The 71,564-nt window shown below is 40.0% G+C and overlaps 1 protein-coding gene across 1 annotated transcript; it reads right to left on the reverse strand.

Moving 5' to 3' along the window:
• Window positions 1-8,756: 8,756 nt before the first annotated feature.
• Window positions 8,757-44,094, reverse strand: GDA (guanine deaminase). The gene is made up of 14 exons (XM_072150959.1): window positions 43,847-44,094; window positions 33,015-33,103; window positions 27,899-28,070; window positions 26,268-26,355; window positions 24,728-24,833; window positions 24,268-24,295; window positions 23,584-23,691; window positions 21,481-21,588; window positions 20,238-20,335; window positions 19,945-20,012; window positions 17,686-17,937; window positions 15,035-15,153; window positions 12,118-12,145; window positions 8,757-8,988 (listed from the first exon to the last, which is right to left on the reverse strand). The coding sequence occupies exons 1-14, from the start codon at window positions 43,952-43,954 to the stop codon at window positions 8,918-8,920; spliced, it is 1,443 nt and encodes a 480-aa protein (XP_072007060.1). The 5' UTR covers window positions 43,955-44,094; the 3' UTR covers window positions 8,757-8,917.
• Between the last annotated feature and the right edge of the window lie 27,470 nt (window positions 44,095-71,564).

Raw genomic sequence — 71,564 nt, forward strand, 5'->3', positions numbered from 1 at the left:
ATGCGTTTTTTATGGCAATAAGAGGAAGGGCCTGGTGATTCCCTTTGCTTCTTTTATGGCAGTGAGAGGAAGGACCCTGTGTTTCGCATTGCTTCTTTTATGGTGTGTGAGGAAGGGCCCATGTTTCCCTTTGTGTCTTTTATGGAAGTGAGAGGAAGGGCCCAGTGTTTTCCATTGCATTTTTATGGCAGTGGGAGTTGGGGCTCAGTGTTTCCCTGTGTCTTTTATGGCAGGGAGAGTGGTGGATATTCCCATCTGACATTGATGACTAAGTGGCAGTTACAGAGGACTATGCTCTCCTGGACATTACAGATGCCACATTTACGCATAATTTATTACAGTTTTACTGAAAATGTTGTTGTGTTAGTCTTGGCCTGTTTCTTTGATTATATTCAATGTAGAATTGATAAGATCTCAATGGAGGATGACCACTATTTAAGGGTCAAATCTGTTTTACTTATGACAGAAAAACATGCAGGCTGCTTCATTGATTAAATGAAAAGCTCTAACTCAGGAGTTGTTGCAGGCCTCGGAAAAGAAGAAGCAGGATTATGGTACCCACTAGAGGAATCAATATTTAGCTCTTCTCCCTCTCAGTATTGGAGATGCAGCTCGATTGTTTGATCCATATGATAATCCATCCAATATGAATAATATCGGTCACCAATAAAATAAAATTCTGGTCCAGAAAATGGCATGCAAACCTCTGATCTAGGTATTACTATCACTGACAGAAGTACTTTTCTGATCTACCTATTTGTGTGCGCTATGCTCGCTGACCACACTTTTCTGAACTAGGTAGAAAACCACAAAATCCTCTGAGGGGAGCAAATTTGCAAACAAGATATGATGGATGATGATGATTTATGATTTTTCTGTGGCTGAATACTAGACAGAGACAGGATCTTCAAGATCTTGCTGTATAATGCAGTACATACTAATAATTATGTCTGGTCTTTGCAAGTATTGCTGTTTAATTCTGTATAATCAGTAAGAATATCCCTACACTGATGCATTTATTCAGAGTGTTGTATAATGGCAATTATTTCAGATTTCCACCTGTCCCTAATAATAGGAGCCTCTTATATACACATCAGTGCCCTGAAAAGGGCAATTGCTGCTGTTTCACAACTCCCTGCCTAGCTGACTGACCTTATGATGAGTAGAAAGCTCTCACTGGCTGTCTCCTGTTTGTCATGGCATCTGGATGTGTGACCCTGCTCTTATACTGGAGAGCCACATGTCCAGCCTATCCAATCACAAGTATGCCTACAGAGTACATGAATGTGACTGCTTAGGGGCTGCAAGCTGCTTGATTAGCTGCTTCCCCAGTCAATGATGCAGCTTTGGACTTTTTTTCCAGAACATGGACCTGGATACTAAATAATGAATGTATGTTCAGTCTGCGGGTCAGTGGTTGCTGAACTGAACCTGTGACATTTGGAACGGACCAAAACTATGCAGTTTATGTCCACATATCACTACTTATACAAATTTCAGACTTGTTTATTCAGTTGGATTAGGTGTTTGCATTTGTTTCCCATTAAAACATAGAATAAACTATATATATATATTTGGTATCTCTGTGATTATACTGGCCTACAAAATAAATTAATATATATACAGTACCACTCGAAAGTTGGGGCCACCCAGGCAATTTTGTGTTTACCATGAAAATGTATTCTTTAAATTGTTAAATGAGTTGCAAAATGAATAGAAAATAGTCCAGACATTGGTTAGGTTTGAAATATTTTTTTTTAATTTGAAATAATTATTTTCTCCTTCAAACTTTGCTTTCATCAAAGAATGCTCCCTTTGCTGCAATTACAGCATTTCAGACCTTTGGTATTCTAGCTGTTAATTTTCTGAGGTAATCTGGAGAAATGTCAGCCCATGCTTCCAGAAGCCCCTCCCACAAGTTGGATTGTCTTGATGGGCACTTTTCGCATACCATACGGTCAAGCTGTTCCCACAACAGCTCAATGGGGTTGAGATCTGGTGACAGGGTGGCCACATCATTACAGATAGAATACCAGCTGCCTGCTTCTTCCCTAAATAGTTCATGCATAGTTTAAAGGTGTGCTTCGGGTCATTGTCCTGTTGATGAAATTGGCTCCAATCAAGCGCTGTCCACAGGATATGGCATGACATTGCAAATTGGAGTAATGGCTTCCCTTATCTAAAACCTCTTTGACCTTGTCTCCCACTTTACCAGTAGAAAAGCAACTCCAGCTATCACGTTACCTCCGCCATGCTTAACAGATGGCATCAGGCATCTTCCAGCATCTTTTCAGTTGTTCTGCATCTCACAAATGTTCTTTTATGTGGACCAAACACCTCAAACTTAGATCTGACCATAACACTTTTTTTCCAATCTTCCTGTGCCAATGTCTATGTTCTTTAGCCCATATTAATCTTCTACTTTTATTAGCCAAATATAATTTTTTTCTTTGCCACTCTGGCCTGAAAGCCAGCATCCTGGAGTCACCTCTTTACTGCAGAGGTTGACAGTGGTGTTTGACGGGGACTATTTAATGAAGCTGCCAGTTGAGGACCTGTGAGGCGTCAATTTCTCAAACTGACATTTGTGTACTTGTCTTGTTGCTTAGTTGTGCAGTGGGGCCTCCCACTTCTCTTTCTACTCTGGTTAGAGCCTGTTTGTGCTCTCCTCTGAACGGGGTAGTACCCACCATTGTAGGAAATTTTCAGTTTCGTGACAATTTGTTGGATGGATGTTGTATGGTTCATTTCAAGAATAAACTATCAACTTTCACATGAAAGTTCTTTTTTTCTTGCTATTTTGCCATTGTGAGAGTTTCATAGAACAAACAAATGTGATGCTCCAGATTCTCAACTAGCTTCAAAGATGGTCAGTTTTATAGCTTCTCTAATCAGCCAAACTGTTTTCAGCTGTGCATCACATACTTGAACAAGGGTTTTTTAAGGGTTTTCTAAACATCCATTAGCCTTCTTACAGAGTTAGCAAACACAATGTACCATTAAACCACTGGAGTGCTGGTTGTTGGAAATGGGCCTATTTACACCTATGTAGATATTGCATTCGATCAAAAGAAAAGTTAAATGAAATGTTACCTTTCCCTCTGCAGAGCAGTGTCCCATGGGAGTGGCCAATGAGAAGCGGTTTGTCCCCCACCTTTTGCAAACTGCTCCATCATGCGTCTATTTCAAATAACAAATAAAAACACCCATATCCATGAGGACCCCTTAGGAAGCCACTATACATGGTGGAATGCATAGGGTCGTATTGACTCTGCCTCACACTCCCTTTCCCCCCCTTTTGGACATTGACTGGTGATCTTTTTCACTGCACATTATATTTTCACGACCAAAAAAGAGACAAAGGGAGTGTGTATAGGCCAACAATATATATATACAAATCTTTATTTATTTATACAAATAACAAAACATGCATGTTCTTAAAAACACCTAAAACGTACAAAAAGTACATCCAGTTTGACCCATGTATATGACCGCAATAGGTCTATACATAACACATAACCCTATATAGACAACAAATGCTAATCGGTTGCCTGTTTATTGCCCTGTAAAAACAATATCTACAAAGGGGAGCTGGTATGTCACAAAATAGTGTCAAAGTCAACTACTGATGGTTCCCTAAAGTATAATACACATGTTAAGGCACAAACAGGAGCAAATAATGAAAGCACACTCAAGATAAATACAGATAAGTTGCTGATATAAGATTACCCATCCATCTGATAAGCCTGGAGTGGACGAGTGTGCAAAGGGTGATGTGGGCAAGCAAATCCCCACGCGTTTCGTCGCTACATGCGACTTCCTCAGGGGTCCATAATGCATTAGCGGACGATGGTCCGGTATAAATGCACCTGTGCCCCTCCCCAGGGTGAAAAATAGCCACTCACATACCTCCCATTGATCATGCAGCTGTAATCTCTAAGCGTTCGCGGCAACGCGACCGCCGTCTACTGGTCATGTGACCTATTTCTGGTCTCGCGGTAGTTGGAAAGTCTACTGGTCATGTGACCCATTTCTGGTCTCGCGGTCTATATAGGGTTATGTGTTATGTATAGACCTATTGCGGTCATATACATGGGTCAAACTGGATGTACTTTTTGTACGTTTTAGGTGTTTTTAAGAACATGCATGTTTTGTTATTTGTATAGATAAATAAAGATTTGTATATATATATTGTTGGCCTATACACACTCCCTTTGTCTCTTTTTTGGTCTTGTACTTGTAATTAGAGTGTGGTGGCCCATTAAGGCACTTTGTTGAACATATTTTTGCTGTGCGGGTTTCTTTTTTCTTTTGCATGCACATTATATTTTGTCAGCATCCTACTGCATACTAATATTTCATTTATTTTGTACCATTTTATTATTATTTTGATGATTCTTTGATGTTTTGTTTGGGTGATGATAGTGGATTATATTATGATGTAATGAATGGTCAGGTTTCGCTTTACTTTCGTTTTACTTGGTGGTATTTGTTGGGTGAGGGGGTCTGGGTTATTCTGGTTTTCAATTACAGATAATGGACAGTAAATATATATTACTTACTGTCTATGTTTGGGTCTGGCCCAGACCGCAGTACGACCCTGTATTGGTTATGACCACCACCATTTGTGTTTTAAATGTATGTTTTCAGGTCCGGATGCCATATGTTTTTATATATTGCATCAATAATGAAGCTTAAAGGGGTATTTCCATCTGGGTATTCACATTTTATTTAATTAATCTACCATTTATATACATTTCTTCAATAGCATGTTATTAAAAATAATTTACCTGTGTCAAGATACTTTCCCATAAATGTAACCATTTTGTCAATTAGAAATGAGATAGCTGTCCTTGGATCGGCCACACTCGCACCCTGGCTGCAGGGGCCAGACATTGGGGCACATTTACTAAGGGTCCGCAGCCGCGAATCCGTCAAGTTTTTCCCGAATATTTCCGCTTTGCGCTGTATTTCACGGGATTGTGGTGTGGCCACCGGACAACCCGAAGGATTTGGAAAACCGCGGAATTTAAAAAGCCATTTGTGTCGCAAGATCAAGCACTCACATACACCAGAAAAAAGCAGGTGAACTTCGGCGGACCTCAGCGCAGCAGCGAAACCTGGTGAATATCGGCGCACGGACCTCCATCATCCAAACATCCAATTGCAGAAATTTATGTATATGTGTGTACTATAGGGATATACTGAGTTTGTCAGGCTCTATTTTTATATAGGTATTGAGAGATGGGAGAATGACCTAGGCCAGGTCACTAATGAGCGTAGGAAGGATTTTTTGGCACTGGTCCTGTTTCTGCCTTCTATTGAGGGTCAATTGCTGTCCCAGCTGGCGTATTCTTGGTACATAAATTAGGGCTGTGTGCCGAGTCTACTCGTTTTAATGTTGGGAATCAAAATGTTACTGGCGTGTTGTTGGAATTGAAAGACCCTGCCCAACAGTGCTCTCTTCTGGGTCTGCTAGGTGGATGGTCCAGCAGTTGTGGGTCTGCAGTGTCTATTGCTCCCCAGATTGGTTAGGCAGGAACAGGAATTTTCTGCAATTGTTGCTCCCTGTATGAATGCAGTATCTGATTTAAGCATACCTGGACCGGGGTGGGGGTATGGAGGGATGGGGTAGGTGGGGGTATGGAGGGATGGGGTAGGTGGGAGAAGGTGAGTGCCTTGTTTTTGTGTGTTACTTAGCCCTGTGATGATGCCTTCCACAGCTCTATTTTTCACTGTAGAAATGGTTAATACTGATCTGATTTTTTATTTTTAAAAATTGAATGAAATTGACAGATGTATGTAATTAAAATGTTAAAGAAAAACGCATTTAATATGATTTGAATAAATTTAGTTTATTCATTCATTGTTGGTATTCATTATGGTGGATTACATATTGTATTTCAAAATTTGAAGAACAAAGCATACAACAATTTGAAACATGTTGCTATTTAAACAGTAAATAGTATTAAAATGTATGTACCGTAATGTACAGAGATGTATTCCACAGCTATTGATTTTTTGTATGTAACTCCTTTCAATATATTGCTGATTCACTGGGATTAGCATTAGCATTTTATTGTAAGCCATTTTATTTTAGCTTATAAAACTGTAATTATTTTTGCAGCATGTTAACAAGCATATTTGTGACTATTTTTCTATTTAGTATACTGGAACAACAAATAAAGGGAAACAAAGGCGCTTATATGGCAAACACCCGTTGGTTCAAGGGAATCCTATTTCTGGTGGCTAAGGTCAGGTTAGTTGTGCTCTCACCTGGGGTTGTTATTCTCAGTGCATAACTACTCGGAGTGTGTCAAGAGATGATGTAGCGCTGCAGTGCTCCTACCGCTTCCTCCTGGAAGGACCGTATTGCAAATGGCAGTCGATTAAAGGGAACAAAGGGGAACTTCCTCGGTGCGCTGCTACATCGATTTCAGGCTCAACCAATGTTTGATCAATGTTTGACCAATGTAAGGCCAATAAAACAACCCTAGATTACCACTGCTTTTCAGTCAGCAATATTCCTCCTCCAACTAGATCATGAATATTCAAGAACCTGACGAAACGCATAGTTCATTATTTGAAACTTTGTGAATAAAGTGAATTTGTGATCAAACATTGGTTGAGCCTGAAATCGATGTAGCGGCGCACTGAGGAAGCTCCACTTTTTTCCCTTTAATCCACTGCTATTTTTCTATTTACACATTTTATTGTGTTAATTTCAAAAAAGGGTATGAAAATTTATCCAAAAAAATCCCCAAGGTCTGCTGGATTTAATGCTATATTGGAAATTTCTTCTAGAAACAATTACACTCTTACCTATGTGCTTCATCTGTCTTTCTATTTTACTATATTGTAAGGTTTTTCTAATTAAAAAAAATAGATACCCTTGCTTATATAATTATTAAAACAATACCTAAAATTTAGCAGCCAAAAAAAGCTAAATAAAATTCTGAACTGTAAGTAGCTCCTTTAAAGAATTCTCAGAAAAAAATTTATTGGTTTCACCAATGTACATCTGCCTTAACTTGTGTCCGTATGATTCCAACATATTGCAATTAACCTTCCATACCACCAAAATAATAAATGAGAAGAAGTTGAGTGCAACAGAGTTAAGACTGCACTATGGTCAGGGTCATAGTATAATAGGACAACAGTAATTACCTTATCAAATCATAAATTCACAAAAATGACGGTGAATCTAAAATATATGAAGTATTGACTTCCTCAAAAAAGAGCTATGCACATATAATGCTTAGCAATTTTATGGCAGGGGTGGTTAATTGCTCTACTGAGAATATCTAGTCCATTGATATCATTAAAGGTCAAACTGAGCCACATTTCAAGGAAGTTATGGTTGATGGATCTTTATAGTCACATGTATCAAAGTGCATCTAAAAAAAGTTAGATTTTAACTACTGGTTTTTTGTTCTATAACATACAATTCCTTTTAAATGAGTTTTCCCAAAAAAGAGTCATTAATGACCTCAGGATTTTCATAATAGTTATTTATAAAAATCCTGACACTGAAAAATGTAGAGCCAAGAATTTGACATCACAGCTTTATGTAAGAAATAGGTGAAGGACCCAGAGATGGGACCCACAGTTATCAGATAATATCTAGAGATGAGCGTGCACTAAAATGCTCGGGTGCTCGTTATTCGATACAAGCTTTTCCCGATGCTCGGGTGCTCGTATCGAATAACGAGCCCCATTAAAGTCAATGGGAGACCCGAGCATTTTTTTAGTAAAAGAGAACATTAAAAGAACAGTGCATAATAAAATATCCCAGATGTTTACTGATGTTTTACTTGTAAGAAAAAATTGAAATAACACTATTCTTCACTTTCCAGGTGTTCGTGCGTGTCTCCCGCTAAGTTAGGAGATGTTCAGAACATCTGGAATGTGAAGAATAGTGTTCTTTCAATGTGTTCTGCACTTAAATGGTCCTGTATTCACAGTTTTTAATGTTTTAATTCTATTCTTCACTTTGCAGATGTTAGCGCGTGTCTTCCGATAATGTCGGAGATGTGCGCGCACATCAGCAATGTGAAGAATAGTGTTATTTAAATGTGTTATGCCCTTAAATGTTCGTGTTTTCACTGTTTTTAATGTTTTAATTCTATTCTTCACATTGCAGGTGTGCGCGCGTGTCTCCCGATAGGTTCGGAGATACGCGCGCACAGCTGCAAAGTGAAGAATAGTGTTATTTAAATGTGTTCTGCCCTTAAATGTTTGTGTTTTCACTGTTTTTAATGTTTTAATTCTATTCTTCACATTGCAGGTGTGCGCGCGTGTCTTCCGATAGGTTCGGAGATACGCGCGCACAACTGCAAAGTGAAGAATAGAATTAAAACATTAAAAACAGTGAAAACACGAACATTTAAGTGCAGGACACATTGAAAGAACGCTATTCTTCACATTCCAGATGTTCCGAACATCTCCTAACTTAGCGGGAGACACGCGCAAACACCTGGAAAGTGAAGAATAGTGTTATTTCAATGTGTTCTTACAAGCAAAACATCAGTAAACATCTGGGTTATTTTATTATGTAATAAAAATACTGTTCTTCACTTAATTTAATGCTCGATCTCGAGCCGGCGAGATACTCGTCCGAGTAACGAGCCGGTCCGAGTATGCTAATACTCGACCGAGCAGTATACTCGGACGAGTATACTTGCTCATCTCTAATAATATCCCATACTGTAAATATATTTCTCGGAATCTGATTGAACATAAATTTTCTTTTTGAAGAAAAAAACCCTTAAAAAAATGCTTAATAAATATACTAAATGTCTTAATAACAATAAGTAAACATTGTGACAATTTGTAATATTGTTAATCTCTTAGAATTTGCTGTATTAAAAGTAAATCTCAAAGAATTCATTCACGAAGAATGTTAGTTCCTTTAACTTTAGAAACTGCTAGGAAATGGAACCACACGTCTTCCAGCCACATAAACAGCTTTGATGTTCCTGTCGTCTCCTACAGTAGAAAAAAAATAAATGAAAAAATGTAGCAGTCAATCATCAATCAAAATCAATCATAGACCCAGTCGCACTGCTTTGGCCAAAGAAAATTGCATTATTTTTCACCAATAAGATCAACTGGCTGTTCATATATGTATACAGAGGCTGGCAGTGCCACCCCGAACACTGTTGTGGACCTGCTGCATCATGAGTTTCAGGCACTAAAAAGCAATTGTTAGTGCTCAGGATTGCACCTCCAGCCTGTAGACAAACAAGAACCCACCAGTGACTGACCACAGCTGAATGAGAGCTGGGCTTTAGGTGAATATAAGCCATAAGCTTGAGGTGCCCCCAGCCATATATAAATAAAAATATATACCTGGACAATCGATTGAATTGAAATAAGCTTTATTAAAATATTCATCATAACAATTAGGCATATTATGTGCTGTTGCTGGAACACTGTACAAGGCTACAATATACAGCACAAGTCACACAGTGCATCTTCCTAAGTGCAACTCTTAAGTGCACAAACTGAATTATATCAGAATGTCACATAATAGAATATGACCTTGCACACTATCATCATCATCATCATCATATTCCCTCATCATTTTCACCTGATCTCACCATCACTGATTTCTCTCATCTGTAGTTATGTCTCCTTAATACTGCACCAGAAGTCCCAACCTTCTCTGCAATAGTTTTATCTGCATCTTTCTTTTGTATTGGTATGTCTGCTTGCATATCTAATTTCCTGCAGTTCCCTCTGTCTCTACGCCCTCTTTATTAACACCTGGTAGTTGTTATTAATTTGTCTTGGGTGTATAAATTGCTGGCTGTGGTCATACACAAAGCATCTTCCTAAGTGCAACTCTTAAATGCACAAACTGAATTATACCAGAATTGAGCCAGAAGGGAACAAAGGGACTTTTACTGTAAGTATTTGTCTCTTACTAATCACCAATCTCACGCATTTAACATGTTATCTGTAAAGCAAAGTCACACCATTACCTCTGCCCTCCTAAGCCTAACTAAATCTTGTGGATTTGCAGTTGCACTTAGGAAGATGTACTGTCAAGATGGTGCTGCTACGGCACCAACGGCACCTGCAGCACCAACTTGGCACTCTTACCCTATCACACCCCTTCAGCAGAAGCTCCATGTCCAATAATTTGGTGCAAAAGAGTGACAGAACCGGAACCAGACAGTAAGGAGCACCAGTTGTGGCATCATTGGAGCAACTGGAATGTAAGTGATCACAACCAGTGCCTTACAGAAAGTCTGGAGGAACACTGTACCAAGGCTCCAGTGGTAGCAAGCACCAGACAGCTTAAGGGCGGTACTTATCAAAAGTAGAGCTACGGGCAGTGTCAATTCTGCCAAACCAACAGCAGCATAACACTGTTTCACCACATTTACATTGAGGCCCACATCGGCACCCCACTGGAGTAACCCCTATGCTAGTTTGGCTGTTTTGTTATTGTCAGTAGTGTATTCTGTTTCCCTAATATAATGTAATTTGGTCGTGTCCATCTGTATTGTGCTGTATCACAATGTCTTGTAACTGTTTGTATGCAACTAAGGAACTAGGAACATGTAAAATGTGCCTCATGTAGTGTATGTAACTGTAACATAGCCTGTCTCTAACTGTGTAAAACAATTGCCAGAACACTATGTACAAAATAATTTCCTCCCCAGCAATCAATAAATCTACAATTGTATTGTATCATAAACTCCATTACACTACTTACTACATAATCATTTGAATAAAGCTTTAGAAGGCAATAAAAGAAAAAAAAAATGTCACTTGCCATTGAAGCCCAAAACTAGGGGGACATGATCTGTATATGGTTGGTGCATAAAATTAGAATCTTCAAAGGGTGAAAACTTTATTTGGTTAGCAAATAGCTTTAGTGATTTTAGTATTTTTAGCACGATAGCACGATGAGCAATAAACACAAAGAGGATGGATAAATTGCTAATGAAGTTTAATGTAGATAAATGTAAGGGCATGCATTTGTACCATGGAAATAAAAAGTACTAGTGTGTATTAAATAGTACAGTAAATAAAACAGCAAAGTTTTGCCCTTATGCAAACCACAATTCAAAACAAACATGGAGAACTGCATACCATACAGTGTAGAAGAAGGATAAAGTTGTGTGTAAAGAGGGGAACCAAGGGAGTCATGTAGCTTACAAAAGACAAAATATCAAAATTGGTGTTAATCAGTTTGCAAAAAATATGTTCACAGGAGACTACAAAGTATAAATATGTGAATAAGAAGTATAGAGAGACATATTTTGTTATGATCATTTTTTATAATTAGTATGAGTTGGACTTGACAGACCTGTGTCTTTATTACTCTATAACTACAATATAGTTTCTTCTAGACACTTTTAAAATAAAGTTTAAAAAAGGAAAGTGAAAATAAACAAAACCTCAAGAATTGAAATATTAAAGCAGAAATCATGGTTTTTGATACCAAAATCCAAGTGAAAAATCAGCCAGCGAAATATCCCCTTATACTTAAAAAGGTTTGAAAAAGTGATTACCTGTAATGATAGTACATTGCCAAGGACAACGAGCCCTAAAACCGACCCCCCAAACATCCCCTGTCTGCTTACTGAGTCGACCCTAAACAGTGGCCAGTAGCTGGGCATCATTCCCATCCTACACCAAGAGGAATAGTCAAGAATCCAGGTCGCAACAGAGATAGCGAAGCAATAAATTGTTGGAGATACAGAAGAATAGTTAAAAACAGAAGCCAAGATCAAAAAATACCAGAAAAACAGAGTCTCAATCATGGGGTATATTTATGTGCATGCAGAAAATCTGCCCCAGGTGCTTGGGGCAGAGCTCTGTCAATCTCAGCGAGTTAACTATTGCTCTTTCAGAGCTGAGCTGCAAAATAGATGGGTGTGGTGTAATCAATTATAACAGTCAAGCAGCTACAGCCATGTTGACACAACAAAAAATTGTGAAAACAGAGAAAATCCGCATATCCTCAGTCTTCTAGCCAAACCGAGGAACATGCCGACACAGATGTGATATAGTCATTCATTTTCTTTTATATTTTTCAGTATTCTAAATTTTAAAATTATACTTATTCATGGAATATTCAAAGAAAAATACAGTACATACCAAGATACAGGAATTTCTGCAGAATTTCCTGAAGAAAAAAAATTATAAAAAATTCCAGCTTATTTCCAAATAAAAAATGTCAATACATTATTAGAACTAATGACACTCAAGTATAAAACAACATTTTTAGAGTATCTAAAAATTCACCAATTTCCATTAAAAATATTTAAAAATCACATGCAAATGAGCTGAAAGGAGAGAGTGTCTTTTTGCATGAGATGTGTGATTCTGGGAAGTTGAAGGAGCAACCCTTCAGACACGCCTATCTTAGGCTCTATAATGAATAGAACCATGTAACTGGTAGAACTTAAATACACAGCTCAAAAAATAAAGGGAGCACTCAAATGACATATTCTAGATGTGAAAGAATTAAATATTCTTATTGAATACTTTCTTCTGTACAAATTTGAAAGGGCTGACATCAAAATCACTAAAAAATCATCAATGGAAATCAAATTTAACAACCAATGGAGGCCTGGATTTGGAGTCACCAACAAAATCAAAGTGGAAAAAAAACTACAGGCTTAATATTGCGTGTGGCCTCCGAAGGGATCTGCTTGCCGACCTGGACTAAATCATCCGCCAACTCCTGGAAGTCTGTGGTGCTACATGATGTTGGTGGATGGAGCGAGACATGTCCCACAAGTGCTCAATTTGATTCAGGTCTGGGGAATGAGCAGGCCAGTCCATAGCGTTTATTCATTTTGCAGGAACTGCTGACATACTTCAGCCTCTAGCATTGTCCTGCATTAGGAGGAAGCCAGGGCTACCGCACCAGCATATGGTCTCACAAGGGGTCTGAGGATCTCATCTCGGTACCTAATGGCAGTCAGGCTACCTCTGGCGAGCACATAGAGGGCTGTGCGGCTCTCCAAAGAAATGCCATCCCACACCATTACTGACCCAGTGCCAAACTGGTCAAGCTGAAGAGTATTGAAGGCAGCAGATTACTCTCCATGGTGTCTCCAGACTCTGTCACTTCTGTCACATGTGCGCAGTGTTACCCTGCTTTCATTTGTGAAAAGCACAGGGTGCAAATGCCAAACTTTTTGCATGATGTTGGGCTGTGAGCACAACCCCCATCTGCGAATGTCATTCCATCCACATTTCACTCCATCCTCATGGAGTCAGTTTCTAACCGTTTGTGCAAAGGTTCTTTCCACACCTCGCATTGATGTGCAATACTGGATGAGCTGCACTACCTGAGACAATTTTGTGTGTTGCCAAGGCATTGTAGGGAGGTCAAGCAAGCACATGGACAATACTGAGCCTCATTTTGTCTTGTTTTACGGACATTACATCAAAGTTTAATCGGCCTTATATGTGTTTTTCCACCTTAATTTTGTGGGTGACTCCAAATCCAGGCCTCCATTGGTTAATAAATTTGATTTCCATCAATGATTTGTTTGTTATTTTGTTTTTGGAACATTCAACTTTGTACAGAGCTAAGTATTCAATGAGAATATTTCATTCATTCAGATCTAGGATATGTCATTTGAGTGTTCCCCTTAATTTTTTTGAGCAGTGTATGAGAATCTCCATTTTAAAACTGCACCACATAGATAAAAACATAGGAGGATATTTATCAGGACCTCTGCACACCGCCAGTGGCGCAGAGGCCCTGAAATAATCGCAAATGCTAGCTTATTGCTAGCTTTTGTGATTATTTGCCCTGATCCGCCACCTTCATGGCAGTGGGGCCTGAAGGTAAGGGGCGCGGCTGGCCGAGCGGAGGGCGCGGCTGGATGGGAGTGAGCCGGCGCGGGGCGTTACTGTGCACTTGCTGCCTGCGCACTTGCTGCTGCTGGCGACTTTTCATATGTGAAAAGTCGCTGGCTGCGGTTTTTTTTACGCATCGCCTTGCGTAGGATAAACGCTTCACAGCCTTCCGCCGCGATACATCAAGAGGCAGCGCCAGCGTATGATAAATATCCCCCATATTTGGGAATTAAATGTTTATTTCCAACTTGCATTCTCAAATGTGTATTAATCTGCATATATCTGTTCTACACCACTGCAAGTAGCAGTTCTAGTTCACTTTTAAAGTTGATATTCTCATCTTTGATATTATACAGGAAGCATGGTTTTAGGTGTAAATAGGTGATATTTAACCTTAAAGATAAAATGCTTAAAAATATAGTCTATACCTTTCCTGAGATTGCTGTTAGTTTAGTGGTGAACCCCAAATTTACAGCCAAATTCAGGACTCTACTGCCTTACTGTTGCCACAGAGCAAGGCATTGTGACAAGGTAGCAAAGTACATAGTAAGGGGAGTGCATAAATAATCATATGGCGGAGCCGAGAAGCACTCCGGTGACGTAGTCTGAGTGCCTGCGGATTATCTACTTTTTTTTTACATTAATCTGGACGTCCCTGAAGATATCAAAGATGTTCCCAAAGGATGAGCAAGTTTGGACATCTACAATCAGTAAACCTGATAGTAGATGTCCTTTAATTCAATTTTGTGCTGCTCCCTGCCAATGAAAAGAAAGTTTTTTATTGTTTGGTCAATGATTTTTTATTTTGATTGCTTCTATAATGCATTGGTAAAGTCAATATACCAATACATAAAGTCTGTTAGACAGAACTAACAGGAATCCTATAAGGGCCACCTTCGGGCATGTCCTAACTTGGCACAACTAGAATTCATTCATGACAGCTATAGGAGCCACTTTGAATGTACAATTACTTCAATTTGTAGCAAGCGGTTAAAGTTTGGTACACATCTACCATTTTCTACATAGATGTAGTTTTTTATTTAATGTTTTGAGAATTCTTAACGTAGCCATCAACAGATTGAGCAAAGTTTGTGCTCCTGACATCTCTGTTTAAGTAAACAATTGCTTAAATACCTAAAGTAAATTGCAAGTTTCGGAGTGAAATGTAGAATAAAAAATGCAAAAATTAAACCAATACCTCTTTAGGGATATGAGAAAAAACTTCAAAATGACTGTCTTTGGCATCGGGGTTGATCAAAAGTGCATCAAATTCCTTACCAACCTCAAAGTTCCCTGTCATGTGGTCAATGCTTAATGCTGTAAAGAAATTGAAATAATAAGAATTGTATCTACTATAAATAGTATTCTTCTATAATACATCTTCACTGATAAATAGTATTTGTATAGGACTTCAAATACTTGAAATTGTGACAATTTTCTATCAGCAGAGCAGATCTGTTCTAGTTCTATAAAATGGAAGCAACGTTCGCATTGGCCTGGTAGATATGAGCAACTAAAATAGTCTTCCTTGTCCCTGATTCCTATTGTTTCATCTCATTATGTTATTACTCTGTAACGTTTTGTTATATTTACACTCACCGGCCACTTTATTAGGTACACCTGTCCAACTGCTCGTTAACACTTAATTTCTAATCAGCCAAACACATGGCGGCAACTCAGTGCATTTAGGCATGTAGACATGGTCAAGACAATCTCCTGCAGTTCAAACCGAGCATCAGTATGGGGAAGAAAGGTGATTTGAGTGCCTTTGAACATGGCGTGGTTGTTGATGCCAGAAGGGCTGGTCTGAGTATTTCAGAAACTGCTGATCTACTGGGATTCCCCCCCCCCATCTCTAGGGTTTACAGAGAATGGTCCGAAAAAGAAAAAACATCCAGTGAGCGGCAGTTCTGTGGGTGGAAATGTCTTGTTGATGCCAGAGGTCAGAGGAGAATGGGCAGACTGGTTCGAGCTGATAGAAAGGCAACAGTGACTCAAATCGCCACCCGTTACAACCAAGGTAGGCAGAACTCATCTCTGAACTCACAGTACGTCGAACTTTGAGGAAGATGGGCTACAGCAGCAGAAGACCACACCGGGTGCCACTCCTTTCAGCTAAGATCAGGAAACTGAGGCTACAATTTGCGCAAGCTCATCGAAATTGGACAGTAGAATATTGGAAAAACGTTGCCTGGTCTGATGAGTCTCGATTTCTGCTGCGACATTCGGATGGTAGGGTCAGAATTTGGCCTCAACAACATGAAAGCATGGATCCATCCGGCCTTGTATCAACGGTTCAGGCTGGTGGTGGTGGTGTCTTGGTGTGGGGAATATTTTCTTGGCACTCTTTGGGCCCCTTGGTACCAATTGAGCATCGTTGCAATGCCACAGCCTACCTGAGTATTGTTGCTGACCATGTCCATCCCTTTATGACCACAATGTACCCAACATCTGATGGATACTTTTAGCAGGATAATGCGCCATGTCATAAAGCTGGAATCATCTCAGACTGGTTTCTTGAACATGCCAATGAGTTCACTGTACTCAAATGGCCTCCACAGTCACCAGATCTCAATCCAATAGAGCATCTGTGGGATGTGGTGGAACGGGAGATTCGCATCATGGATGTGCAGCCGACAAATCTGCAGCAACTGTGTGATGCCATCATGTCAATATGGACCAAAATCTCTGAGGAATGCTTCCAGCACCTTGTTGAATCTATGCCACGAAGACTTGAGGCAGTTCTGAAGGCAAAAGGGGGTCCAACTAGAGATGAGCGAGTATACTCGTCCGAGTATACTGCTCGGTCGAGTATTAGCATACTCGGACCGGCTCGTTACTCGGACGAGTATCTCGCCGGCTCGAGTTCGAGCATTAAATTAATAAAAGACACAGCAGAACAGTGTTTACACTGTTCTTCAACACATAACACATGTCTCCAGATGTAATTGTAAGAATACATTAATAAAACACTATTCTTCACTTTACAGGTGTTCGCGCGTGTCTCCCGCTAAGTTCGGAGATGTGCGCCGAACATCAGCAATGTAAAGAATAGTGTTATTTGAATGTGTTCTGCAATGTGGACTTAAATGCTCGTGTTTTCACTGTTTTTATTCTATTCTTCACATTGCTGATGTTAGCGCGTATCTCCAAACTTAGCGGGAGACATGCGCGAACATCTGCAAAGTGAAGAATAGAATAAAAATAGTGCAAACTGTGAAAACAAGAGCATTTAAGTGCAGAACACATTCAAATAACACTATTCTTCACATTGTTGATGTGCGCGCACATCTCCGACATTATCGGAAGACTTGTGCTAACATCTGCAAAGTGAAGAATAGAATAAAAACAGTTAAAACAGTGAAAACAGTGAACACAGGACCATTTAATTGCAGAACACATTGAAAGAACACTATTCTTCACATCCAGATGTTCGGCGCACATCTCCTAACTTAGCGGGAGACACGCGCGAACACCTGTAAAGTGAAGAATAGTGTTTTTTTAATGTATTCTTACAATTAAAACATCTGGAAACATGTGGAATGTGTTATTATTTACTGTTCTTTTAATGTGTTGTGTTAGTGAAAAAATGCTCGGGTCTCCCATTGACTTTAATGGGGCTCGTTATTCGGTACGAGCACTCGAGCATCGGGAAAAGTTCGTACCGAATAACGAGCACCCGAGCATTTTAGTGCTCGCTCATCTCTAGGTCCAACCCGTTACTAGCATAGTGTACCTAATAAAGTGGCCGGTGAGTGTATATGTGTACCCCTTGTGAGCGACTACTTATTATATGCACTAAATGTGTACCAGATTTTCAGGATAGATACTACTTGAAATAGAACTTACCTTCGCTTCCTCCAAGAGTTGCTAGTCGGAATGCATCCTTGTAACTTAAAACGTTAGGATTTTTTTCAGGTGTTATTGGTATATTTTCAGCACCTCGATTTATTCCATTTGGGGTCATATTTCCCTTCTGCAAGCTTTCTAGGTCATTAGTATCCCAATCGTTTTTTGATCTTTCCATGAAAAGAATTTTTGAAGTTTCTATTGATTTCCGTATAGCATCAAGTAATGATATGGAATACCCGCCAGCAACATCTAAAGGAGATATTATATCTAGATTTCAATCTTTTCTTACATTAATTATTTCAGTTATGCCCTCTGAAAAGACATAGACTGATGTAATTTACATATACTATACCAAATATACACATATACAGTGGGGGAAATAAGTCATTGATCTCATGCTGATTTTGCAAGTTTTCCCACCTAAAGAATGGAGAGGTCTGTTATTTTTATTGTAGGTACACTTGTGAGAGACAAAATCTTTTAAAATAAATAATTAGCATTTTAGTGCATGCAATAAGTATTTCATCCCATAGAAACACAGAACGCAATATTTGGTACAGAAACAAATGACAAGAAAGGTTCCTGTATTTCTTGACCAAGTTTGCACAAACTGTAGCAGGAATTTTGACCCAGTCCTCCATACAGATCTTCAGGAAAACGTAGCAAGTCCTGCATGATTTCAATCCATGGCGGCGTAGTGTGTTACTAATGGTAATCTTTAAGTCTGTGTTCCCAGCTTGCTTCAGGTTATTAACCAGGTCCTCCTGTGTAGTTCTGAGCTGATTCTTAACCTTTCTCAGAATCATCTTTACCCCATGAGGTGAGATCTTGCATGAAGCCCCAGACCGATGAAGATAGACTGTTATCTGGTGTTTCTCCTGCTATTTTCCATTACAGGGTTAAATGCCTGGAATAACCGTTATTAATTAGTTTGATAGATTGGACATTTTGGTACACTGTGATACCTAACAGGTTTATGATTTTTACTGTTTATTTATATTTATATTAATTCTGGGGAAAGAGGGGTGATTTGAAAAAAAATGTTAACTATTGTTTTTTACTATTTTTCAGACCCCCTAGGGTACTTTAACACTAGGTTGTCTGATTGAACCTCTGCCATATCATGTACCACTGGCACAGATATCTTACAGCCTCGGGTCTTACAAACCCAAGGCTGTTATGGAGACAGATGAGATCGTCAGGGAACGATGATCAAAGCCAAAGCCAAGATGGTGGGGCAAATGCGCCACCAGCTATTTATCGCCACCGGCAAAACTAGCACTGATGGTGTCTGTTACCAGTGGTTGTTTGCTGCAATATGCAGCAAACACTAACCAGGTATGAAGAGGGCTCATCCTGTGAGCCCTCTCCAAATAACTGCAGCCGACGTGTGACATAGCTATAGGGGTTAAAGAAAAACTAACAGCACTGAGAGAGATAGAATTCTTGCTGATTGGTAGGGGATCAAATACTTATTTCATGCAATTAAATGCTAATTAATTATTTAAAAATCACACAATGGGGCACATTTACTAAGGGTCCGCAGCCGCGAATCCGTCGGGTTTTTCCCAAATATTTCCACTCTGCGCTGTATTGCATGGGATTGTGGCGCACGCGATCGATTTTTGGCGCAACTGCGCCGACTTTCATGCGACAGAAATCGGGGGGCGTGGCCACCGGACAACCCGAAGGATTCGGAACAACCGCAGAATTTAAAAAGCCATTTGTGTCGCAAGATCAAGCACTCACATACACCAGAAAAAAGCAGGTGAACTCCGGTGGACCTCGGCGCAGCAGCGACACCTGGTGAATATCGGCGCACGGACCTTAGTGGATCCCGGCAGAACCCATATCAGCGCCGGAGAACCCGCCGCTGGATCGCGACTGGACCGGGTAAGTAAATGTGCCCCAATGTGTTTTTAATTCTGCCTCTCACAGTTGAAGTGTTCCTGCAAAAGAAATAACATACTTTTCCATTCTTTGTAGGTGGGAAAACTTGCGATTTTGTCCTGGGTCAAAATATTTATTTCCCCACTGTATATATATATATAGATATATAGATAGATAGATAGAGAATAGATAGAGAATAGATAGATAGATAGATAGATAGATAGATAGATAGATAGATAGATAGATAGATAGATAGAGAGATAGATAGATAGATAGATAGATAGATAGATAGATAGATAGATAGATAGATAGATAGATAGATAGATAGAGTATGCTTTTCATAAAATTCTTATCTACATGTCTTACCAGTCCCAAGACCCACTTTAACTCTGTGGTTTAGAACATTTCGAACATCAAGGTGACCACTGCACAATCTAAAGGTAACAGAATGGATAAATGAATTAAATTCTAGCTTTTCTTATCTAATCACCATGAAAGACATAATAAAATACATTATCAAAACATGTTATAACATTCAAGTAAACATGACATTCTATAGATTTTATATTTTAAATCTGCGGCTAACATTTCAGGAATACATTTAATGGTAATTTTAAGTCATAAATTGCTTCTATTTATGTATAAAGAAATGAACTTACGAAATATTTGAATTAGGGCAATGTGATACTGCAGCACCCCTCTCTCTAAATATGTCCAGCTCTTCATTAGTCAGGTAGCAGCCGTGAGCCATAACTGTCTGAAACAGAAAACCCAAAAAAGGAAAAGGAAACGTGGCAAATGTATCAATCTATATTATTGGGTATTAGACAATCAGCATTTATTACTATCTGAGGCAAAATGCTCAACTCAGGGGCTCACAGTCCATAAAGTCTGACATAGACAGCCCAAGCCACAAACAGAAATAGGACTGCTAGGAGGTTTGTGGCATGGAAAGCCTGCTCTCTCAGAACATCAGGAAATAGTGGAGGGAGTGCTCCTGCACACTATAACAGCCGGTAAATCTGCAGGTCTGAGGGCTCTGGTAACACCCTTCAGGAACTATTCAGACTCATTAGCATAATTTTGAAATTTGATATACATATAAGAAGATTACCACAGTCACTATGCATGGATATTTGATTAAGTGCCCCTGGATTATCATGCTTGATTTTGATGGTAGATTTCCTTTTAGACATTTCTGCTTAAACAGTAGTTATATATGGTAACTATTGTCTTGTAATTACCATAATTAATTTAAATAATTACAAGAAACAGAATACAAAATGTTCCTCTAGTCTTTGGTGTCTTCTTTAATATGGTAATGATGCTCTAAGGAGAAGATAATTACGATGAGAGAAGGATGGGAGGCTATGTGTATATGAGATCAGGAGTGCATGATATACAGGTGCTTTGCTGCCTGAATGGTTTGATGGAGCCAAAAGCTTGTAGGAAGGAAGTCTATAATAAATATCCAATAAGTTTAAACTATGGGGTAAATTTATTATGCCTTCCCCACCAGTTTTCTTGCTGAGAAGGCATACAAATCTCCATATATCGCCAGTTCTAATGCTTTTCCAGGAGGTGGGTTAGGGTGTGAACATCCCAGCCCGTTGTATTTACTAAAGCCTTCTCCCAAAAACCTATGGAGTCTATAGTACAAATCTCTACCAGGTCAGACCTGGTCTAAACAGGTCCACTTGGCAGAGTTTGCGCCTGTATATACTAATCTAGTTTAATTACTCTTAGTAGATCATAGCACTAGAGCCCTGACAAGGGCAATTTTAAGATTGACCTTCAAAATGCCAGTCTTAAAAAATTCCCCCCAGTGTTTTCAATATTTTGTGCATTTTGGCTAATAAAAAAATAAACCTGTCTTTACAGTAAACTGTGCTTTCAAATTACCTTGTTTGTCAGAAGTTTGTTTCTATTGTATACTTCGGTATAGTTTTTGTAACTAGGAAACAGTCTCAGGACTTCTTTAATTTCAGCAGGACACTCACTGATGTGACTCTAAGACGACATAATAATAATAATAATAATAATAATAATAATTCCTTTATTTATATAGTGCACACAGATTACACAGCGCTGAACAGAGCTTGCCAAAATCGGTCCCTGTCCCCAATGGGGCTCACAATCTAATCAACCTACCAGTATGTTTTGGAGTGTGGGAGGAAACCGGGGGACCCAGAGGAAACCCACACAAACACAGAGAGAACATACAAACTCTTTGCAGATGTTGACCCTGGGACTTAAACCCAGATCCCAAGTGCTGCAAGGCTGTAGTGCTAACCACTATACAGTACATACTACATGAGCAAAATAAAATACACCATTTAAAAAATTCTTGCCATTTATGTAGCTTTCCATCCAAGTTTTGATATACAGTAATTTTGAATTATGTTGTATATGCAGTTTGGATTTTGAAAATTTAGGGTTGTTATGGGAACAAGGAAATAAAATAAAGCTTCACCTTTCCTAAATCTTACAGTTGTTTATTGCAGCCTGAGGCTAAACTTCAGTAAATTACCAGAATCCAGAGAACATCACCAGAATTCACGAGGGGCAGAGAGATTTGTCTGCAAGTCAAGATTCTTCTTAAGTCTAGGACTGCCTATACATGCAGGGCTGCACCAGCTCTTTCTGCTATCTGAGGCGAAAAGTCAAGTGGTGCTCCCATCCCTCCCATCTACTTTGTGTAAGTATATAAATGGCTATATACATAATACTGATACTTAAAGGTTTCTTGTGTGAGATTTGAGGGGTAACAACAAGTTTGACACGGACATCTAGATACTTACAAGTTATAAACCTAACTGGAATAGAAAATAATCAGAAGAGAGAGAGAGACACTCCTGACACTTACAGCCTGGCAATGCAGGGACTCTTCCCTGTCCACTTTTTCTCTATCCAGACTGAGCTGGATCATGTTCAAAGCACCTTCCTGTTGTGAGCAGAAGTCGGGAGGAGAGTGTAGCTAGGGGCTTTTAAAGATTAACAGAAATTTAGGCCATAGTGCTAGTAAGGACCCCTCATACACTTCCACCACACTCACATGTCCGACCCAAACACTGAGCAACTGGAACCCCACCAGGGCCAAGTACAGGCAGTCCCCGGGTTACGTACAAGATAGGGTCTGTAGGTTTGTTCTCAAGTTGAACTTGTATGTAAGTCGGATCTGTATATTTTACAATTGTAGCCCAAGCCAAATTTTTTGGGTCTTTGTGACAATTAGATTTTAAAAATGTTAGATTGTCATAAGAACCAGGAATAACACTAAAACTTCATTGCAGATGACTGTGATACCTGTTATAGGTGTTTATTGTAGCCTAAGGCTAAAGTACAGTAAATTACCAACATCCAGAGGTCCGTTTGTAACTAGGGGTCGTATGTAAATCGGGTGTTCTTAAGTATGGGACCGCCTGTATAGGAAATATGAAATGTATGCGTATATGGAATCTTTGAAAAAAATGTGGTATGTTTCATCTGCCATATTAAAGGGAACCTGTCAGTTGGCTTGGGATCACTAAACTCATGGCATGCTTTTATTAAGCTGAATTTATTTATTCATACAAGGTGATTCATCTGTTTTTCATGGTTGCATCAATTTTTCACTGATCCTTATTAACCATAGTCTATGAGTGACCCACAAAAAGCAGATTAGAGTGGGACATGCTCTAAATGGGCCACTTGGTCCATTTAAATGGCTTTGTTAATTAAAGGGTTCCTTTTTGAGAGAAGAGTTCCCAGTAACTGAAGGGTAACCTAGCACAATTTGTTTCAGTGACATACAATGTAACCACTGGGGAACTCTGGTATCTCTCATAAATTGATGTCCTATCCATAAAAAAACACTCTGATCCAAATAATTAATATAGGTCTTATCTCCAAATAATAAAAGTAATTGAAAATTTAACCACAAACAACCCATTAAACCACTTTCTGGGTGAAGTACCTAGCATCATATAAAACATTTACAATATTATATTGCTTACATATTGTTACCTGTATATGTAGGTCATTCTCATCAGCAAGTTTTCCAAGTTCATTGAGTAACCTTTCACTACAGGATATTGCAAACCGAGGCGTTATGATAGGTTTTACTCTGTCATACTAAGAAAGTTACAAAGATGAAAATAAGTTATATATATATATATTACAAACAACTACATTCATTTGAATTATGCTTACAAATAAGAGCAAAAGTTTAGAGCACAACTTTTAACAAAAGTGGATAAATCACTAGATGATAATAGTAAACATTGGGGCTCATTTACTAAGGGTCCGTTGGACGCATTTTCGTCTGGTTTACCGATGATTTCCGGATTTTGCCATAGGTGACCGGATTTTGGCACATCAGTGTCGGCTTGCACGCAACAAAAATCGGGGGGCGAGCTGTCGGATGCAGGAACTTGGGCGCACAAGCTTAGGGAATCGCGGCAGACCCGAATCCTCATTGGACAACGCACCACGGGAACGTGACAGGACCGGTTAAGTAAATCTACCCCATAGTTTACTATCAACTTTCTGTCCTATTATCCAATTTCAGCTGATAGATTAAGGAACCTGATAATGTTTCGGTGCCTGGAGCTATGACAAAGCGTTCCTGATTTATCATGCATGATTTCGATGATAGATTTCCTTTTATATTCCTACAGTAATATAATAATTTATGTTTGACATACTCACTTTTTTCTTTTTTAAAACTTCAACAAACCTGTGAAAAAAAACATAATATATAGGTATATAATTTTAAATCAAACTAGTAATTATGACCCTAAAACAATTTCTGCTACTGTTACATAAGGGAAGACATTTCTTTTATTATTATCCTTTGTCTCTAAATTATTATACTGCTTAAAGCCTGATTGGGGCATAAATAGGCAATGTAGGATTCAACCCAGGACTGTGATCCTGAAGTGAATTAAGCAAAATATTTAAAAGAAATGTAAAAAAAATGTTAAAGTTTATACAAAATTATTACGAAATAAACAGCAAAATGGTACCAACAAAAACTTCAAACTGTCCTGTAAAAATCAAGCTCAAACGCAGCCCAATAGTCCAAAAATTTTAATCATTAGTCTTGAAATTCTAAGTGTCACTAAAAGGTGGCCTTTTTATTTAAAAAAATATGTATTATTTTTAGCACCTTTTAGTTTCCCTAATAGACTCTTCAGTAGTTTCTTTATACTTTTGATAAGTATCATTGTGATCCATGCAAATTTTTCCAATAAATGCTCTTTGACCATATTGATCTGTGGGAAAATAAAGAGAGAATCAAGAATTCATTACCAGCTATTATAGAAGTTTTTTTTTTTTTCTTTAGATAACCCCTTAGATATTGTGAGGAAAGTGACGGTGGATTGGAAACTGTAAAATAACTCAAGAGGTCTCCAAGAATCACTTACACTAGGCCCGCAGCGTTTTGACGGTTGCCACTAGAACATGAGTGATTAAGATTAAAAGTTAGAATACTGTGCTAGAGTTATCAAAGTGTCTTATACTAAATAATAAATCTAGCTAGGTTTTTAATATATCAGGTTTAAATTGTTAACTTCAAGCACAATTGTCAACTTGCAAATGCCCTATTTTGAGACATTTGAAAGACTTCATTTTAACCCATACAGCACTCAGCCCTTTTTTCGCTTTTTTTGTTTCTGTTTTTTACTCCCCTCATTAATATCTTTTTTTACATAGAAAATATTTGCCATTTTGCCAAATTCTGTAGCCAATAACTTTTTCACTCTTTAGTGTACAGACCTATGTAATGTGTTATTTTTTGGTGGTATGTGCTGGCATATTCATTTATATAACTTTGGGACCTAAATGACTGTTTGATTATTTTTTATTCAAATATTCATGGATGGGGAAAAAGTGGCGATTCAGAAATGTATGCTATTTTACGTTACAGTGTTCATGGCCGGGAATAATCTTTTTTTATATTTTGATAGAATGGGCATTTTGGGATGCAGTGATGCCTATCATGTTTATGATTTTTAGTGTTTATTTATTTATATATGTTTCCTAGGGAAAGGGGGGTGATTTAAACTTTTTTTACATTTTTTTTTATATGTTTGCAACCATTATTTCAGACCCTCTATGGTACTTTAACCCTACAGTGTCTGATTGATAAGACTATATACTGCAATACTACTGTATTTCAGTTTATAGAAATTTTACTGCTGATCTCTAATAGCCTGCCATGGCAAGCAATCTCCATTCTCCAGCAATCTGACATCACTAATGTGCAGTATAGTATGTATTTAACAGTGCACCTTCTGCATTCTCTGGTATATTAGGTCAAGTGGCTGGAAACCCCCTCACACTATGGGCCACGGAGCAGCTTCTGTGGCTCCTGCCCCTGTAGTTACATTCCTGTGACCTGATGTTTGTCAGCAGCCTTACAGTCTCACTAAACAGAACTGACTCACTGACTTTGCACCTCCTTATCAGTCTTAACTTATGACTGACGCCAAAAATGTGGCCATGCCCACTATTGCACTTGTTGTCAAAGTATCAAAGAACTGTCTCAAACATTGTTCAAGACGGTATGTTGTGCAAATTCATACAGTTGTCTATATGTCTACAATATATTATCATAGTACTAGAACCAAATAAAATAATACAATCAAAGAAAGCAAAACAGGCTCCTAGAGCTAACAACTAATAAGGAAAATGGTTGTTCCTACTTGCAGTGTCAGCCAGCACAATGGAAGCATCAGTGTGTATTGTAGCAAAGTAACAAGCTGTTGTTGTACCATTTCTCAGTGTTCTCCTCTGAAAAAAAAATCGAAACAAAAAACCCATACATTATATTTTATTAGGATATACAAATAGATTGTGTTTCTCCTAGTGGCACCCCGTGCAGGTACAAGTCTGTAATTTCAGGGGTTGAACGTTAAAAGTTAGTCTATCTCAGTTATGACTCATTTTGACTTACATTTACCAGAATTATTTATCAAACTTTGACACAATTATGATTAAAATACGTCAACCTATTCATAAGTATGACCCATATTCCCTAATGCAGAATCCCCTGTTTGGAAAGTAATAAGTGTCTACAACCCAAAACAAATGTGGTGCAAAGTATGTAGAGACCATTTTTTTGTCCAAAATTTTGCTACAATTATAAACATGCTAAAATTAAATAAAGCTGAGAAGTGTATTATACTATACTATAGTGCAACATCCCCCACCGGGACCTAGCCTTATCTTAGGGCCTGGAGACAGCCATGGCCCAGAATACCGGAGTGGCTGGCGATTGCTGCCTAAGGCATGCTGATGTCACAGTGCTTGGTATGGGGACCGGAGGGCTGACCTACAGCCTGGCAGGTCTCCAGCAGGTGATGTGTGCAAGAAATATGTACTTGTTTCTGCCTGAGGCAACCCCTGAGTGTCTGTAAGATAAGTCCCTGGGTAATGGATGGGAAACCCGTGGTGGTAGACAGCCGTATCCAGGGATCAGACGGAGGCAGTGTTGTGCAAATCAACCCATGGTTCTTTATTGAAAAACAGGTAGCAGACAATGGGCCAAAACGGTTAAACAGCAGATTCGGATTCTGGTACTGGAGTGGTCGTGGAGAATGGTCCACAGGATAAGGCTGTGGACGGTATATGCAGGCGGGGAGAATTTAGATTGAGCTGTGTCCAAACTGTGGAAGCTGCAGCTCTGGTTTAGAGTCTCCTGACTCAGTTCCTGGGGTTGGTTTCTGTGGTAGCACTGAAGGTGTGCTTCACACTCTATCTCTCTCTTTACTCAGTCCATGTGGTCTGGACTGCTGACAGACAAAGACCATGTGCATAGGGGTTTTATACTCCCCCTGGTCAGGTGGTGGCACCCTTCCAGCCACATAATTGGATAACATCTTACACATGTGTAACTTTTGCCTTTCCAGGCAGAATCTACAGCTGAAGAATCCACATAATGTCCAGGCTCTACAACCTTTATAGAGGGTTCACAACTCCTCATAACAGCTCCTGACCTGGAGAGGGTGCTATTCCCGACTACTCACCTGCCTATGTATTGGCAGGGGTGTTGCAATAGCATTATTCAGCAAACTTTGGCATTGCTTATATTGTTGTTTTACTGTGACATCACAGAGGCCTCATTGGTTAGCAGGGGTCCTGCCACTGGAGGGTAGAGGCACATGATATTTGTTTTAAAGAAATGGTGCACTTATTTTATACAGTAACTTCTCTCACTATCTACTTTGATGATATCTTATAAAGAAAAATAATTACATATATTATTACATATATAATTACAGTCTGCTTGGATCATATATTAAATATAGAGAATAAATTAGCTAGGCAAACCTACCACAACTGCACTGTACTTGTTCCTAGCATTTTCTATATCCGAGAATGTATCTTCAATTGGGAATGTAGTATGTGCCAACCACTCCAAAAGAGGCCTTTCCATTCCTGTTCCAATAAAGGTATACTGTGGTGCATGGATATGAGTATCAATCATTCCTGGCATAAAGAATTCACTAAAATCATAAAGCATGATGTATTAATAGAGGAAGACAAATAACATATACCTAGATTTGTAAACTTAAACATTTGTAAAGTTAAAACTGTGGTCCAAGAGCCAAGTTCCAATCTTTTGCTTTTCAACAAGCAAAGTGACTGATCAACACATTTCTGGGAGAAATTCTGAAACTGTCCATAAGGACCTGCATTTGTGGCTAGGTTATCAATAAAATTGTTCTATAGTACTCATTGTAAGTAAAGTTTGTATACTACGGTCCCTGATTAATATCATGGCATATATAGCATACTATACTTTGCACTATGGTACCATGGGCCCAACTTCTATGCATCTCCATGTAGGACAGTGATGGCGAACCTTTTAGAGACTGGGTGTCCAAACTACAACCAAAACACACTTATTTATTGCAAAGTGCCAGCACGGAAATTTAAGTAGTTATTTATTGCTACCTGTTCTACCACAACTTTTAATAATATCGGCCTCTAGAGGACAACAAAACAGTTGAAAGAAGAAGCGCAATGGACTAATGTTCTACCTCTTCCTGCAGCCCCTAGCAATCAAAAATGTGTTGCTTTAAAATAGCATTGAGAGCTTAGAGTTTTATGTCGAGTGCTATATTGATGGCTTGGGTGCCCAAAAACCGGGCTCCGAGTGCCACCTCTGGCACCCATGCCATAGGTTCGCCACCACTGATGTAGGATGTATTATCAAGAACATCTAAACCTTGCAAGTGCAGCATGTTTCACTATCCATCAAAACAACCCATACATACAGGGTGTAACAAAAAGGTTAGAATGGTGGATTATTTCGACAAATACACATCGGATCAGAAAACTTAAAATATACTTGTCAAATATTTTTCAAAAATCTATCCAGTGAAAAAGTTCACCTTCCTACCCTCACACCCTGCAGATTCAGATTACCCAGGAAAAATTACTTTGATTCAATCAACGATTCAAGTAATTTTCATTGACAGATGATGGCAAAAATCAAAATGGGTAAAAAAAATGTCAAAATTGGGGATATCTCAAGAAATACACATTGGATCAAAAAACAAAAATATAAGTGGCAAATACTTCTTACAAATCTATCCAATGATATCAAAGTTGACACTGTATTTTCACCCACCACGGGAGATGGTGTGTGATTCTAATTTTTATATGCAGAAACTACATTCAGAATAACCCAGGAACTACGACGTAGTTCTCTTTAGGATGCTGGTGACTCCCCTTGCCTCTCACACATTGGAGAGCTTGTTCAATGACATACAAGTTAGGTGGGATGATCGGTGGGGGACTCCCACAGATCACTAGAATGGGGGTCCGTTCTACACCCATTGTGTACCAAAATGAAAAGAGCAGCTGGTCACGCATGCACCGGCTGCTCTATTCATGTCTATGGTGCTCACGTAGATTGTGACCCTCTGACCGGATTGTCCGCCCAAAAAGAGGTGGAAACTGGGTCAAAGCTCTCCGCAAGAGAGAAGCTTTTTGGATTTTAACTATGAAAACCAGAAACCCTTACGGTTTAAATTTAAGAAATTACTTAATGTAGATATACTTATTAATTTACACATTGATGAAATAAACTGAAGTTTTACTCTATTTTTTTCCATATCTGCCTGGTTGCTGGATTTTCCATTTTCTTTTGTCCTGCTCACGTAGATTGCCAAGTCTGGCAAAGTTAGCCCCTATCTTGTGAATAAAGGGTTGACTTGTATGTCTCTGGAGAACCCCTTTAGTTTAAATTAAATCTACCATTTGTTTATTTACATTATGAACCAAACATAGATTTAGAATGCTCTAGGTACACCGATGAAGAAACATATCTTGTTATATCCCTGAACTACTATGGTTTGCTGAAAAAACAATTATAAAAGTTTGAAAATGATGCTCTGTCGCTCCTGTGGCTGCTGAGTATGAGACATACAGATCAAGTTGATGAGTCCTGTCTGGACAGTTCAGAAAGCTCCTTGTAATGTGTTTAAGTAAGCAGCCTGAATTTTATAATTGTTTTTTATAAACACTCGGATCAGGGAATAAACAAGATATGTCTCTGCATCAGTGTACATACAGCATTCCCAAGGTATGTGTGGTTCACAGTGCATAAAAACAAATGGTAGATTTCCTTTAAGTCTCAACCTCTCTGAAAATGGGGATTTTTCTCGATGCCTACAATGTTTTCAAATATCGTTTGCTCTACATTAAGTGCTCAAAATTTGTTAACATTAGATAGAGTTTAAAAAAATATTGCATATGTCTATTTTCAGATTTTGGATCTGATGTGTATTTTTCCAAAATATCTAATTTTTCAAGTGTTTGACACACATATAAATTTTTGGTAATTACATCTCCATCTGACACCAAAATTTTATATTTTTATATAAGTTCCTTAAGTTGCCCCCCCAGGGGGTGTGGTTAGGGGTTGAGTTTGGGATAATTAGATAGATTATTGAAAAATATTTGACATGTATATCTTTAGTTTTTCAAACTGATGTGTACTTCGCAAGGTATTCAACCTTCCTGACCCTTTTGTTACACCCTGTATATATAAATAATTATGTATATGCTTGCTTGAGGAAGGCTAGAATAGGCCATAGTGTTGCATGGAATAAAGACCACAGTTTGTTTCACCTAATATTTATATATATATATATATATATATATATATATATATATATATATATAAGAATTAGAGAGTAATCTTTATGGAGAGTTTGTCAATTAAGGCCACCTTGCAGACGTGTGGAGACTTCGCCATTGATGCTCCACTATGGGACTCTGGGAAACATGCAAATAAGTTTTCCAGAAGGAACAGACAGCACTTTTTCGAAATGGTTGCCTACACTGTACTGAAGAGATATAACCATGCTGAGTCTGTGCTGTCTATAGTTGAGAATCTGTTCCTTGTGGAACAGGTATACTGGTTTGGCTTTAATCCCACATTATGTCATTAGGATTAGAAGTTTATTGATGGTAAGGGGCGCTGCCTTATAAGGTAGCAAAAGAGGTTTATCTAGGAAAACTTATTTTCCAGTATTAGTTCAAATGAATTTATAACCTTTTATTTTACACAGGGTTTTAGGCAGGTACCCTTTTCTTTATCCACATGAACCAACTGCTCTTACGTTACGTATATATACAAACAAACATAAGATAAAGTCAAGCAATACTAGTCCAGTGGAAAAAGAAAAGAGAAAAATAGGGTGCATGCTATAGGATGGATTGGCAACAAGTCCTCAAAAAATACTTAGAAAAATAGCAGCACTCCAGACATAGGATCAGGATTATATCAAGCAAAAGAAGAGCATCACTCTGGATGTCAGGTGTAAAAATTGTGGTCTCTTTTATTTCATGTGTTATTTCATGTAAACCGCTTCACACGTACAGAGTGCTGCCCATCTTTTGCTTTTTAACTCATGGAGGATCTTTTATCCAATCCTATACAGCTTCCTTTTAGGCTCCTGCACATGAATGTGAAATGGGGACGTGTGATAGTCGCTGTTTCAGCAGGTAGCACAGGTCCCAATTTACTATCAGTGGCTCATGCACATGTCCATGCATTCCATGGAGCCAAGTGTCCATGTGACAAAAGATAGAGCAGATCCTATGCGTCTCCGCCTACATTCACATGACCGTATGATTTCTCCAATCCCGTATTTTCGGGCTGTATCAGCCCGTATATACGTAACATTTTTCATCCGTATGTATCACGTATGTAACATGTATTTTATATGTCCCCATAGACTTCTAGGGCATAGGGGAGAAAATAGGACATGCTCCATATTTTTATACGGCTAGTATATGGTACTGTACGCTATTGTGTCAAAAACGGCAATATAAATGGTTGGACGTATTGTCCATTGAAATGTGGCCATATGTAACCCATAACAAAATGGTATGGTACGGCCGTTTTCATAAGTCCCTGGGAAATTAGCCTCAGTCAGTCTTTTTCTATTGTTAATGGCACGGGAGCGCTGCTCACCTGACAATGACAGTGTAAATGCTGATGTGTGCAAATGACGGTCCAAAGATTGTGGCCAGGAAGTCTTACTTAGGTGGGGTTGTACAACCCAGTCTAAATTGCAATAATAAAATTTGCAAAGTCTGAATGAAAACTTCTGTGAAACATGTTATTTTGACCATATTTGGGCTGATTCACATCTTTGTTTTTCCAGCTGTTTATTCGCATAAGTTATTGTTAGTCAAAATCAAGTGTGGAGACTACATAGAGATAAGCAATAATAGAAACATGGAATTTTTAAAAACTAAAAAGAAAGGATGGCACACATGCGGTTTCTGCATGTGACAGATACAGGACCATGAAATGACAGGAAATATCCAGTTAACAGACATAAGGGAGACAAAATCAGAGAATGCGCGAGAAACTAGTTCTTTTTTTGGCCAGTGGTACATTAACGTATGTAAATGTTATAGTGAGACTCAGATTTATTTATTCAAGCTCTGTTTAGCCATTGCTATACTTATTGTGCCTTTTATGAGAGCACTTCTTATTTCTGAATTATCCGCATGTCTCTATGTACGGTTACATAGCAATCACTGTTACATAACTATTACAGGCAGTCCCCGGGTTACATACAAGATAGGGTCTGGAGGTTTGTTCTTAAGTTGAATTTGTATGTAAGTCGAAACTGTATATTTTATAATGGCAGTTCTAGACAATTTTTTTTCTTTTGCCCCAGTGACAATTGGAGTTTCAAAATTTTTGGTGTAATTGGACCAAGGATTATCAATAAAGCTTCATTACAGACATCTTACAGCTGATCATTGCAGTCTGGGACTATAGTAAAGCATTCAGAGAGCTTCACCAGAGGTCACAGTGGGCAGAGGGGTCCGTCTGTAACTATGGGTTGTCTGTAAGTCGGGTGTCCTTAAGTAGGGGACCGCCTGTATAGTCAACACAACACACAAATGGTATTTACTTCTTGCCAAGTGCCTGAATGTTGCTTTCATCAAATCCCCACTTCTGAGCCAATCTTGATTGTGTATGAGCATCTTCAAAGAACAAAATCTGCAATAAAAATATTGTATTTTGATCATTTTTGATTAGTTCTGATATGATTATCTCAGATAAGCAGATAATCATAGAAATGCATAGGACTGAGAACATCTGGATGAACACTAAATAAATGGTAAACATTTTTTAAAATATGCACATTGACCTATCTATGTATGTTGAGACGATGGGGGAGGGTTTGCTGTAACTGCAGTGAGCATTTAGCCGACAGCTATCTGAAAAAAAATTAAAAATGGGTTGCAAATAGGATGTGCGGACCTGAACTGCAAAGTTGGAGTTCATCCTGAATTTTGCCAGTAAGGGTCCCACAGGACTGAAGTCAGATTTCTTAGATGTCCATGTCCGGGTCAAGCTCAACCACCCCGTCCCTAACACCCACCATGGGTGCTGGCACTGAATGCAGGAGTTAACTATTTAAATACTGCCAGCAAAGTAACCCATGACATTCAAATCAATTTGGCACATGCACGCAGGTTTTCTTGGCGTTGGGAAGGGGGGGGCAATCCTCCCCAAAATGGTGGTGCAGCATCCATTTAAATGCTGCCTGTTACTTTATCGGTGGCACTTAAACAGTTCTGGACTTGTGGTTGATTCCGCTCCAGAACAGAATTTTTAATTTTGGGTTTCGACGATCTCTGCTTCTCCTGAACTTAACATGATACCTTCCTCCCTAGTTGCAAAAGTATTGATTCCTTGAAAACCAAAGAAAACACCAGACAGGTAAGGGATAAAGGTGTGGCATAAGTGTAGTAAGGGGTTGTAATTTTTAAAAAACCAAAGCTCTGAACATCTCATAGAGTACTATTTAATCCATCATTTATAATTGGAATATATGTGGCACAACTGGTAACCAACACATGGCTGTCCACCTACACTAATGGCCCAGACAAGTAGTGGACTAATCGGAGGAGGAGTGAAGAAGCCGCTGTCACTTTGGAGTAGCTATAGAGTAGAAATACAACCCAATGAATAGTTAAATCTTGAACAGTAATATTCACTTAGACAAAACAGCTCTCTTACCAAATCTCCATGTTCTCAAACACAGGTCTCACAGGTTTGATTTTTGAACAGACATATTCTCCTCCAGAGCATTGTTATCTAATAAATCTGTATGAACATCCCACAATGCTTTTGAAATAAAATCAGTTTCAGTACTTCACACAAGCTGTGGGACTGTCTTTGGAAGAAAGAAGCCTAGTTTTGGGGTGACCCCTTCAAAAGGAGCTTGTCAAATGGAAAATACAGTATAATCTGTAGACAGCATATCATGATCACACTGAAATAATGTTTAGTGGGGAATTTTCAAAATCATCAGTCAGTCTTCCTTTTTTATTTGTATTCTAAGAAGTCAAGGAGACGGTACCTTAAGTGATTGACAGCGATCGGTATAGTAGAGTCACAGAAGTGAGGATATCTTTCTTGAGGACCACTCCCTTGACTTCTCAGCATAGAAGGAGCGGCGATATTAATCTCAACATTAACCTGTGATCAGTACTAGCACGATCACAGGTGTTTATCATCTAAATGACTTTATTGACAGTACTCCCTACTTGGCAGCAATCATTGCCCACTTTGATGTTATTGAAGGAAGGGGTGCCGATCAGTTTCCCTTACAGCTGGGAACCTCTGATTATGCTGTTAGAGTGAAGTTGTCTATTAGCAATATAAAATGCTGCATATTGTATAAGCAATCAAACCTCCTGGGTTTCAAGTATCCTAAGGGCCAAACAAAAAGTAAATAAAATTATATTATATAATGGCATCTATAAAAATGTCAAATGGCCCTAATATTAACTCTTACACAGCTCCATACACAGAACACTAAAAAGTAAAAGGTCTCTGAACATGTTGATATAAAGAATTAAGAAGAAGTACTAAAATATAACACAGAAATGCAAATTTGGTATCTCAAGTGTTTGTACTGACCCACAGAATAAAGGGGAGATGTCATGTGGTCCAGAGGGGAAATATCATTTGTTGTATTAAATCATTACACTGCATTTGGAAACAATTTCCCTTTTCCCAGTAGTAAATTCTACTACTAGGAAATATAATTTATCCAACAGAAAACAAGTCCTCATATGGCTTTGCAAAAGAAAAAAAAATAAAATCTGCTTTAGGAGTGCAGTGAGAAACATAAAAGGGCCTGGTCTAGAGGGGGTAGATGGACAAATAACTGAATCTTTCCCCCCAAACTATACTGTATATTTACTTACTCAGCATGTATATACTTAGTATTTTAAGTATTTCAGGTTATATTTTACGATTTGTCAAACGGATGATTTTTATTTTAACATCATGAATTGCAATACTAAATATCTGAGCCAATGAAGGCATATGTCAGCAAATAATTGGTGCTGTTTGGGTACATAAAAGTTATCCAGTTTGCCAATATTCTTTTTGCACCAATTACTCATGGATTTCTAGATCTCTGCTTGCTGTCCTTCTTTGAAGTTTCTTTGTTTACTTCCAGAAGATAGAACATGAGCCATCAGTATCACATAGAGAAATCAGAGCTGTGTGATAATAATGGCTCGTGCACCAGCATGTGCAACACAAGACCAGGGACAGATTTCTATCCACTGGAAGTAAACATAGCAACTTTCTAAAGAAGGACAGCAAGCAGAGATATAGAAAACCGCGAGGAAATGATACAGAAAGTATTTAGGAAAATTGACCATACACAAACCATGCTAAAAGTGCACAACCCCTTTAACAAGTGTGCCATTGGAAGGTGACTCATAGCTGTCTTGTGTACCAGGTCTTGTGAGAGACGCTTCAATTCTCCTGACATTTTAGCAAGGACAGATGACAGTCTTGTGACTTTCTTTTATTTGTCCATGAAAAAGTGACAGAATTTTTAGGGTCAAGGTTAAGTGTCATCCTGTAGATAAAGAAGTGCACTGTCCATTACCAGAGACAATAGAAGGCAATTTTTAAGCATATTTTATTTCAGTAAAATGAAGGAAAAAATCTACCAGCTCTGAAACAACCCCACAATTAACACCCGGACACTAACAAAAAGAAATTGGGGGTCATTTACTAAGGGCCCGATTCGCGTTTTCCCGACGTGTTACCCGAATATTTCCAATTTGCGCCGATTGTACCTGAATTGCCCCGGGATTGTGGCGCACGCGATCGGATTGTGGCGCATCGGCGCCGGCATGCGCGCGACGGAAATCGGGGGGCGTGGCCGAACGAAAACCCGACGTATTCGGAAAAACCGCCGCATTTAAAAACCGAAAAAGTGTCGCTTGGGGAGCGCTTACCTTCACCTGGTCCGAGGTGGTGCATTCCGGCGCGATGAGATGACTTTCAGCGCAGCAGCGCCACCTGGTGGACGGCGGAAGAACTACATTCATAAATCCCGGCCGGACCCGAATCCAGAGCAGAGAACGCGCCGCTGGATCGCGACTGGACCGGGTAAGTAAATGTGCCCCATTATCTTAAATCACAGATTATTGAGAAACATTTGGCCCCATTTATTTAAGTGTTTGCACCATGTATTTATAAAGTGTGCCAGTTTTATGTCACGGCTGCACAGTGTAACTGCTTAATCAGAGTTTGCAGCACAATTATTACTGACGTGTGTCACAATTTTGTCTGCACTCTCCACATTTTTGATAAATATCTGCCATTGAATTTATGTCTGGAAAGCTTATATAGTGCCCCTTTTAGTCTCCCTTTCAGTCATGTGAATGTGCCCTGTGTCTGGGACTTCAGGGAACAAACAAGCTGGTAAACTTCCATTCCCCTCTAATCTGCAGAATAATTTGCAGGTCCATGTTTCTTAATAACACTTGAGATCAGTTTTTTGAGGATATATTCACACACAGCAAATGGGGCAGATGTATTATGTATTATAAGAACAGTTGTTTCTGACTACCCAGACTCATCAGTCTTTTTTTGCGCAAGTAGGCAAGGCCTATATTTATGTGGCGTTTGTTGTCATTTTTAGGCGAAAAACAGACCAGGAAAAAAATGGTCTGAAATCAAAATGAAAAAAAAAGGCTCAGTCTATGTAAGATTTTGGCGCACATTTCATTTGTGTCGGCATTTTTATGGCGCCCGACTGATTAGTTCCGTCTGCGCATTAATTACTTACAGCCGTGCGCTACTTTAATACATCGGGTTATGCTTTCCGTAGTCTAATTTCAGATGCCGAATGTCAAGGTTGCGACAGAATTAGCAATTCCCCCCCAATTTGTGGCAGAAATTTCTCCTGTTAATCTGAAACGGCTCTCATGCGATTGCTTCAAAACAACCTAAGACTAATAAGTGTGAACTTCTCTCTCATTTCAGTATTCAGTAAAAAGTGGTTTTAGATTAAGTTAGATAAGAACTTTGATATAACGGTATAGAACTAACACATAATTAAAATGTGCCAGAAGGAAATCAATATTGGTAGTTCTGTTTGCAGAGCTGTAGAACAGAATGTAATGTAGATTTCTTTTGTCTGTGTACTTATGCATTGAAACATTAGCCGTGGCAATTTCTTTCTTCATCTGTGGGAGGTATAATACTTTATATTAACCCTGATTCTTCACTGAGAATTTGAAGTGAAAAGACATCTTTAGGAAAGATATTGGGGCACATTTACTAAGATTAGTGAAAACTGTACTAAGTGTGGCTTGCCAGTGTTTTTATGCAGGGTGCGGCTGAACTGGTCCGACAGAGTGCCACACTTTTTCTGGTCTATCTTTAACATGGGGCGTGCAACACAATTCTGTTGGACTTTGCATGTTAAATCTGGAGCATGGTCCAACTGAGCACCGGAACACACCCTAATTTGTGTTGCATGGTACCCAGTGCAGTGACAAAACGGTCACGTGCGAGCAGTTTACACTAGAAAGAATATGGAAAGTCAGACAGAAAACTGGCGCAAAGCCCTTTGTAAATGTACCCCATTGTAGAAGATTTACAAAAAGTTCACCAAATCTACCTCATAAACTGTATTAACAGGGTGAGCTGGTGCCGGTACTTACTTTAGTTAGTGTTATAAATCGCGGTATCGCGGTTTTAACACTTTTTAAACTTCAGAGCAGAAGAGGCTTCGGCGCTGCGCGCCACCGTGCGCGTGCAACATCTCCGGTATTTCCTATGTAGGCAGCGCCAAAGTGTCTTCTGCTCTAAAGTTTAAAAAGTGTTAAAACCGCGATACCGCGGTTTATAACACTAACGAAAGTAAGTACCTGCACCAGCTCACCCTGAGCTGGTGCTCGGTACTTACAGCTTACCCCTACCATTCTAAATGGTAGGTTTCCTTTAATGCTGTTGATGCAATTCAGGAGGGAGAGGAGAAAAAGAAAGTTCAATGGCCGGCACTGCTCACACCAAAATTAACAAACACCTTCTGCAGACCAAAGGCAGGAGACATTAAGGAAATCAAAGCAGTCCAAGGTGCACGTACAATATATGCAGACGAATGAGACAAAATGAAAGAGGGAAATGCGGCACTCACTGGAATGATTTAAAAAACACTTCTTTATTTTGATAGAGGTACAGGACAGAGTGAGGAGCTGCCTCACAAAGGCTTGAGAAAGCGTGTGTACACGCGAAACGGCCCGGCGCCTTGGCGAGGCAGTTCCTCACTCTGTCCTGTACCTCTATCAAAATAAAGAAGTGTTTTTTACATCATTCCGGTGAGTGCCGCATTTCCCTCTTTCGTTTTGCCTTAATGCTGTTGAGTAGCTCCCAAAAGGGTGAATACAGTTATACTGTATATACTTGAGTATAAGCCGACCCGAGTAGTAGATAGCCAGCCCGCCCGTAGTATTATATAGCCAGCCAGCCACCAGTAGTATATATTAAGCCAGCCCCTATGTAGTATACAGCCAGCCCCATGTAGTATACAACCAGCCAGCCCCCAGTAGTATACAGCCAGACAGCCCCATATAGTATACAGCCAGCCCTCAGTAGTATATAGCCAGCCCCAGTAGTATACAGCCAGCCAGCCCCATGTAGTATACAGCAAGCCCCATATAGTATACAGCCAGCAAGCCCCATACGGGGCTTCTGATCCTCGTCGCGGCTCCTGGGGGATCCTCTTCTTTCTACTCTTTGCTGTAACAGCCGGCAGAGACGCGTCCACGCCATCTGCCGGCCGGCGCACTCTATGATGTCATCACTGGCCGGCAGATTGCTAGAGGGGTCTCTGCCGGCTAATACAGCACAGAAGACAGAAGAAGAGCCACCAGGCCGCACCAGGGATCGGGGAGCTGCGCCAAGCATCAGGGCACCAGAGGGTGCGTATGTAAGTTTTTTTTTTTTTAATTGACTCATGTTTCAGCCAAGGTGAGGTTTTTCAGCACATTTTTGTGCCGAAAAACTTGGATTATACACGAATATATACAGTAAATTTATTACGAGCTTTGCTTATGTATTTTAGTTATAAATGCAATCTTTATATAAATGAAGTGGAAGGACTCTTAGAGGCATTACCAGACCCCTCTGGTCTCCGGGGCTCTGGCTCTCTCCCATCCTCCCTGCTCCCTCTGCACTCTCCCCCTTTCTTTGCCTGCTGTAATCTCGCTTGCAACACAGAACACATACTATGTGCAGAGAGAGAAGGGATGAACTAGAGAGCCAGAGCCCCATAGATCAGAAGGGCTCTGGTGATGCCCCTCAATGCACTTTCACTTCATTACACTACTACTACATAAAGATTAAAGTTAATTTTTAACCAAACTAGAGGAGCACAGTAACCTTTCTTTTAACATTGAGGTTTTTCTTTAAAATTACTGATTTTGTATCCACTTTGGAACAAATTTAGAATAAAAGGATAATATTCAAATATGTTTTACAAAAACTCTCTCATATGAGCTTTTAAAATAGTCTCTTGACTGGCTAGTTGTAATTCTAAGGCAAAACAGGCCATGTTCTTTCTCCTCCTTTAGGCCGGGGACAGAAAGTGAGTGGAGTTCAGCTGTTGTATTGTAAAGGTTGAAGTTTGACCCCTTAATAATTAACATACTGTGGATTAAAAGCCGAGAGCCAAACAGGGTATTAAAAGCAGAGTCCTAATCCTAGAGTAGAGTTTGCTCCATAAAACCTTGGCCTCCACATGGTCTTTATTTCACACACTGAATAAGTTCCTCTTATTTAACCCTATGTAAGTAATCACAGAGGAGTAGCTACCAGGGAGGCAAAGGGGATGGTGACTCTGAGCCCCCCAGACTTTGAGGGGCCCACTGACAAGCTTTGAACTCTGTTTCCCTGGGAAAGTGATAGAGCAGTATACAGTGACTAGTACAGCCCTGCTGTTTTCCTTCCGCGGTTTTGTCTATATCTTCTTTGTATATTTTCCTTCTTTTGGAATATATCATCACTACTTCACCTATCCTACATTAAGCTATTGCAACTACCCCTATCCTACTTCACCTATCCTACTTCACCTATCCTACATTAAGCTATTACAACTACCCCTACCCTGCATACATGGGTACAGCATACTGCTACCAATTGTGCCCTATATATATGGGCATAGTGCAGTTATACAACTTCTAACCTGTTTATATGGACAGAGCACAGTATTACTGGTCCTATTCTGTATATAGGGTCACAACACAGTACTACTTCTCCTATCCAGTATGTATGGGCAAAGCACAGTACTTCTACTCATATCCTGTATATAGGGGAAGAGCATGGTACTACTACGTCTATCCTGAATATAGGGGCACAGCGCAGTACAACTTCTCCTATCCTGTATATAGGGGCACAGCACAGTAGTACTCCACCTATCCTGTATATAGGGGTAGAGCACAGTACTACTACTTCTATCCTGAATATAGGGGCACAGCACAGTACTACTACTTCTATTCTGAATATAGGGGCACAGCACAGCACCACTACACCTATCCTGCATACATGGCCAGAGCACAGTACTATGACTCTTAACCTGTATATGGGGGCACGATGTAGTACTAATACTATTCTGTACGTATAGGCAAAGCATAGTACTACTGCTAGTATCCAATATATGTGGGCACATCACAGTACTACTAATCATATCCTGTATATAGGGGCACAGCACAGTGAAACTACTGTATATACTATTCTGTATATAGGGGCACAGTACTACTACTCCTATCCTGAATATAGGGGTACAACACAGTACAACTACTCCTATCCTGTATATATGAGCACAGCACAGTTCTAGTAAAAAGAATGAAAGGTTGATGGATATAAATTGAAGATTTTCTTTTCATATCAGTAGTCAAGGACAACCATTTTAACCTGGTACTATAATTCTGACAACGTTCTTTATTTTGTGGGTTGGATCAAACTAGAAGGAGATAAAGGAGCAATACATCCTCTGCCCACAAAAGTCCACATGCAGGGGCCCCTTTAGGACAAGATGCCCTGGGCAAATGCCCAGTTATCCGCCACTAATGTGGGCCCTGCACATAGGCATTAATAATTAGGAAAACCTGTAGAGGGTGTAGTGGGCGACAGATTCAGGAATTGTGTCCCCTGTTCTTCATGAATCTGACACTCCCTTTACCGTTCCAACAGAGTGCACCAACTTTTTATTGATGCACCTTTTACAAAAAGCGTGCAACACAATTCTGTTGGATACTGCATGATAATTGTGTTGCACAGTCCTACTGTGCACAGGAACGCACCTTTCAGTGCAGAGTACTGCATCTATGACACAAATGTGTCGCAGGCCCTTTCTAAATACATGTCCAAGCAGCTTGCACTGAAAAGAATGTGCAAAGTCCGATAGAAAACTGGTGCAGGGGCTTTAATAAATCTGGGCCATTGTGCCTTTACTGATGCTACACACAAAAAAACCCTAATACTCAATGCCCCTAGAAGTTAAGTTCACCCATTATTAGCTAAAACAAAAATTGTTGGTATTTTCCTAAATATTATGAGCAAAATTAAGGGATATTCCCACGAAGAAAAGTTTTTTAAATGTACTCAGGATATCAAAATAACAAATTCTCTAATTCACTGTTATTAACAAAAATACAGCATTTCACAGATATAATTCCAACCCGTCTCTATCAGTTCTGGTGTACACAAATTCATTTGCCCCTAGACCCGACCCTGGACCTTCTGACTTTAGGGTCGCAGTCATTTTGCTTTTCTGTCTGATGTGGTAGAGCTGAGATTTCTCTCTCTATGCTGCCTCTGCAGGTGCCCTTCCAACCTGCATTCCAGATAATTTCTTTATCCTGGGAGGGGGAGACAGGCACATCAGATCTGATAGTGAGTGTGTAGCTGGCATGTAGCAAGAGCTGCAGAGTGTCGCTGTGAGTAATATGCATGTCATGGATCTCATCATCTCTCATCTGTCTTATCTCTATTTCTATGTGTCAGATACTAGTACAATGTTCAGAAGGTAAATGAAAGTGTATATAAATCTGTGCCCTGATAATCAAACCACATTGTCAGCTCACAGAGCTAGATGGAACATAATGGGGCTCATATACTAAGGGTCCGCGGAGCGCATTTTCTTTGGGATTTCCAACGATTTCCGTTTTGCGCCGCATCGCGCTGGGGATTGTGTTGCATGCGACCAGATTTTGGCGCATCGCCATTCGGCTTGCACGCAACAGAAATCGGGGGGCGGGCCGTCAGACAACCCAACGGATTCAGACTACACGCAAGATTTAACATTTAGAATTGTGTCACAAGACACACACTTACAATCACTGGGAAGAAGAAGGTGAACTCCGGTGCACTTCGGCGGGGAAGCGACGGATGCAAGAACTCAGGCGCACGATCTTCATGAATCGCGCCGGACTTCATCCTCGTCGGACCGTCCAAAATTGGGGATAGCGACTGGACCAGGTAAGTAAATTTGCCCCTCTGTGTCTGCTTAGAGAGGCCCCGCCCACACTCTGGAATTTGGCACTGACCATTACTGAGTAGCTAATACAGCAATAAAACTGAGTAAAATTGTAAAGTAAAGGGTTACAAATTATCTTTATTGTGTTGGCATCACTGGGGGATTGAGATTTGAAAATAATGATAAATACATATTAATGTCCACACCAAAATAGACAAATCTTCAGTGGAGCATCAGTCTTGCCCATAGCAGCAATTACATTTATCCTGAGCTCGGAATAAGTAGATTTGTTACCCTTCATTGCTAAAATTAGCAAATCAGGATAAACATAATAGTTGTTCCTCTGGCATTAAGCATCAAATTGAACTTTCTTCAAGTCACAGCAGAAAAGTGAGCTTGTGAGCACCAGACTGTCCAATTAACAGACTAATATTTGATTGCCAGCAATAATGCAAAAATTCGGAAAGATGCGCCCCCTTACTTGGATGTCACGCCACTAATGATCCAGTGTTAGCATTTCCTGATACAGCACATGTAACACTTTCCACCCACAAATTACCAGAAGCGTAACTGCAGTCAATTCATTATATATGCCCACACACTGCTTTTATAATGATGGTGTTAAGAGGATTGCTTCCTACCCTCCTAAATTTTAAGACAGAGAAAACGCTATAAAAGTCCTAATAAATGAATGTAAAGTGACAAGTGATCTTGTTGAGTCAGCAATTTACTTAATATAATTAATATTCAAAATATAATACATTATTGTATAAACTAATATAACAGATACAATTTTACATTTGCAAATATAAATGTAAATGCAAATAAAATAACATAAGTACAAAAATAATTTACAAGTGATAATACTTAGTGGACACACATGTGACCATTAGTACTTGCATACAGGTAGAGCTCTTATAAATGAATATTATACTTACTTTCCCATCCTTGCCAGTACCCAAGATGTGGTTCTCTTTTACCTCACAGGCACATCTAGCAGTTGAATGTATGAAAGTGCCCTTGAAGACTTGTTGCACTGCATCCATGGCCCCTTGGGAGTAGAAACAGAAGGAGCAGCAGGATAAGGATAGGTCCAGGATCTGCAGCACAGACTTGTCTAATGCTTCTTATTAGGCTTGCTGTATCAGCATTCATACAAGGAGGAGGCTGAGCTCCCTGCACTGCACCAATGACTTCTCTAGCTTCATAGCTGCCACTCTGCTGTTATCTATTAGTCACCTATAAACATGATATTTCTCAATGCTTACTCAACAAGTAGCTTCGCTATAGGAGTCTGCCGCATACATATAATTCTCCTCTCCGCAAGGTCTTCTTGTTAATAAAGAGATATTGATGATAGAGCCTCATGTCAGGAATGCATTGTTAGGTATAGTTATCTGTACAGTTGAAAAATAAAGGTCATGGGAAATAGTTTCACTTTAGCATAATAAAACTTACTGTCCCTGAAGTTCAAAGAGCAGACCGTAAGCCTATTTGCTGAGATAGACTACTGTAAATGATTAGGCGTCAATACTGCATTTGTCATGAGCAGTTTATAGCAATATAACCATAGGGGCGTAGTACAGTAGCATGTCATTTCAAGGCCTGTGCTACAGTTTTTATATTCACGTGGAGGAGAGTTATGTGTCTGCTTACTGAATAGGTAGTCCAAGCAATTGCTTCAGGATGTCCCCCACTATCCTAAAAGAGACAGATTTTTCTTTTATTGCCTCTATCTCCGGTGATGAGAATCTTATATTTAATATAATACCCCCCTCTATTTAATATGTTCCCCCTCTAAAAGCGACTCATCTCAGGCAAAATATGACTCTTCTCAGCTCATTTACATATGACTTTGGAGGAGATTTTTTATAGGTAAACAGGTGAGATTCACATTAACAAGGGAAAACTAAAAAGGACATATCATATATTAATGAAGGTGCCAGTAGTTTAACTAGTTTAACAGGGTTAGGCCTCTTTTAAACTAATGTATGCTCACCCGGGCCGTAGCCCAGGCTAATTCAATAGCCCTGCTAATACATAGGCAGGCTGGAAGTTGCGAATATTGCCCTCTCCAGGTCAGGAGCTGTTAGGGGGAGTCGGGAACCCTCTATGAAGGTTCTGGGACCTGGTCATTATGTATTAACAGCTGTAGATCCTGCCTGAACAGGGGATTGTTAAATGGGTGTAAGTTATTATCCAATTATGTGGCTGTATTGTAAACTGAAGTGATAAAACCCCTGGGCAGGGAGGAGCATATGGTCTTGTCTTTGAGCACATGCTCTTTACCAAAAGTTCTTAGCACATGGACTGAGTGAAGAGACAGTTTTCAGTACTGACACTTAACCCAATCCCAGGAACAAAGTCAGAAGGCTCTAATCCAGAGCTGTAGCTTCCACAGTTTGAACACAGCTCCATCCCACCCTGCATCTACTACCAGACTTTTCCTTAGGACCCTCTCCATGACCACTCCAGTACCAGAATCAGCTGTTAACTGTTTAGGCCCGTTGCCTGCTACCTGTTTAATAAAGAACCGTGAGTTAATTTGCACAACGTTGCCTTCGTCTGATCCCTGGATACGGCTGTCTAACACCACGGGCTCCCCATCCATTACCCAGTGACCTATCTTACAGACACTCAGGGGTTGCCCCAGGGAGAACAGTACATCAACCTCTCCCTCCATATTTCTTGCACACACCACTTGCTGGAGACCTGCCAGGCTGTAGGACAGCCCTCCAGTCCCCCATACCAAGCAGCGTGACATCTGCACACCCTAGGCCGCAATCACTAGCCACACTAGTATTCTGGTCCCCGGCTGCCTCCAGACCCGAAGATAAGGTTAGGCCCCGATGGGGGATGTTGCACTAGCATACAGCCACGCTGAGGACAGAGCAGGGGAAAGCAAGCTCTATCTGTTTCCCGTACAATAGGGGTAGCATACAACCAAAAAAAAAAACAAATGTGGGAAAGAGGCATAAAAAAGAGTAACAGGATCCCTTTAAACCCTGTATGACAGCTGTTAGAGCAATAGTCATTAAAACTTATTAAATTGGCCCCCAAGACACTTTTCGTCTTTGAGCCCTATTTACCGTTTCGGGGTTAAACACAGCAAAAAAACATTATTATATTTTAATAGATCAGGCATTTTGGAATGAGGCGATACCTAATTTGTTTATAAATTTTACTGTTTATTTATATTTATATGACTTCTAGGGAAAGGGGGGTGATTTGAGCTTTTAGGTTTTTTTTATATAATTTTTTAAAACTTTTTATTATTTTTACTATTTTTCAAACCCCCTAGGGCAGTGATGGCGAACCTTTTAGCGACCGAGTGCCCAAACTGCAACCCCAAACCCCCTCATTTATCGCAAGCTGCCAACCAAAAATTAAAGAGGTAACTTCTTGCTCCCTGTTCTTCACCAATGTTCAATCATACTGGCCTCCTGAGGACAGCAACGCAGTAGAAAGACGGAAGGAAAATCTGCATCATTGAAGCTTCTTTCCAGTGTCCCCCTGTACACAGAGAATCGTGGGGCCAGCAGGAGGTCCTCCAAAGATAATTCGGCCCTGTCTACACATTCTCCCTCTTTCTACAGTGCCAAGTAGCCAAGTATCACCTTAAAATATCACTGAAAGCAGTATCTTTAAGGTTGCTTGGAACTGCAGGAAAATTCTTTGAGTCTTGTCCGTTTTGCTGGGTCGATGGCCCAGGTGCCCACAGAAAGAGCTTGGAGTGCCGCCTCTGGCACCCATGCCATAGGTTCGCCATCGCTGCCCTAGGGTACTTTAACCCTAGGTTGTCTGATTGATCCTACCATATACTGACATACTACAGTATAGCAGTATATGGGGATTTCCCTCCTCATTTATTACAACGTGTGAATCGCCCATTGTAATGAATAGGTTAAATCCAGACAGCCTCGGGTCTTCAGAAGACAATCTCAGTAGATCTGGGATTGTCATGTGTAATATGCATGTCATGGATCTCGTCATCTCAGATCTGTGTATATAAACATGTACCCTGATAATCTGACCACATTGTCAGCATACAGAACAAGAGTAATCATGAAGTGTCGTTTTGATAGTCCCCGCCCACACACTTTTACACTAATCATCATTGAATAAAACAGCAATAAAACTGAGTAAAATTATAAAGTAAGGGGTTAAAAATTATCTTTATTGTGTTAACATCACTAGGGGATTGAAATTTGCGAATTTTCCTTCATGGGCAAACTCCTTTAAGCTCTGTCTAAACCTCCTCACTACTCCTGCAGTTCCAGTCCATTGTGGGCTTTGTTACAAAGGATTTTCCTTCTTTTTTTTTTTTTGAAAGCTTAGATCAGGACTCCAGGCTGGCCATTTCATTGTTTCATTGTTTTCCATTTCAAGGAACTACTTTAAAGGAAACCTACCATCAGAAGTGTAGATTCCTCCTGCCTGCCACTGATCTAATCTGTAATTTAATAATCCTGGAGCCTAACATACCTTGTTAAAAAACGTTATATTTTAGTAATATGTAAATTAACTGCAGAGGCTACTGGGGCGTATACTAGCCTTAGCTCCCAGTGCACTGCCAGGCTAGTACACGCCCCTGCAGCCTCTACAGTTAATTTACATATAACTAAATTAAAGTTTTTAACGAGTTAGGTCAAGTTCCAGTCTGCAGGCGCACCCGTGAGCCTTACTCTGCCCCCCGGAGCCTGCCTGCCAGCTTACTCACCTTTCCCGACTCCAGCAGCGGTCCCCATGATGTCCGTGCTCGTTCCCGTCTCCTAGGGCGTGCACGTCGGCTCTGTAAAATTGAAAGGGCCAGCGCGCCAATAATTGGCACTTGGCCAGCGGCCTTCCATGATAAATTCCAGCCCTTTCCTGTGTCCCCTGCCGGATCTTTGTGCCTCTTTGTGCCTCATAGCTTTCCTGATGCCCTGTGCGATTATCTTGATTTTCTGTTGTGACCTCGATTCTGTTTGTGTCCTCACTCCTGTGCTGCCGGTCCTGACCTCCAGCCTATAGCCGACTATGAGATTGCCTGCCGTTCCTGTACCTCGACCTTGGCTGCCACCGCGACAAGTCACGCCTGTGGAACGACCTAGTGGTACCACACCAGAGCAAGACCATTCTGCTTTGTGGCGGGCTCTAGTGAAGACTGGGTGCCACTTAGACACTGGTCCCAGGTGTTGGCTTGTGTCATAGACCGCGGTAGTTCAGAGGATCCACTACCTCCGATCCTGACAATATAGTTCAAAAAGGTAGCATTAAAAACTTAATAAAAAAACTTAACCTACATAAATTTGGTATCCCTGTGATCGGACCGACCCAAAAAATAAAAAAGACATGTCATTTGAGGCGCACAGTGAAAGCTGTAAAATCCAAGCCCACAGGAAAATAGCATATTGCATTTTTTCACAAATTTCACTGCATTTGGAATTTTTATTTTCTGCTTCCCAGTACATAGCATAGAATATTAAATAATGTAACTATGAAGTGCAATGTGTTACGCAGAAAACAAGCCCTCACACAGCGTTTTACATGGAAAAAATAAAAGTTATAGATTTTTGAAAGAGGGGAGTGAAAAATGAAAACGCAAAAACAAAAAAGGGGCACAAAAAAGGATCTATAAACGTTAAAAATCGTAAACATGTTAGGTATCCCCCCGTCCCAAAATGTCCATTCCATCAAAGTATAATAACAGTTATTCATGATGTCAAAAACCATTACCAAAAAATGACACCCAAATGTCCAAAATGCCACACATGCAACACTTGCAAAATATGTAATAAAAAGTGATCAAAAGATTGTATAGTCCCCAAAATGGTAGCAAAAAAAATATCAGATCATCTCGTCAAAAATTACACCTCACATTGCTACATATACTGAAATATGAAAAAGTTATTAACACCAGAAGATGTCAAAATGAAAACATTTTTCTTTGTACAATGGGTTTTAAGTTTTTTTTATATGTATGAAACCCAAATAAAACCTATATAAATTTGGTATCACCACCATCATCATATTGACCCAAAGAATAAGGGTGCACGGTGGCTGAGTGAGTAGCACTTCTTCCTTGCAGCACTGGAGTCCTGGGTTCAAATCCCACCCAGGTCAACATCTGCAAAGAGTTTGTATGTTCTCTCCGTGTTTGCGTGGTTTCCTCCGGGTACTCCGGTTTCCTCCCACACTCCAAAACATACTGTTAGGTTGTTTAGATTGTGAGCCCCATTGGGGACAGGGACCGATTTGACATGCTTTGTGCAGCGCTGCGTAATCTGTGTGCGCTATATAAATAAAAGAATTATTATTATAAAAGAGATGTGTCATTTGGGGCACACAGTGCAACCCCTAAAAACTAATGTGTGTGAATGGGATTTCTTTCACCAATTTCACCTCATTTGGAATACAAAGCATGGAATATTAAATGCATCACTTTAAAGTACAATTTAAAAAAATAAAGTAATCCCTTACTCCTTCCGTCTCTTCTAGTTCATGGCTATTGGTTTGAAAACAGAGGGGTGATGTAATGTCAGACAGGCCACCAGTAGGCACTGGCAGATTTAGTGGGACCCCACCCCATGCACATTAGTTTCTCAATTTATACTACTACTTTACATTTCAAACATATGTCTAAAGCTATAGTGGCCTCTGCAACAATCTAGAGTTTTTATAGGATAGGATGTTTAGTGCGTTCCGGTCTGGGACTTGGTCCGGCACATGGCCAGGAAACTGCAATTTTGTATTCCTTTCACCACCACCATGCCGCTTTCTTGAAAAAAAGGTGACAGTTGTATAAGGAGGAAGGGCCCAGTAGATTATCTATTGGGGGGAATACTAGGGCTCCATGGTCAGCCCCCCTTCATTGTGAAATTGTTCCGGACTGGAGTCCCAGTATCTCCCCTCTGATGGCAACCCAGGTGTCAGGGATGCTTTAGGAATTACCCTGGTTCCCTAGCATTACTGCTGCTGTTTGGGCTTTGGTTAAGGATGTAAGTGTCAGTAATCAGAATTCCATGGATCACCGCATCACATACAGGAGTCAGCGCTGTTGAAGCTATAAATTTAAAGAGTAACTGTAAAGTTTTTTTTTTCCACAAATCAATAGCTCTTTGGATGAAAAACAACTTTGACTAGTATCATTGTTACCTATATCCAGTAGTTTATTTGCTATACACCTCAGATTATCTTATTGCTGCAGGAGCTGCTTTCTCTGCCTGTGCTGATAAGCCCTGTGAGTCCATAGTTTATATGTCAGTTTTATGGGAGGGGAGGGGCTGCTGCTCCCTGCTCACAGAGGAGTAGGTCATGTGACAGAGCTCTCTGTGTATGTACCAGAGCTGGATGTGTCTCAGACAATGGATACAGATGTCTCCTGCACAGAATAGTGAGGTACAAGATCTTCCCTATACCCTTTCAGTCCTTCCACCCCAGTGTGTAATTAAATAAATAGGTAGAAGGAGCAGCACTGTGAATAACCAGATTAAATCCAATGTGGGTGCAGGCTTCAAGGAACTGACTCAGAATTCCATATGCATACAAACTCCAAGGAAGGAAGCAGCACTCCAAGATAAATAGTGAATGTTTATTCCACCAGTGGTAAGGCTCTTACCACTGGTGGAATAAACATTCACTATTTATCTTGGAGTGCTGCTTCCTTCCTTGGAGCCAGTCTGTAATTAAACAGAACTTTCTCTGTCTCGTCTCTCCTCGTGCAGCAGTCCTTCCCCAACCCTTTCATCGTCAGTATCAGCTCTGTGCAGATAAGCTATTAACCCTTGGTGCGCACATAGTACAGGCTATAGACTTCATGTAACTGCTTTACTTATGATTTCTGTCACCTATTACATGTTCCTCCATATGATATACCATATACATCTTGTATGAGCAAAGTGCAATGTTCAGTGGATTTACGTGTGGGAAACTAAATGGATTTAATGCTAAATTTTACTTTGAGAGAGAACACAAGGCATCATGGGATCTGTGGGCAAGATAACTGGCCTCAGCTTAAGGGCATAGACCGAAAAACATTAAACTCCGCCCACTTCACCTCTGGGGAGAAAGATATTTGGCAAACACTTTAAGAACAGAATATGCCATAACTTTGGAAAGAAAAGGGTGAGCAGGACAAAGTAGGCATCGTTCTGTTTGTTTTCAAACAATCACATAATAATTTAGTAAAATCATTATAAATTTACGGTTACGCTATAACACTACACATTCTGAGAGCAATCATTAACTAGAAGGTAATTCAGTGGGATGACCTCTGTTAGTTGGGGAAAACCAAAAAAGTTGTAAAACATAAAAACTGTTGTGTATTTGTATGTATTTGATTAAAAAAAAGAAGGTTGTTCAGTGACTGCAATAGTCATCTGACACAGGCAAAAATAACATCCACCAGATATTCATAAGACTGTGCCCTGTGCATATATTCAATGTAACCCCATAAGAAAACATCACTGTGCTCCCTGCATATATAAAAATTACACTGCAAACCCTCAATATATTACAAAATATACAAAGCCCCTAAATAAATACTGTACCCCGTATATTTGTATTTTTATATTAACTACATAATAAATGTAAATACATTATTTTATCTATATATTGCCTCCTCTATTTATTTTTATACAGAGCTCCTACTTATCAATTATGTTTTATATAATGCTATGTTCATTCGTTATGCATATTTCTCTTTGGATCAATCATTTTGTATAAAATACCCATAATCCATGCATGCTATTGATTATTAATTTATTTTTTTTAACAGAGGCCCCAGGTGCTGGTCTTTTTTTGCATACAGAGGTTCAGAGGTGACGTCACAATTATAGCAGGCACCCACACTAGATACGGGCTGTGGCCTGTGTCGCAGGGAGGCCGCTGTGCAGTGGTGCTCTTGTAATCAATAGTATTCGTGTCTTAAAGTATAGGCTAGAACATGGAAGAAGGTGCCAGCAACCTCCTCCAAATGGCCCAATGCTAAAAATGGGCCTGTTTCTGACTGTTTCTTATTTGCTTTACCTGACAAGACAATGAAGAAATGTAATCTAAGTTACATAAAGTTAAAAGCCATTAAGAAAAAGAAACTGAATTTACAGTTTATACAGTTTTTTAAGGAATTATTTAAAAGGTTCAAGCAGAAAAAGTATTTGGAAGTATTAGACCTCCTTGGCGTACAAGTTTCTAAAAGAAAAGTATCTTGTATCAGGTTGAACTTGATGTTTTGGTAGTCGGTCAAAACATCATCCTTATGTGACGTCTGTTTAGTGAGGCTGAAGAGTTGTTTTTTTATACTTATGGATGATAACTATAATGTGGCACTTGCTATGACAAAAAGTGTTGTTACCATCCAATGTAGAAGGTTTGACCCAGTATAAACCTTGCTACAGTACAAGTGAAATGTCCTATGACCATCATCACGGGTTGAGGATGTGTGATGGGGAAGCTGCAAGAATAGCAGTTAGTGCAGAAAATGTTTACCTCACCCAAGGGGAAACTGGGTCGGAGAAAGCAGCTTGGAAAAGATGGCTCTTTCTTTGTAGTCCACAGGTAACTTGGGATTCAAGCAGTAGAGCTGTATGAAGGACAGGTGAATAATTCATACAGAAGAAGCAGGCCAAAGGCCTGTGTAACCATGGCAATAAGGTGAATTGCTGTAATGTGTGGTGTGAGGTACAGGATGCTGGGACCTGGTAGTAGTCAGAAAAGACTTTTGTTAGACTGTGGCCAGAAAGGCCTGGGTTTTTGTTTGATTTGGTGTTACTTCCTATCTTGCTTTGAAAAAATAAAGCTGGCTAAGGTCACTTTAACATCAGAAATGTGTGGATGTGTAGCTATTCTTTCTAACCAGCCATGGATGCCAACCCAGAGAGCAGAACAACCCTCAAGTTGCTAATATCACATTCTGTATATGTCTGACAACTTGCCCTGCACTGCACTCTAAAAGACAAACCTGCTGGTGTGCCAATTAAATTTTAGTTCCTGCAATGCTTCCTTAGGATCACATGTTCTAATGTTTTGTTATGCGATTATCATGAACATGGGTTGTGTGTGGGTTTGCAGTCAATAAGACTGAATTACAATTCCAGAACCCAAGTCATGCAGAATTGAAATTCGGACCCATCCAATATCCATCCATTAATGCATGCTGTAGTCAAAGGTTCTCTAACTTAACTCTTTTTCACCCCAAATTTTTCCCCAGTAACCACCCACTAGCATCATCATATAACGCTCATCTTGCATTACCTCTTCACTAGACCACTTGCATAGCAGTGTGTCACCTTCTTGCAGGACATAGAAACTGCTTCTTTTTGCTGGGACTTCTGCCTCAAAGAGTTGTGTATCATGTAACAACATGACATCATGATAGGTGTTTCATCTGTTTTTTTACCTCGCCACACTCAACTTTTAACAACACGTTTCCTACTTTGTGTGTGAGTTTTGTGTTGTGATGTGTGGTGTAAGAAAAAATGCTACCTACTGTAATAAACAACAAGAATATTTAAAATGCAGTGATTATATCAATAGTGATATAATATTTAAATCTTATACAGATATATAAAAGAAGGCAGCATTCCCAATAAAGTGAATAAAGTGAGGCGTTAATTGCACCTCATGTGCAATGTTTCCGCTTCCGTTAGCCTTTTTCAAGCACAAAAACATGGTGTACAAGCCAGATATATATTGCAACAAACTAGTGAGGTAATGAATGTTGTCACATCCTTTAACACAATGGGGCTTATTTACTAAGGGTCCATGGATCACACACAGATTCATTTTCCGTAGTTTTTGGGATTTGCACCGCTGGGACAGGTATTTACCTGGGGATTGTGTCGCACGCGATTGGATTGTGGCGCGGCTGCTCTGCTTTCATGTGATAGAAATCTGGGGGCGGTCGGTCGGCGATCCAACTGATTTGGACTGAGCGCAGGATTTAACTTTCAAATTGTGTGGCAAGACAATGCACTTACATACACCAGGAAGAAGAAGGTGAACTCCATCAGACCTAAAGCGACACATGCAGGATATTGGGTGCAGGATCTTAGTGAATCGCGGCAGATTGCATGATTGTCAGACAATGCACTTTCATGAACTCCGTCGGACAGGTAAGTAAATGTGTCTCACAGTGTCCACATATATACAATCCCATAAAGTTAAACAGTGTCAATAACATGTAACAAGGTAGAATATTGTGTATATAAATATACAAAGTTCAAGGGCAGACCAACTATCCATCTAGGAGAAGTTAACGTTTACCTACTTGTAATATCCAATGGCTGTTAGCGCCAAAATCAAATTCTGTTTATAAACACAGTTCTGTTGTTCTCTTATAGATCACTAATATGCTTCCACAGGTAATTTCATTTATAGTTGCAGTGATACACACTAGCAAATAGAGAAACAGTCCCCACCTACTATAGCCAAAATAGTAAAAGTGTTCACCTACTGTAGCCAATACAGCAACAGTGCCCCCATATGAGCCAATTTAGTAACAGAGCCTCAACTGAGACTGTCCTCTTACTATAGCCAAAATAGTAATAGTGTCCAGCTACTGTAGCCAGTATAGTAGCAGTGCCCACCTATTGTTGCCAATATAACAGTGCCCCCCAAAGTAGTCAATATAGTTGTATTGCCCACAAAGTAGCCAATATAATCAAAGTGTCCCCATCAGTAGCCAATAATGTAGTAGACATTGTAGGCACAGAGCCCCCACAGTAGCCAATATGTTAACAATGCCCTTACAGTAGCAAATATAGATAATTTGGGAAGAGTGACCCCCTGATAACCACTTTAGTAAGTTGCCAAATAAAGACCAAAATAAACATAAAGCGAGGGGTGTGGGCATGAAGTCTCTATCACATGAACCCCCCGCTATTTACACATAGTACAACCAAAGTGTTGAACGCTTCAAAAAGACTGATTCAGATAAATGCCAGACAGATACTTTTTATCGAATAAGCACATAAACGGCAATACAGAAGTAGCAATAAAAGTATAAAAACAGAGAGTGCCAAAATACACACAATCATAAGCCAATTGGGAGAATCAAATCCGGTATATAGGACAAAATAACACTCAGAGCCTTACACAGAAATCCCAACCAATAAGGGGACACTTAGTACCTCATATGGAGTTAGCACTGAAACTTTGTCTGGCATTTATCTGAATCAGTCTTTTTGAAGCGTTCAACACTTTGGTTGTACTAAGTTGCCAAATAGTAACAGTATCACCATAGTAGCCAATATAGACACAGTTCCACCACAAAATATCCAACAGTTATAGTGTCCTCACAGTAGCCAATATAGTGACAGTATCCCCACAGTAGCCATTAAAGGTACAGTGCCCCCACAGTAGCCAATATGTTAACAATGCCCTCACAGTAGCAAATATAGATATTTAGTATCTCTGACTCCACAGTAGCCAATTTAGTAATTGTGCCTTCCCAGTAGTCAATATAGTCACAGTACCCACCTACTGTAGCCAATAAAGCAAAAGTGACCCCCTGGTAACCAATTTAGTAAGGTGCCAAATAGTAACAGAGCCCCCACAGTAGCTAATATAGACACAGTTCCTCCACAAAATAGCCAACAGTTATTGTGTCCTCACAATAGTCAATATAGTCACTGTACCCCCGCATAAGGCAATACTACTGTATATATAATTCCTCCACACAGTAATAGTCACAGTGACATTTATAGCTTTCGTAACTTGACTATAAACAGACCTACTTCTACTACCGACATTAGCAGGTAAAAATCTATGAAGAGCGCAGTGGACATGTTTGGCAAATTGGATCACAATAATAAATCAATAACACTTTAAATTGCAAATTGTACTGGATCTTTTCCCACAAAGCTGTATATCAATACGCTCTGCCTCACTTGCTCTATAACATGCCGCCTGCAGATCAGATTGCATTTTCATCAAATGTTTCCATGATTAGAAATTGTATGAGGTACACAGGAGTGTTTAGATTTAGTAGTGCACTTACATCTGCCTATGTTATGAGCCTCAGTAAACACTAGCAAAGCGCTGTCCTAAAGCCTTCTCACATTGCTCTGGTGTCCCAGAGATAGTTGGCATGGCTATGGCAGTGTGTGCATGCATATTAAATCCATCTAGTGCACAGGTGCCATAATGACCCAAATAGTATAGGGGCGTTATTTTGTTGCTCTAGTGGCTGCAGGGGAGTCAATATTAGGTGAGTTGTAAATATGTCGCTCCCGTTGCACCACAGATGGTTCTTGGGAGTCTTTATTTCTTAGAAATGGCACAATGGACAGAAGAAATAAAGATATTTTTAAAGTTATACAGCATTTGCCTACAACATTCTGCCAACAGATTATAATATTTGGGAAGGTGGTAGCTTCCCTTTACATTCCACTTGCCACATGACCGATGTGCCACCAGAGGTTAACTGCAAATGAAAAGGAAATGGTTGTTTGGGAACTCCTTCTGTCTTTACTAATTTTCATAAATGACACTCTAATGTGATCGCTCATAATAGCGATCATCTCTCCACAATGTGCACTCTGCTCTGAAAATTATCCTAAAATATATTAGGAAAGACTGATAACGTGTTACAGCCATATGGCCTTTCTCTGCCAAGTGGAATTACTCAGTGATAATGTAAGTTTTGTTGTAACCTGTCAGAAAATATAAGTGACAAGTTGATTTGATATTTTCCATCAAACTCTTTAGAATGTGTTACTAAAGGGGAAAAAATGTCCTTTAACAGTCCAATAGTATACTCACTTAACTGGACTAACAGATGATTCCTACCTAGTAGTACTTTTTAATCTGTAACAAATAACAGAAATGAAAATGAGTGAAACGCTAATGGGAGTATGTAACACTGGGGCGTGGGCAATGCCTCTGTCTCCTTCTTAAAGAAACAGGGCGTTTCCAAAATAGGCTGCCCCACCCTATCAGCATGCACCATCCGCCATATAGTCCAGAATGCCCTTTTCTCCGTGCCTGGGCAAGGTTGTTAGTTAGGTCTGACTTGCTGTATGGTGTCTGTTTCTGTTTGCCTTCCCGTGTGTGACCCCGGCTTGTCCTCTGGCTCTGTTTCTGCTCCATGTTCCCTGGTATCTGACCTTGGCTTGTATTCTGAACCTCTGCTGCCTGCTACGACCCTCGGCAGGTTTACGTTTCTACTTGTAAGCTGCCTGCCTCGACTTGGACTGAAATCATAAAAATGAAAGAATGGACAGGAAATTTATGTTTTGGTGAAGGTATAGTAAATCTGCCTGAAACTCAATTTTATTATAAACTTTAAAATAAGGGTCACTCTTCAGCCACTGAATCACAAATTTGTTCAGGCTTTCAGTATGTGTATGGAATAGTGAGATCAGGATATGGATGTCTCTGCGGTCTCGCTCTCTTTTATCACCCCTACACTACTGAACTAAAGTGCTGCTATATAATGATAGCTGTGCTATGCTCTTGGTGGTCAGTTATCCTAACCTGCCTTTGCATCCTACGCCTGCCGCCCCCCCCCCCCCCATCGTGGTTCCCCACATCTCTCCCAGGTGTTACATAGTATGGAGATTTTTTGTGTGTTCATCACAGGCACCATGTTATTTTGCCTACAGGAAATATGCATGACTAATAGTGTCGTTTAGGTCCTGCGGTTTCTCGGTGGATAGTATGCATATCCATCTCCTCCACGTACAGTAGGTGTCACCAATTCCACACCTTGGAATTTGATGCAAAGAAAATCCCCCTCATGGTTTTCCCATACATGTCGGGCAATGGTGGTGTCATTACCATTCTTAATGTCCCTGACATGTTCCCTAATCCGCACACAAAACTCCCTATATGTTTTCCCCATATACTGAATCCCACATAGGCATGTTTGCCGTTTTTTCAATGGCGGTGAGTCACAGAACTTGTCACTGATCTACCTGATGTGGGGGTTTAGGGAGCTAAGTCCTCTGTGACTAGTGCTAGATGACTGTGGACCAACTGGTCCTGGGTATTCTGACCTCTCCTGTATGTGATTTGTGGAAAGTCCCCAATCTGGTCACCCAGATCTGGGTCTAGCTTCAAAATTCTCCAGTGGGCTGCCTAGATTTCCCTTACTTGTTGGTAATGAGAATAATAGGTCCTTATAATCCATATTTGGGTCGCTGACTCCCCTTTGGTTTTCAGGGTTAAAAGAGTATCAATACTCCCAATCGCATGATGCACTTCTTTCAAAACAGTGTCTGGATATCCCCTTTCGTGAAATCTTGATCTTGAATCGGATGCTGCTGACAAGTATTCTGCCATATCCGAGCAGTTTCTCCTAACACGAAGATATTCCCCTTTGATATTCCTTTCTTTAATCGCGGTGTCAGCTAATCCAGACAAGTATGGAATTAGTTGCTGTAGTTTTTCTGTATATTTTGGTAGTCAATCTCCCAGATACAGATTTGCTAATTGATAATCCATCCATCTTGATGGATCTCAGACATCAAAAAGAGACCAATCCAGTTAGAAATAAGGATGGTCACAAATTCCTTAAACAACTCCTCGGGTCCTTTCCACAAGATCAAGAGATCGTCTATGAATCTTATCATAATAGGATATGCGATGTTAAAGATTCCAGATCCTCCTTAAAGACGTGTGCCTTCTCCCACCAGTCCAGGAAGAGGTTAGCATATGTGGGAGCATAGGGGCTCCCCATTGCCACCCTCCAAACTGGTGGTAGAACCTCCCATTGAAAGTAAAGAAATTATGCTCAAGCACAAATTTAAGAGTTGCCAGGTTAATTGGGTACCTCTTGATCTCAGGAAGATACCAACGGCATGATATCCAACCAGTTTTTTCTCCAGTTTTTTTCCTTTCGCCATGTTGCCGCTTTTATATCACCACCCACATATCTATTTTCTGTCCTGCAGCCCCCAAATACTGTATGTAATCTCTGGCATCACTCCCCTTTTATATACTGACCCAGAAAACATCAGTGCAACTTAACTTACTATGGTGCACATTTACTAAGAACAGTTTAGTCTCTACTATGTGCAGTTTGCCTGTGTATATTCAGGATTTCTAGCACACAATCTGCATGAATCTGGCCCCTTCTGCTCTGCCCTGACAGAGAGCACCACTTTTTTTTTTGTTGCCCCTTCAACATAGGCGTGCAACATTTCTGTCAGACTTTGCATGTTTAATCTGGTGCACGGTCCGTCTGAGCACTGGAACGCCTCCTTCAGTGCAGAAATTGGTGTTGCGACACAAATGAGGTGTGGACCCTTCCTAAATACCTGTGCAAGGAGCTTGCACCTAAAAGAATGTGCAAAGTCTGGCAGACAACTGTCCTTAGAAAATGCCCCAATATATTTTAACTTACCACTTGATTTTTTTTCTGTTTGTTTTGTTGTATTGTAATGGGCATCTTCAATGTTTTCATACTACTGTTTTCTAAAAACATGTAATCTATTAATAAACATATTGAAACAGAAACTCTATTCACATGTGGTATACAGAATGTCATGGAATAAATCTGCTGCATCTGAACACAGTTAATGGAACTGTACTTCCAGGAAAATCATAAAATAGTCACTAACTTTTTAACAGACTTTGCGGAATTCAATAGTGCATTTAAGTAGATTAAACTAATGTATCTTATTAGTGAAAAATTGCTTTTTACTACACTTATTAGGTTTGTTTTTCACCAGCCCTCCTTTCTAATCTTCTCCATACCTCCCACCGGTAGCAGATAAAGCGGGAAAGTCCATAATTTTGGATGCAATGTTGTATAATAAAACTGTCAGCTCCCTGCTTCACCACCTTGTGCTAGTCCACAGGGGTGTATTTAGACTGCCATAGGCCCTGGGTCCCTAAATGAACATTACAGTCTCTACAAGTCTGGAATTCACTTTCTTCATATGGTACTAGAATCATGCTTCTTGGGGAATGAAGGATGTGTACTATTTGCCTGCTTTCAGTCTCAGGATCTTTGGAGGACCTGCAAAGGTCCTGAAATGGGTGTTGTGTACATGTGTATTGAGAGCAGGAACAGATGTATGAGGATTTCATAGTTTAAAATCCTTCTGAGTACTACATTTGTTTGGTGGTTTAATTGATCATTGGCCCCCAAGAAGGCTTGAGTCCCAGGCCCCAAAACACCTATATTATAATCCACTACTGGTGTTAAAGACGTCCTCTAAAATACTATTACCAAAGAAATATGGCACTCTAGTTTAAAATATTGTAAAATCATTCAATTCTAAACCCACACTTGATAATATCTGTAGTTGAAGCATTACACAGTATACTGTTCTGATTCTGGTCTCAAACTTGCAATGAACCTCATGTGCAAAGCATACAAAATCTGATGTAAATACTTTTGTGTAAAAACTACAAAAGTGCTTAAGGAATGATACCTTTATTGGCTAACCAGAAAAATTATATTTGGTGCAAGCTTTCAGGGCACACAGGCTAACACGGTACGTCAACAATTTTCTCAACCTACTAGTGCAAAGCATACAGCATAATACTCCACATGCTGGTTTACAGGCAGTACATTGTGGCTCCACTGTTGCCCCATACAGTATCTGGCCCCATACTTTATATTACCCGCCTATCTTGTATTCCTTACACTTAATAATGCCACCTCATTGGGCCACTCATCTAATATTGTTCCTTAAATGTGGCCTGTCATGGAATAAATCTCCCAACACTTAAAGAGGTTATTTTATGAACAGTATTCATGTCTTTTCTCAGGATATGTCATGAATACATAATACATGAGGACCTATTTTGGCAGCTGGACATATTGCAGTTCTCCAAGGTGCAAGGACCCACTCCTTGCTAATGCTAATCACAGAGGAGGAGGCACTCAGAGCTCTCCACCTTGACCTCAATGTTAAACTCTCCCCCTCCTTGACTTTATACAACCAGTTTACATGTCACTTCAAAATTGATTTTCTAGCTGAGACCACCACACTAGACCTAAACCCCTTATCACCGACACTAGTTTTCAGCTCAATGACCAGACTCGATTTTTCAAATCTGCCCTGCCTCACGATAATTGGTTATAACTTCGGAACATATCCAGGTGATTTTGAGAATGTTTTCTCGTGACACATCGTACTTCATGTTAGTTATAATATTAAGTGATAAGTTTTGCGATTCGTTCAGAAAAAAAGTGAAAATTTGGCAAAAGTTTGTACAAATTCTTCATTTTCCAAGTTTGAAATGTTCTGCTTTACAGACAGGAAGTAAAACAACCCAAAAAGTTTGATAATTAACATTTACGGAATGTCTGCTTTATGTTGGGATGATATTTTATGCGTTCTCTCATTTTTCTAGGATGTTATGAGGCGCAGAACTTTAGGTGCGATTTTTCTCATTTTCATGAAAATTGCCAAAACTCACATTTTGAGGGACAACTCAGCTTTCAAGTGACTTTGTAAAACCACATAAATTACCCCACTATAGAAACTTCACCCCTCAACGTATGTAAAACAACTTAGAATTTAGAAACTATGGAATTTTTTTGGAAAATACATTCATTTAGGCCAAACTGACAGTTTCAGAATAAATTAAATGATGAAACGCACTGCAACGCTTGATGCCCAATTCCTCCCGAGTGTACTGATACCACATATGTGGTGGTAAACTTCTGTACGGGCGCACGGCCGGGTATAGAATGAATGGAGGCGCCATTCACTGCAGATTTGTATTGTCACATTGTACAACCTATAAATTTTTTATTTTTTTGGTAATGCAAACATATTAAGGCTTATTTTTTACGGGATGAGATACAATGTATAGATAATTCATTTTGGGGGTCTATAGCTTATTCATGAGATTTTATTAACTATTTCAAGGGGGACACAAACAAAATCATCAATTTTTATTTTGGATTTTTAGCATTTTTTTTCCCCCGCTCACCGTAACATAAAAATAATATTTTATCTTTATTCTCTGCTTCACTACGATTGCGGTGCTACCTCATTTATATAGTTTTTCTTATCTTTGCTCAATTTTCCTGAGCAAAACCAATATCGCATTGTTTTTATTATTGACAACTTTTTAGGGCCATAACTTCTGTATTTTTCTGTTGTCAGACCTCGTTGAGGGCTTATTTTTTGCGAAAAGAGTTGTTCTTTTCAGTCGTATCATATTAGGGAATGTCACTTTTTTTGATCACTCTTTAGAACATTTTTTGTGATGGTGTTTGATAATTGTATAATACGGGAATTTATTTTAGTTTTTTTTTTACATCGTTCACCGAGTGGGTTCAATATTGATTTAGATTTATTTTACAGATTGATACGGACGCGGTGATACCAAATATGTACGTGTTTTTGTGTTTTATATACTTTATTTGCATTTTATGTGTTACTGGGGAGATTATGGGACTTTTATTTATTTATTTAATTATATAATAAAATGATTTCCTTTTTTTTTTTTTTTTACTTTTTTACATTTTCTACTTCTTGGCTTGAACAAACGAAAGTCCGATCGCTTGCTCAAGCCTTTACACTGCAATACACTTGTATTGCAGTGTATACTGAAAGTATGCTCTGCGAATGCTCAGTTATTTACAGCTGGGTCCTGCCAGGAAGGCAGAACCCAGCAAGAAGAGGAGCCGGAAGCCTCGGGTCACTCGTCGGAACCCGGGGCTGCGGCAGGAGGGATCGGATCCGCCGGTAAGCACACCAGTGGGGTCCGATCCACGGGGGACACACTTGCACGCCGCGGTCATGCTTGATCCGATCCCAGGTGTTAGGGTCTGGGATGTAAGATCACAGCCCGACACCAGCACCAACGAGACCCGGTGTCCCGAAATCTTCTTCTGGCGCGCTGCCGTAGAAAGGCGTACGCGTCAGAAGAAGTACTCTTAATGACCGCCATAAAAAGCCGATACAGCGGTCATTAAGGGGTTAAAAGAAACAAAAACTAGAAGGTGTTACACCGTTTGGTAATATACTGGTAGGGGGTTAATAGGCCAATTGCCGATGACAAATGTTGTTCTCATTTCAGCAAATGTTATTGTTTGTATGATGAAAAGTTATACAATTTTGCAATATCCTTTCTGTATCAATTCCTTGCCGTTTTCTAGATCCCTTGGTGTCCTTCTATAGAAAGTTTCTATGTTTACTTCCAGTGGGTAGAAATCTGTCCATGATCATGTGATGGACACGTAGGTGCACAAGTTGTTATAACACACAGATGCTCGGCCAGATGCTTGATAGAGAGTAATAATAGCTGTATGTTATAACGGCACGTGCACCTGTGTGACATCACATGACCATGGACAGATTTATATCCAGTGGAAGTAAACATAGAAGCTTTCTATAGCAAGACCGCAAGCAGAGATCTAGAACACAGACCAATTGATACAGAAAGTACAATGAAAATTTTTATTACACAAACTATGATATTTATTTGCTAAAATGGGAACACAGCTTTAACAGCTGCACTTCCACTGTAACAGCTGAGATCAGAGAAACCTCAGTAAGGCCACGAGTCTCATAGTTTTTTACTTTGGTTAATAGCTGGTTCAGCACATTTGCCTCAGTCACCTGAGGTATAATATAAACCAAAGTTACCTTTAACATTGTTTGTTCTGCAAGTTAAACTGTTTTTTTTTTTTTTTTGGACATATTTACATCAGCGGGTTAATAACCAAAAGGTCATCTTCTGTAGAAAATAACTGATGACTGCTGGTGACTGTTGTGGTGTTCTGTGAGGAGCAATGGATCTTTTTAGATTGCTATTTGTTAAAAATGTTATATTTATAAGATATTTATGATTATTGTAGTTTATGGTTTCTGTTGGAGTCATGTAAATTATGGTTTAATGAGATCTGCAATCAGAACCAGGTTTATTTTAGGACTTTGTCATAACTCACTAACCCGACCAGCTTTCAGCACTAATAACCTTTGCTCCCATAGTAGAAAGGTTCTGCAGTAATGAGTTCTCGAGGCTTGTGACCACTCCCAGATGAGATGTTCTGCTAGAGATTTTTGGAGAGAAAGGTGAACAGCCTCTCTGAGCAGGGGTGTGTCACACAGGCCAATACGAGTTCTAGAGGGCCTCGCCCATCTGCTCCAGAGGCGGGGTCACTTCACTTATACCTGCTAGTCTAATAACTCCTGGCCTGTGCTTGTCTATGCTCACTCATGAATATCCAACTATAATACTGCTGGTTATTCTGATTTTTACTTTTGTCTTACCTCTGGATTTTTTACTTTGTTGTCCTTGCCGACATAGTTTGTTCTGACTTGATTTATGTGTATTTTGTCTTTATAATTTGTTCCTCCTACTGCGCACAAATCTAGTGTAGGGACTGTTGCACAGTGGTCGCTTACGGTATAGCACAAGGTTGGCAAGTAGGCAGAGACAGACATTATAGAGAGGTTCAGAACTCATACTTCACCCCTGTCAGGGAGGGCATGGGGGACTGTCAGGGAGGACTGTCCCGACCTTCTTGGCAACCGTGTCTTGATGATGACCGTCTTAAGGCAGCACCAAAATACCCTCACCAAACCCTAAAGAGTGAAAAATAGTGTTGAGCCTAATTCAGCACAACCAGATCTGGTGAGCCTCTAATCGTATATCTTTAATACCACCATATTATACTCTAACAATACTACCCTATCAGCGCTATTCGGTCTCTTCTTGTCTGCCTTCCTTTTTCTCTCCATCAGCCCTGTCATGACAGACAGTACACCTAACCGATTGGTTGACTCCTTTGACCCATCAGTAGGCCACATATAAAATAGTTACTTATTTTTTACACGTGTTTTTTAAACATTGCATAAATCAATGAAACCTTTATCAGAGGAAATATTTTTTTCTCAACATACTAAGGTTCATTCTCTTTATGAAAAAAAACATCTATCCTTTATTATGGAAACAATAAACATTTCAACATGGCTTTCCTCGCACTCACCTGCACATACCAACTTTATTTTGTCATATATCTCTTCATTAAGTACATGGGTAACAATACACTGGAAGAGAAGGGAAGAAAAGAATCAAATGGGGCATTGAGATGTCATAGAGGGGCATATTAATGTCACAATGGATCATTGTGATTTCAAAGAAGGCACTGCAACTTCACCATAGAGAAATTGTGATATCATGGACTATTGTGTGTGATATCATAGATACAGCACGTGATCAAAGCACATTTTGATCTTCTAAAAGGCATTAAGATGTCATAAGGGGCCATTGTAACATCAAAGAAGGGCACGGAGATTTCACAATTAGAATTTTTGATGTTACAATGGGAAATTGTGATGTCACAATGGCTCTATTGTGAAATCGTATGGCTCTATTGTGATGTCATAGAGCTCCATTGTGATGTCATAAGGTTCCATTGATGTCCCTTTTTTCAAGCACCCTTTTAAAAAAGAAAACAAAAACACAAAGAACAAACTTCAATCAAAATACATTAAAGTAATGGCATAATAGTACCCCCCTACAGAAAAGATCATAAAAGTTAAGTTAGTTATCAAGCACCAAAATGGTGCCATTCACAAATGAGAATTTGAGTTTTCTCAGTGAAGTGTCCTTAAAAGTCCTCTTTCCTCTTGGGAGCACAACTATTTTCGAGGTTAGTTTTCCCTGGACCCCAGATACAAAGCATTTTGGTATGTGAAAAAGGAAATTGGCTAAAAGATTGTGAACACATTGTGCAGATCACTCGAAAGATTTAAACCTTTCCCAGCCCTTATTCGGTTTTGCATTACCGTTTCCCCCCCCCCCTCTCCCTAATTCCTAAAGCCATTTTTTCTGTTAACAGAGATGTATATGGGCTTGTTTTCTGTGGGTATAATTGTACTTTTTTGTATTTTAATTGCACAATTTAATATTCCATGCAATTTACTGGAAAGCTGGAAAAAAAATTCCAACTGCAGTGAAATTGACAAAAAAAAACATTTGCAGCATTTTCTTGTGGGTTCTGTTTGCACTGCTTTTATTGTATGCTCCAAATGACATCTACCCTTTATTCTTAGCCAAAGACTCAAGAGGATCTGCAGGGTGTGTATGTGGGGGGGGAAGTTGGGGCGTCGGAAAGGTACAGAGTTTTTTTTTTAGGCTGGGCAGAGGGCTGCTGGCTATAAAATAATGGGGCAGGCAGGCATCGGCTATATACAAGGGGGCTCCGGGAGGCTGGCTATATACTACTGGCTATTTACTACAGATATACAACATCCTCAGCCTCCCCCAGGTCCAGCCTGGAACATACCTCCTCATAAGCCAATAAGATTAGTCCAATACCTCATAAACTCAGGCAGATGCTGGGTTATAGGTTATGTACAGTGAGATCTCTAATAAACCGCTCAAAAAATTTTCCCCACAACAGAAGTTAGACTTACAGGTCTGTATTATTCAGGATCACTTTTTGCTCCTTTTTTGTATATTGACACCACATTTGCTTTGCAATAGCCCTGTGCAACACAACCAGTCCTCAAGGATTTTTTAAAAAAATAATGGTCTGTCTATCATGGTACATAGTTTATGCAGTACCCAGGTGTGTAGGCCATCTGGGCCTGGTGATTTGTCTATTTGTGCATCTGAATAGTTGCAGGATAAGAAAGTTATGAAACTTGGAATGTTGCAATTAAAAAAAGAAATGTTTGATTTAAAAAATAAAACCTTGGAATGTATTTCAATTATGGGACTGATGTTCTTTATGTTTTACTGCCACCAAGTGGGCAACATGCAACTATGTAACAAATAATGAAATCTTTTCTAGCACTACAAAGAAACCAGTTTTACTAAAATCCTCATGGGCAAAAGGTACTTTTAAGAGCGGCCACAGATGATGGTAATGACGAGATATTGCTAGAATTTACTGCGCACTGTTGCACGAGTTAGTAAATAACTGATTTTAGCTGTAACAAAATAGAATGGGTTAACAAAAATATCTTATATGTATCTATAGACCATCTCAGACTGTCTCTGTCACTGACACTGTCTTTCTCCGGCAGTCTCTTTCAGTAACTGTGTCTTGGTCTTTCTCTTTCCAGTGACTGTGTGTCTAGGGCACTCTCATTCCAGTGACTGTGTGTCTGGGGCAGGGCCGGATTAAAGGAGGGGCTCCTGGGGCTCTAGCCCCAGGGCCCCCACCACTTTGCCTTTTGAGAGGCCCCCACCAGTTTCCGACAGTCAGCGACTCAGCACAGCTGAGTCACTGACTATCTCTGTGTACGATGCGCAGCAGCACGTGGCCGCCCGCATCGCACATAGGGATCTAGGATGTCAGCTGTGTCAGTGAGGCAGCAGGTTGTAATGGGATGCCGGCGGCAAGTGATGACGTCACGCTGTCGGCGTCCGATCACTATATGCTCCAGCCAAAACAGTGCTTCGGCGATCTCCCCCAGCAATGGCAGCTGTGTCTTCAGTGGCCAGTGGCTGCCTGAAGAGCGAGGAAGAGCCTGCAGCATCATGGGATCACTAGAAGGGAAGGTGAAGTAAGTATGAAGTTTATTATTTTGTGGCTATTTTCTACAGTAGTCTGGTGGCTAAATTCTACAGGGGGCTTGTGGCTGTATTCTACAGGGGTCTGGCAGGTTATATACTACAGGGGGCTTGCAGGCTATATACTACCAACATTGTTGGAAGGGCCCCCACCAGTTTGCGCCCAGGGGCCCCCACCACCCTTAATCCGGCCCTGGTCTGGGGCACTCTCTTTCCAGTGACCGACGGTCTCGGCCATTCTCATTCTAGTGACTGTTTGTGTCTCTGAGTCACTTTTGCGGAGAGATTTATTAGAAATGTCTGAGAGCAGAACTGCTCTAGTTGCCCATGGCAACCAATCAGAGCTCAAGGTTCATTTTTGCACAGCTGTTTATAAAATTACAGCTAATCTCTGATTGGTTTTCATGGGCAACTGGAACAGTTTTACCTCAGACACGTCTGATAAGTGTGCCCCTATCTCTGTATCCCTATCCATCTTACGTCACACATAAGCGTCTTATACTCCTTGCCTATAGTAACCAATCACAGCTCAGAGCTCATATTACTGACCTATGGCAGAATAGCAACCAATCACGGCTCAGCTTCCAACTGCCACAGCAGCAGCAGACAATGGCTCCTGTATATGGTGGCTAATTAGTGGATTTTGGAAAGCGTGGGGTGAAAATTTAGGCTCAAAACATGGTCTAAGAGGTTCCCTGAGTTACAGGCAACAACTGTGCAAAATTTGGTGATTGTAAATCCGACGGTACAGATTCCTTTAGCGGACATGCATGCACACACATACAAAAAAAGGCCTCTGCCTATCAGCAATCCAATCATCAAAATCCAGTCATATTTTCCAGTGCTTCTATTCACTGACATTAAGGCATCTTGAGAATTATAACATAATATGAAAACAATGGGGTAGATTTATCAAGGCTTGTACGCCAATTATTTCAATCCTTGAAATCCTTCAATCCGGGAATTGCGATTATTTTGCCCTTTATCCACATATCTGGCCCCCATAGAGGTCTATGGCACCCGGTCACAGTGCTGTGAGGACACCTCACTTTGTATGGGGAAGGGAGGGGTGAGGAGCGCTTACTTCACCTCCCTCTGGCTGTGTGCTTACCAAGGTTATGGTCCATATGCAAGGGGCTTTAATACATTTCTCAATAGGGAGGAGTACCGCTTGGCCGTTCTTATGGCGAAAGATGTGTGCTCATGCACATTGCCAGGGCCGGATTAAGGGTGGTGGGGGCCCCTGGGCGCAAACTGGTGGGGGCCCTTCCAATAATGTTTTTGGAGGTATATAGCCTTCCAGCCCCCTGTAGTATATAGCCTGCCAACCCCCTGTAGTATGTAGCCTGCCAGATCCCTGTAGTATATAGCCTGCCAGACCCCTGTAGTATACAGCCACCAGCCCCCTGTAGACTTTAGCCGCCAGTCCCCTGCAGAAAATGGCGATCTCGGCGATCTCCCCCAGCGAAGGCAGCTGTGTCTCAATGCCACAGCTGTCATCCTAGACCCCTATGTGTATTCGAGCAGCCACGGGCCGCTGCGCATTGCACACAGAGCTGAGTTGCTGACCGTTGGAAACTGGTGGGGGCCCCTTAAGTGAAAGTGGTGGGGGACCCGGGGCTCGAGCCCCATGAGCCCCTCCTTTAATCCGGCCCTGCACATTGCACCTATATGGCAGCCACATGCTAGCTGCCGTACTTACAGCTACCATATGGGCATGTGCAAGGGGCCTAAAGCTTCATGCACACTTACCATGTTTACAAACAAGCTGTTAATATACTCCTTACCCCTCCCATCTCCATAGGAAGCTGAGCTGCGTGGCTGGGTCATGGTGTGGTAAGACGGGGTATATTTCAGAAGCTCAAATTTTGGGCTCTAAAAAAAGAAAAGAATTGGATTTTTATCTGCAACTCACATTCCTAGCTATGTCTTTATCTGCCTATATCTCTGATTATGTATCTCCCAGAGCCACACACCTGATACAGTCTGAAATCTGAGATTCTTATATTTAATCTGACACCAAAATTAAGAACTTTATTATAGAGTCAAAGATATGGGCATCTCAAGTGTCATTCCTCCTTCAGCTTCTTAAAGAGACTCATCTTGACTTCTCTGCACGTGAAAATATTTGTTATAGGTAAATGTTATAGGTTAAATGGTGAGATTTAATGTAAAACAGGATAGTTTGACCCTACCTGAGGGTGTTGGTAGTTAAGCTTTTAAAGAGGACCTCACACATGTGGAGATGACCATTATAATCATTTCTACTGTCAGAAAGGAGGAACTGGAGCAGAGGTAGGGGTGTGTGTTATGCTCATCTTTAACTCCTTTCTGGCAGTAGTGAGGATTATAATGGTCAGTTACTATGACTGATATCTCCTCAACAGTAGGGGCTACAAAGAAAATTCAAAGTGTTCCTGAATTTGTGTGGCAACCCCACGCAGATGTGTGAGGTGGTGAAAATTCTCTTTAAATGACATGTGAACAGTACTCTATCCTGGAGTGCTCTATGAATTGAGGTGCTCCACAGTCCGTCCCCTCCACTTACTGAAAACCGTTACATCCAACCAGGATATGCAGACCATATACAAAGGGGCGTAACTAGGGGAGGCAGAGCTCCATAGCAGAATTTTTTTTTACTCACACATTTATACACTTACACACATTTATGTATTGATACTGTATATACATGTATTCACTTACAGAGATATGTCCCAGTAACTGCTGACCACATGGGGGAAGTACACAGCAGGAACTAGAGATGTGAGATCCCGAGTCCTGTTGTTCTGCGGTCTCTCCCTCTATCGACATTCCTTATCTGAGCTGCCGATTCATGCTGTGTACTGTGGAAGATGTGCACTGTTATACACAGATCATAGTGTACAATGTGCAGCATAATGGTACACATCCTCCATTCATTGTGTCAAGTTAGATGCCGGGCCGCCTGACACTGCGGGCCCAATAGCAGTTGCTATGGCTGCTACAGCTATAATTATGCCCATGCAGATACACCAAGATATGATTTATAAAGGATTCCAGTGCTGCTACCTAGATCAGTACATGTTAGATGAAAGTACAATATTTAGATCAAAAATTTGATAGAAAAAGGGAAAAACATGTTCATATTTTTTTTCTCAAGAAGATTATTTCTGAAAACTAACTCTTTGCCTGTCTCAGAATCACTACAGCCCCCTCAATACATTATAAATAGTTACAGCTTCTATTTATATTCTTTTCCATTTTCAATTATTAAGCATCTCCATCATGCAGCGCACAATTTTACTCCTTTCAAGCACATATTGCAAACACAAAGAGCAATTCAGAATATGATTAATAGAAATCCTACTCTTTGGCCAGTCTAGACAGAAAAGCGCTCTTAATTTGTTCTTGCACTGAGAATCTTTTGTACATCAAAATACATGCAAGGCTTCTAATTATACCGCCAGCTCTCAGTCATGGCGGGAAGATGCCAAAATTAGACTGTTTCAAGGATTTAGGGAATTAATTGGTCTCTAATCAACTGCCATTTATTTGAAAAGAATATACATATGCTGCGCGGAAAAGTACAAGCCTAATGCAACAGTGAAATGGAAAATGGGCCAGCTGCTTTCCTGTTCAGAGAGCTACTGTATCCAGGTAAATGATGGGTTCACATGAGGACAATGTACAAACACTTTTCTGCAACTTAAGTATATTTTGCCTGATGTTCCCAGCAGCTATATACACCCTGAAAGCTCATTGTGTGCATTTCCAGGTCTTAGATGACTTAATTCCTTCCTGTATAAATGGAATGGATCCAAATGCAATGCATAGAGGAAGTGTTATATCCCCATTGACATAAACTTCATGTGACATATTTTCTTGGCAGGATCAGGTGGCAACATCATCATCAGTGTTGGTCATTTGGTGCCATGATATTATTGATGGGACAACACTAGAATTGTGGTTAATATGTAAATCATGAAAAGCAGTTATTGAGTATCAATGGTCAATGCAACGAATGTGAACCTGAATATTCACTTCATACAAATTAAGGTTAGCTTAGGGACATCATTACAAATTGATGAAGCCACAAAGATCGGATTTTTCCCCCCTGAATTCAATCTTCTTTCTTTCTCGTGCTCGCTGCGGGTCCGGGCCAGCACCCAGAGAGGAGGACCATGTTACGATCCTGTGCTGTGAGGAGACAGAGCAGGAAAACTAGGGGAAGGTCCAGTTCCTGTGGGGCAAGTC

The sequence above is a fragment of the Engystomops pustulosus genome, chromosome 1 (genome assembly GCF_040894005.1).
Source record: "Engystomops pustulosus chromosome 1, aEngPut4.maternal, whole genome shotgun sequence".
NCBI classification, from domain to species: Eukaryota; Metazoa; Chordata; class Amphibia; order Anura; family Leptodactylidae; genus Engystomops; species Engystomops pustulosus.

Excerpts from the sequence above, each read along its gene's own strand:
- GDA (XM_072150959.1), bottom strand. The coding sequence starts at position 43,954 with ATGGATGCAGTGCAACAAGTCTTCAAGGGCACTTTCATACATTCAACT. Across the intron at positions 17,938-19,944 it reads TAAAGTGGGTCTTGGGACTG|ATGTTGCTGGCGGGTATTCC; the intron begins GTAAGACATGTA and ends TATCTCCTTTAG. Across the intron at positions 8,989-12,117 it reads GCAGAAATTCCTGTATCTTG|GAGACGACAGGAACATCAAA; the intron begins GTATGTACTGTA and ends TTTCTACTGTAG.